We start from the raw sequence: 56476 nt of genomic DNA, 5'->3' as shown, positions 1-56476 counted from the left end.
AGGAAAATGACCAAATATCAGAGAATGACACGGAATAGCCCTGTGGGGTTGGAAGTTTGCCTCAGACCACATGAAGTACAGCTGTGGTTCATGCCCCTGAAGGCCAGATTCCAAGGTGGGAGTGTGTTATAGTAGAACAAATGTGGTCCTTAGCTGCACAAAGACACGGGTCCACAACCTACAAATCCTGGCTCTGCCTCTTAGTAGCAGTGTGGTTGCATTTATGTGTTAAATATGAGAATAACATCTAAAACCTCACAACAGCCCAACAAGATGAAAATACTTATTGCCATTTTACAGATGTGAAAACTGAGATTCAGAAGTTAAATAAATCATATAAGACCTCAGGACAACTCCAAGACTATTGCCCTTTCCATCATACCATATTGCGTACCCTCCCTGCTGCTCTAGTTTCATACAACCTCCCTGAGCTATCCCTCTATCTCCTTTACTTTGTTTGCCTAAACAAATTGAACAAGGAATTTTAAAAAATTTTTTAAATGTTTTATTTATTTCTGAGAGAGAGAGAGAGTGTAAGCAGGGGAGGGTCAGAGAGAGAGGGAGACACAGAATCTGAAACAGGCTCCAGGCTCCAAGCTGGAGAGCCCATCAGCACAGAGCCCGACGCGGGGCTCGAACCCACTAACCATGAGATCATGACCTGAGCCAAAGTTGGACACTCAACCAACTGAGCCACCCAGGCACCCCAAAGAAGGAATCTGAATTCCCTGAACATGACAGGGCAGAATTAAAAGTAAAGTCCAACAACACAAGTCAGACGCAAAAATTTGCTTTGCAGGGAAAAAAAAAAAAAAAAAAAACAAGAACCTAGAGCTCAAAAAAGCAGAAAAACAGCCAGAACAACCAAGGGCTGAATGTAAAACCTCTTGAGTTAGGGTAGCAATCACCCAACATCTCATTCTCAGGTCTTTTTCATTAACAACTGCTGACTTAATCATGATAATCCAGAGAAATATTCTCCACAAAAATATCATGAAAAAAAAATCATGGATATTTACTTGGTGCTCTGAGAATTTGTATTTCAACTGGTTAGCTGTGTAAACATGAGTGAGTTACTTGACCTTTCTGAGTCTCATTATCCTTACCTGTATAAAAGAATATTATCTAGCTCATAGAGTTGTTTTAAGAATGAAATGAGTATGTGGAAAGCACCTAGAAGTACATGGTATGTGCTATATCCATGTTTTGGTTTTATGTTCACTGGCATGGTCCACATTGTCTTCTGTGGAATTCTGACCGAAGTACCTCAGCCTCAGATGCCTAGTTAAAGTAGATGATGGGGTGCCTGGGTGGCTCAGTCAGTTAAGCGTCCGACATCTGCTCAAGTCATGATCTCACAGTTCATGAGTTTGAGCCCCGTATCTAGGCTGTCAGTGCAGAGCCTGCTTGGGATTTTCTCTCTCTCTCTTTCTCTCTCTCTAAATAAATAAACTTTAAATTAAATAAATAAAATAGATGATAGATGACCATTTCATTTTCTGTGTCCTGGTATTCATAAAATACAGGTGTATAGGACGCAGCTCCCTAGTGTCCTTAGAACCAGGGGTTCTGACCTTCGTTTGGCCTTGGCCTTTGGCTTTCCAGCCATTTCAATCAGCCATAGACACAAGTGTATTCAGAGAGAACACCCTGCTAGCAACACACAGTCTTATATGGGCCCTGGCTCACAGCCCAGAATGCTGCCTCAGTTCATGGTTGTCCTCATAGGGTATGGAACCACTCTGAACCTCATGGACCCCTCCAGATCTGCTCACCAAATCTTTCCTCACGTGCCATGTCCCTCTAGCTTGTGTTAAATTAAACAAGAAGCCCATTAAACTGAGGTGGTTCTAATGCCTTAGCAGCCCGTGTAAGCAAACCAAAACCTGAGCCTGTAAGCATCTCAAGATTAAGAAATCAAAATCTAAGGACAACCAATCAAACAGCCAATTAGGCATTCCCAAATACAGAAAGCACTTAAGCTATAGCCGGTCAAACAGTACCCTTTCTTTGCTCCTGTCTCTTTTCTATGAAAGTCGTTCCTTGAGATCCTGTCAGTGGTGTACTCCTAACCACTTCTGTTTTGTTGGTGCTGAATTAGAATCAGGTTCTGCTCCAACTGTTAAATTTTTTATTTTTTTTATTTATTTTTTAAAAAATTTTTTAATGTTTTATTTTTTTTTTAATGTTTTTTTTTATTTATTTCTAGGAGAGAGAGAGAGAGAGAGAGACAGCATGAGCAGGGGAGGGTCAGAGAGAGAGGGAGTCTCACAGACTGAAACAGGCTCCAGGCTCTGAGCTGGCAGTCAGCACAGAGCCCGACGCGGGGCTCGAACCCACGAACCGCGAGATCATGACCTAAGCGAAAGTCGGACGCTTAACCGACTAAGCCACCCAGGCGCCCCCCAACTGTTAAATTTTTTAATACTCTTCAGTTTATCTTTTAACACTTCTCAGCTTCTCATCACTGAAATTTTGCTTCAAGGAGGAGTACACCACTGCAAACCATTTAAGTTTCCCAAACTTAGCCACATGTCACTTGGTGAATTTCTTAAAGATATAGATTCCCCAGCCTGGTCCCAGACCTACTGAATTAGAATCTCCAGGGGTGATATCTGGGAATTTTTATTAAGCAATGAGTTTTCCCAATAATGTGGATGCACCTAGTCCAGCTCCTGTTTATATACCAGCGTTTAAGAACAAAAGTAAGGGGCTCCTTGGTGGCTCAGCTGGTGGGACATCTGACTCTTGATTTCGGCCCAAGCCATGGTCTCAAGGTTTGTGGGCTTGAGTACCACATCGAGCCCCACATTGGGCTCTGTTCTGACAGCGTGAAGCTTACTTGGGATTCTCTCTCTCTCTTTCTCTTTCTGTCCCTCTGCTGATCTCTCTCTCTCTCTCTCTCTCTCTCAAAAACAAACAAAAACTTTAAAAAAGAACAAAAGTGAATTATTATTTTTTAAGAACGAAAGTGAATTAGGGGTGCCTGGGAGCCCCGCATCAGGCTCTGTGCTGACAGCTCAGAGCCTGGAGCCTGCTTCAGATTCTGTGTCTCCCTCTCTCTCCTGCTCATGTTCTGTCTGTCTCTCTCTCAAGAATAAACATTAAAAATTTTTTTAGAAAAAGAACAAAAGTGAATTAAACCCTCCTCTCTGGTGCTCTTTGATGCAGCAAACTCCATTTTTTTAGATTTGTGTCTTGCCTCCTTTTCAAGAGCAGATGCTCTTATCAGTGTCACATTATGTATCTCCCCTCAGTCTTACACAGAAAGGGAAGGGAAGCATAGGAAAAAAAGTTCGCCCTCCCTCCCAGTTTACCTCAAGCCTTAACTGCATGCTCCACTTCCCTTTGGGCAGAGATTTACGGTTGTGCCTAACTACAGACATTCTTGGCTCCATGGCTCTGCTTTTTGGGGAGTAACAGTGTGGTTATGTGTGTTATGCATTTCCCGCTCACCCTATTTTTTAATAATGTTATCAACATTCAAAGGGCAAACATTTTTCTAGGTACAACAGATTTATATTTTATCTCCTAACACAGTGTGAGTGGGGGACACCACCAGCAAGATTGATGGTCCTCCCCGCAAAAGATGCATAGATGTCAGTCTGCCACAGTGGAAGGCTTTGCCTTGGCCAGTCCACCATCGAAGTCTTTGCTCACCCAAAACCACGACTGCAATCCTTCTAGCAACAGGCCGGCAGCTCGGCTTTCCCAGAAGCTTGCACAGAGGTAACGTCACACGACGCTTTCTCTTGGCAAACACTGCCAGCAACTTGGCTTCCTCCTAATTTGAGATGAGGGTGTTTGTTCCTACAGGCTGCCCTGCCGGCTGCTGCTCTCCAAACTATGCCAAGGTCCTGCTGGAGGTCTGTCTTGAGATGAACACTTGATTTCAAGCTCTCCAGGAAGTGAACATCTACAGCCTTTGAATCGGTGGGGGGGGGGGGGGGAAGGGGGAATGCATGGCAACGGTGTCCATGAAATACCTAAGAAATGGATGTGTTGAAGTCTGTGTGGTGTTTGGATATGAAATCTCAGAAGCGGTTTCTGTTAAGCAGACCTTTCACATTTCCAGAACTTTCCCAGTGTGCTAGCTCACTCTGGCAGTCTTCTGGAGGACTTTCTGGATTCATTTCTCATGAGTCCTCTCCGCAGCAGAGCTTGAACTCCAGCGCAGGTGAGGACACACCTGACCTTGCTTGCCTACAGGAAATGGAGTCTGAGTTGTCTTCTAAAGGCCAAAAGAGCTTATCCTACCCTAGAGGTACTTTTGTGTTCTAGTAGAGCTTTTCCACCTCTAATCACACCAACAACTGAGTCCACTCTGCAAAAGATATGGGAAGAATTTTTTAAAACAAAGCCAAAAGCATTTGCCTTTGAATCACACCATTTCAATTTAAGTTACTCACTAGGTCCAGCCTCTGCTTTTGTCTGTGGCTCAGTGTGTCATTCTGCATTTCTTTTCCCTCGGTAAATCACTGAAAGTTCAGGCACGGAAGGGAAGAAGGCACAAGGTACATTAAATACACAGGCATTTTCTTAAATTAAAAAGCCCTCAAGTGTCTCTGAAATTTAGCTTAGTAATTTGATTTGAAAGGCTGTCTTTTTTTTTTTAATATTTTTATTTATTTCTAGGAGAGAGAGAGAGAAACAGCGTGAGCAGGGGAGGGTCAGAGAGAGAGGGAGTCACAGACTGAAACAGGCTCCAGGCTCTGAGCTGGCAGTCAGCACAGAGCCCGACGCGGGGCTCGAACCCATGAACCGCGAGATCATGACTTAAGCGAAAGTCGGACGCTTAACCGACTAAGCCACCCAGGCGCCCCTTGAAAGGCTGTTTTTATAGCACTTCACAGCAAGTAAACCGAAAACTAAGACGATCTGAACCGTTCAGAGGGCAAGAAGAAACTGACCAGCAGGTGATAACTAACTAGGTTGCTTCGGGAAACGAACCTGCCCAGGGTCTCTTTTGAGTTCAGACAGCTGACTCAGGACAAAGAACTTTCCACCCTCCCCTCTACCCCAAGGCCAATTTGCTGTGTTCTCCAACGTTTCCCAAGTCTTAGTGATTCAGGGGTCTCTGTCGGGACAACATAATAAACCTTTTTAACTGCTGAGGGAGTTTCCGGGAGGAAAATTCCCCCCAAAGTGCAGGTGACAGGGAAGCGGGCTGGATGCTGAGGACAAACAATGCCTCCATGGAGGGATGTCAAGCTACTTCCTGTTAGAGCCCCCCTTGGCCCCAGGTAGTTTTCCCTTTCTCTTCCAACCGGCATCAAATTTCCAGCATCAAATTTCCAGCATCAAAGGTGCTGCTTCGAATTAGAGCTGTGGTTCTCAAACTTGAGTGTGCATTAGAATCACTCAGAGGTCTTGTTAAAACAAAGAGTGCTGGGCCCCAACCCTGGAATTTCTGACTCATCACTCATTAGGTCTATAGTGGAACCCCACAAACTGCATTTCTAAGAAGTCCCCAGATGTCCCCCTATTGACCCTGGGACCATACTTTGAGAACCAATAAATTAGGGTATTATGAGGATTGAGATTTAAGCACATTAAAATGTTAATAACTGGCATATAATATAATACGCATGACATGAGCTTAAACTGACCTTTAATTAGTAATAACTACCATTCAGGGATGCCTGAGTGGCTCAGTCATTTGAGTGTCTGACTCCTGATTTCTGCTTAGGTCACAATCTCACAGTTTGTGGGTTTGGAGCCCTATATTGGGCTCTGCACTGACAGTGCTGAGCCTGCTTGGGATTCTCTCTCTCTCTCTCTCTCTCTCTCTCTCTCTCTCTGCCCTCCCCCGCTGACATGCACACACTCTCTCTCTCAAAAATAAACTTTGAGGTGCCTGAGTGGCTCAGTCGGTTAAGGGTCCGACTTCGGCTTAGGTCATGATCTCACAGTCCACGGGTTTGAGCCTGGCGTTGGGCTCTGTGCTGACAGCTCAGAGCCTGGAGCCTGCTTCAGATTCTGTGTCTCCCTCACTCTCTGCTCCTCCCCGGCTTGCTCTCTTTCTCTGCCTCTCAAAATAAAATAAAGACATTAAAAATTTTTTTAAATAATAAACTTTTAAAAAGTTAAAAAAAAATAATAACTACCATTAAGTAAGTGCTTACGATGGGCCTGCCATTGTGTCCAACAGTTTATATCTTATTTAATCCTCATAACATCTGATGAATTAATTATTCCAATTTTCAGGAAACCTAGGCTGAGGGAGAGTTGAAGCAACTTGCTTAAGGGTAAGCGATAGTGGTGGGATTTGAACCCAGATCTGTCTCTTAAACGATCCACTCATGTTGTTGGAAAGCTTTAACATAATCCGAGAGCCAAGGAAGACCAAAAGTCTCAGACCACCAAGATTCCTAAGGCTTCCCTTGGTGTATCTGGGAGCCCCATGTCCCCTAGCAACCCAATTTGATTAGTCCAGTGTATAAGGAAGAGAAATGCCAAACCAGAAGACAACAGTGTACAATTCCTCCCTAAATAATGAATTCTGTATGATGTAGAGACTCTCAAGTGATCTGGCTTCCTCTTATTTTTGAGAGTGTTACAGGATCTACTTGAAGAGACTGTCAGATTTCAGGCTCAAGCCTGAACCTCGCTAAGGAAGGAGAAGTGATGGCCCGGGGCAGTCCAGAAGGACAGAGGAAGAGGAAACAGTAGTGACCAGAGCACCACTGCTCCAACTCCAGAGTATTAGAATCACCTGGGAACCTGATAGAACCACAGAGGCCCAGACCCTATCCTACCTCAACAGGCCTGGACATCTACATTTTTTTAAAGTAATCTCTACACCCAAGGTGGGGCTCAAACTCAAAACCCTGAGGTCAAGTCACATGCTCTACTGACTGAATCAGCCAGGCACCCCCAAGACTGTTCATTTTGAATGAGCTTTCTGGTAATGCTGATGAGTAGCAAAGTCTAAGAGTGATGGTTTTCAAACGTTCTTTTTTAGAGCCATTGCAACTTTTTCTTTAACAAAATGTTAGGAAAGGTCAGTATTATAACCTACCACTCCTCTCCTCCTAGAGGCCCCCAAGTCACTTCTACTACCCCTCTGGGGCTCAGGGAAACACTGGTTAAACACTCCCATAATACTGGATGTAGTTTCCAAAATTGCAGACCCAGGCCTGTGTAGTGTACATTTCACTGAAGACCAGGGCTCATGGTCATTAGTACTCAGCACAGAGGCTCAGTACAGAGTCTGACACGGGGCTCAGTCTCACAACGGTGAAATCATGACCTGAGCTGAAATCAAGAGTCGGACGCTTAACCAATTGAGCCATCCGGGGGCCCCCTCATGGTTTGTTTTTAATAAGCCAGGCAGGTTTCCCTCTCGTCGCTGGAGACAAAAAAAACTTTTAAAAATTAATAGCTTAAAAATTTTTTAAATTAATTTAAAAATTAATTGTGCTTATTTCAGATCTGCAGGTGGGACAAGAATTGGAAAGTATGTGTCCTGCTGTGGTCAGAGAAGCAATGGACCTGGAGAGAAAGCAGAACAGGAAGTGGAGAGAGACTCCAGACCCCATCCCCGTCAGCAGAAGGAAGTGTTGGATGGGGAGCTGTCCCGGTCTGGGAGGCTGTCCTGTGGTGTTTACTGATAGGAAAGTTTCATTTCCACTCATACCCTCTAAAGTCAGCCATGTGTGACTGGGCATGTGGCTGTGTGTGTGTGTGTGTGTGTGTGTGTGTGTGTGTGTCCTGTCTGTAGTTTGGGGTTGATAACATTCCCTGGGGGTTTTCCCAAAGCCCCAAACCAAGCAGGCCCCTAGAAGACGTGGCAAGGATTCCTTGTAAAGCAGCACATGCTCCTCACTGGGCCAGAGAACACAGCTCTGTGGTCATCCCTGCAGCCCTGCCCAAGAGCAGACCTAGAATAGCCCAGCGGAGATCAGTTCTGAGCGTAGCCAAGGAGGCAGTGAGAGTTACCCTTACTCCAGCTCCCCTTGCAGCACCCCCTTTTCCTCCGCAGGGCATAGTCACCCATGCAAATACAAAGCAGACATCCTTGCTCTTTACAGGCTGTTAACAGGTTCCCTCTAACACCTGGCTACTGGAAGTGTGGTCAGACCTGCAGCATCAATGTCACCGGCATCACCTGGACCTTGTTAGAAGTGCAAAGTCTCAGATCCTCCCACACCTACCAAATGAGAATCTGGTTTTAACAAGGCCCCGGGTGATTTGCATGCACAATAAAGTCGGAGCAGGCCTGCTCTGAAGCTGCAGTTCTCAGGCTTGGCTACGCTGTAGGGTCAACTAAGGAGCTTTGAAAAATCCTTATGCCCAGACTTACCCCAGACCAATTAAATCACACTTTCTGGGGATAAAGCCCAGGCATCAATTACTTTTAACCTCTTGAGGTGACTCAACGTACAGCAGGGCTGGGAACCAGTCTCTGAAATGAAGGAGGAAGCGGCAGCCTGTCTGAAACATATTTACATTTTCCTGTGGGATCCTGGGAGACTGAAAAGACTTCCAAATGCAAAGGAATTCATTTCAACCGGTAGAATCTGAGGGAAGACATTCTAATAGGGGGAAATGGTTATGGGAGGGGAGGGCAAGAACCACTCACATCACAGAAAGAGTCAGCTTCACTACGTCATCCTAAAGAGCAACAAGAAAAATTCTATTTCACCCATGAGAAAAAGGACTTACCCATTCCAAGTGTACTCCCAGAGCAGGTTACTGGAATGAATAACAACAAAAGCATTTATATATATTAACTGACATATTTAAGATGGTAAAGATATTTAAAAAAATAAAGATGCTGAAGGTATAGCTTTCAGAATAGTGGAAAAGTGAACCAAAGAATGAATAAGAACCAGCTTGCATGATAAGAGGAGACAGCTTCTAGCAGTATGAGCCTGGGCAAGTCACTTTCCTTTTCTGTGCTTTAGTTTATCTGTAAAGTGGTAAAGAATAAGAACACCTGCTTCATAAGGTTGTCATGGGAATCAATCGAGTTAATATATATAAAGCCCTTAGGACAGTGATACATTCAATAAATATTGGTCATTATTATAACTTATAATATCATCCTAATAATCAAAGGAAGGCATCGCTGATATTGGAAAAAAAAAAGAAACTCAAAAACAAAAAGAAAAAACTTCCTCCAGATGCCTGGTTTTTAGCAGAGAAATGGAGCAAATGCAGATTCCTTAACCTGAATCTAGACACCCATCTTTTCTTTTTTTTTTTAATGTTTTATTTATTTCTAGGGGGGAGAGAGAGAGACAGCGTGAGCAGGGGAGGGTCAGAGAGAGAGGGAGTCACAGACTGAAACAGGCTCCAGGCTCTGAGCTGGCAGCACAGAGCCCGACGCGGGGCTCGAACCCACGAACTGCGAGATCATGACCTAAGCGAAAGTCGGATGCTTAACCGACTAAGCCACCCAGGCACCCCTAGACGCCCATCTTTTCTAATGTGGAATGGTGCAGGCTTGAGATGACACCCCGACAGAGGGTATTAGAGTTCTTTTTTGTTTTTTTACATTTAGTTATGTATTTTGAGAGAGAGAGAAAGAGAGCACGAGCAGGAGAGGGACAGAGAGAAAGAATCCCAAGCAGGCTCCATGCTGTCAGCACAGAGCAAGACACAGGGTTTAGCCTCACGAGCTGTGAGATTATGACCTGAGCCAAAATCAAGAGTCAGATGCTCAACTGACTGAGCCACCCAGGTGCCCGGAGGGTATTCTAACTAACAAGGACTTCTGGTGGCTAACATACTGGCGGTGGGATCATAGGCAAATACATAAACTCATTTATTCATTTTTTTTAATTTAAAATATATTGGCGATAGTTATGTGCTACATGTTGCGAGTCCAGAGATTACCATTTATTATGGGAAATAACACATTCTCAACTCACAGTTGTGTGGTGTGGTAAAGATAAAGGAATATGGGGTCATAGAAGAGTAACTCAGCCTCTAAGAATTGGTGAAGACATGGGGTGCCTGGGTGGCTTAGTCAGTTAAGCATCTGACTTCGGCTCAGGTTATGATCTCATAGTTCATGAGTTCAAGCCCCAAGTCGGGCTGTCTTCTGTCAGCACAGAGCCTGCTTTGGATCCTTTGTCTCCCTCTCCCTGCCCCTCCTCCACCTCATGCTTGCTCTCTCTTCCTCAAAAATAAATAACCACTTAAAAAAATTGGAGAAGACTTAACAGAGGCGAGGAAATTCCCTTGGAGGAGGTGGGATTCCAAGCAAAGAGAAGAGTGCAGCGTCAGCTCAGAAGCATGATATATGTGTATGGTGAGGGCAGGTGTATTCGAATGATTCCATGTGGCACATTAGAGAGCAGAGTCTTCTCAGGACAGATAGTGTGGAATGAGCCTAGAATTGTATCATTCCACACAGCAGGCATCTGTCACATGTAGTTCCTGAGGACTTCAAATGTGGCTAGTCTGAACTGAGGTGTGCTGTATTACATGCACACCAGATTTTGAGGACTTAGTCTGGAAAAAATAATGTGAAATTTTTATATTGATTTCATGTTGAAATTATAATATTTTGGTTATGTTGGATTACTAAAATATATAATTAAATTAATTTTACCTGGGGAGTCTGGGTGACTCAGTTGGCTAAGCATCCAACTCCTGATTTCAGCTCAGGTCATGATCTCAGGGTTGTGGGATTGAGCCCCATGTTGGGCTCTATGCTGACAGCACAGAGCCTGCTTGGCATTCTTGCTCTCTCTCTCTCTCTCTCTGCCCCTCCTCACTCAAAATAAATTAATAAATGTAAAAAATTAATTTTACTCATTTCTTTTTAATTTTTAATGTGGCTACTAGAAAATTTAAATTTTTTCATACATGACTTGCATTAAATATCTATCGAAAAGTGCAAGTGTAGGAAGACTAACTATGGACAGACTGTGAGGAGCCTTGAATGCCATGCTCTAAGTACTGACTTTTATCCTATGGGGCAATGGAACACTTTTGAGGATTTTAAAGCATAAAAGGAAACATAATTGGATCAGTGTCTGGAAATGACAGCTCTGATAATAGCATGGAGGCTGGCGTGAGCTCAAGAAGAGAATACTGGTTCAGTAGTCCAGTTCAGTAGTGAGGGCCTATCATACAGCAGGGGGTGTAGGAGAGAAGTTAGATTTAAAAACCATTGTGGGAGTGCATGGCTGGCTCAGTCAGTAGAGCCGGTAATCTTTGATTTTGGGGTTGTGAGTTTAAGCTCCACGTTGGGTGTAGAGTTTACTTTTTTTCTTTTAACTTTAAAAAATTGTTTATTTATATATTTTGATAGAGTGGGGGAGGGGCAGAGAGAGGAGAGAATCCCAGGCAGGCTCTGCGCTGTAAGCACAGAAACCAAGGTGGGGCTCAAACTCACAACTGTGAGATCATGACCTGAGCCCAAATCAAGAGCCAGATGCTCAATGGATTGAGCCATCCAGGTACCCTGGGTGTAGAGATTACTTAAAATGTTTTTTTTTTTTAATTTTTTTAAATGTTTTATTTATTTCTGAGAGAGAGAGAGACACACACACAGCGCGAGCAGGGGAGGGTCAGAGAGAGAGGGAGACACAGAATCTGAAGCAGGCTTCAGGCTCTGAGTTAGCTGAGCTAGCTAACTGTGAGATCATGACCTGAGCCGAAGTCAGATGCCCAACTGACCGAACCACCCAGGCGCCCCCTTAAGAATATTTTTTAGGGGCACCTGAGTGGCTTAGTCGGTTGAGCGTCTGACTTTCGCTTAGGTCATGATCTCGCAGTTTGTGGGTTCGAGCCCCGCGTCAGGCTCTCTGCTGACTGCCAGCTCAGAGCCTGGAGCCTATTTCGGAGTCTATGTCTCCCTCTCTCTCTGACCCTCCCCTGCTCACGCTGTCTCTCTCTCTTCTAGAAATAAATAAAAATATTTAAAAAAAATTTTTTTCTAAATCACGAAGTAAATAAATGAGACAGGACTTGGAGATCCCTTAAATGTGGAGGGTAAGGGAGAAGCTGAAGCTGACTCCAGGGTTTTTAAAAAAAATTTTTTTAATGTTTTTATTTTATTTTTGAGACAGAAAGACAGAGCACAAGCAGGGGAGGGGCAGAGAGAGTGGGAGAGACAGATTCAAAGCAGGCTCCAGGCTCTGAGCTGTCAGCACAGAGCCCAATGCAGGGTTTCAACTCACAGACTGTGAGATAATGACCTGAGCAGTTGGAGGCCCAACCCAGGCATCCCTGACTGCAGGGTTTTTAGCTTGAGCACCTGAAATAAGGATGCCAGGAGGAAGATTAGAAACTGCAGATGATCAGGAGTTCCCTTTGGCCCTGAGGAGTTGAAATGCCTTGGGGCACCTCCAGGTAGAGGTATCAAGTCTGAATATGAATTTAGAGGTTCGAAGAAGAGGAGAGTTATAGATAGGGATTTGGGAGCCTGGAAGCCTCGATTTTCTCCTTTATACATTGGAGCTAATAAAATTGGTTGAATGTACCTTATAGAGTTATTTTGAGCATTTGACGAGGTGCCGAATGTGAAAACACTTGATAAATTATAAAACATAATACAAATATGATGAAGCACTGGTATTGAGTCTCTTTTTCCTAAGATCTGATCCCTCCCTCAAGAACCTATTCCTGTCCCTTCCCATAGGGCAGTACTCTGGGCCAGCTTGTTCTGTGGACATGATAATGAAAATGCGAGGAATCAGAGCATGACAGCCAAAGGCAGCAAGAACAGCAAGAAGAAGGCCTGGCCTGGTTCTGTCCAGGGGCCATTTGAGCCTTCTTGTTACCTATATATAATTAGAGATTTTAGATTCTGGTTACCAGTAAAAGTTTCTGAACCAATATTGATTCCTGTTCCTGTGATCACCTATAAAGTTCTAGGGCCTTATCTCTTCTCTTAAAATTTATTTTTTAGAAACATATGAAAAATATATGTCATTGCCCTGGGCAGGGTAGCAGAAGGTGCTGGAAGACAGAGCAGGGGATTTACTAAGGTTTTCCGCCAGCTCTGGTGAGACGGCAGTTGCTGACGGTCATGTTTTGCAATCACAGGCTGTCTGCCCATTCATATTTCCAAAGCTAGCTTCTGATTTATAAATTCATTTTTTTCCCCTGATTCTCCAACCTCTCAAACCTGTGCAGATAAAACTTCAAGTCTCTTAATTTCCAACATTTCGGGGGTTTTATCATTATCTCTGAGACTGTGTTAAAAATCTATTCCCGAATCTCAAGGCAGAAAAATCATTTTAAATCTGCTTTACTATTTCAACAGCAGGCATCTGGTCCTTTTTCTGAAAAAGAAAGGGACAGTGAAGCCAGGAGTGTCTCCAAATCACATAATAAGAAAGCATCACAATTCCAAAGAATTTTGAGCTCCCCATAGCCAGATTCTGCTTGCAGCATCTAGAAATTTCACAGCTCTTTGACCTTCCTAACATAGCAAATAAGTGTGATTGCTCTGAATCTGAACTGACGGATTGAGTTCAGGGTTAGTTTTAAATAAAGGGTTGTGACGTGCTCTACCTGAATATATTTTTTTTGGACAGAAAGTCAGCTTCAGTCCTGTCTCAGCAACTGGTGAGACCATCACAGTATACACATCTCCACAGGGTATCTCGGTGACATCACAAAAACTGAGGCCAGCGCTTGGGGCACATGTGAAAACGCCTTTAGAACCGTAGAGGTCGGTGCTGTAATTGGTAGAGCCCCTGGCAGCCTGCCAGTAGATTCGGATGCCGTTAGGGCCCAGCCTATATAATTTCACTCCCAAAGGGCAGCAGGCACCTGAGGATAGAAACAGACACAAATCACTTATTCCACCATCAGATAAACGTGGCCTTTATTACTGTGGAGAAACAAGTAACCTAAATAATATATGATTAGAGCATTACTGGAAGGGGTACTCAAGTTCTTTCTGTGATGGGCCACATGATTAGAAACCCATGTGTGATGCTGAGGTGAGCCAAGAATTTTTAATAGAGAACAATAGTGAGTCAAAAAGTCCCCACTTGGGACGCCTGGGTGGCTCAGTCGATTAAGCATCTGACTTTGGCTCAGGTCATGATCTCACCGTTCCTGGATTCAAGCCCTGCTCTGTCGTAGACAGCTCAGATCCTGCCTGGAGCCTGCTTTGGATTCTGTGTCTCCCGCTCTTTCTGCCCCACCCCCACTCTCACTCTGTCTTTGTCTCTCAAAAATAAATAAAATGTTAAAAAAAAAAAGTCCTCACTTGGTGGGGCGCCTGGGTGGCTCAGTTGGTTAAGCTTCTGACTTCAGCTTGGGTCATGATCTCACAGTTCCTGAGTTTGAGCCCCGCACTGAGCTGTCTGCTGTCAACACAAAGCCCATTTTGGATCCTTTGTCCCCCTCTCTCCTGCCCCTCCCCCTGCTTGCACTGTCTGTCTGTCTCTCTCTCTCAAAATTAAATAAATAAACATTTTTTAAAAATCTCCACGGGGCGCCTGGGTGGCTCAGTTGGTTAAGTGTCCGACTTCGGCTCAGGTCATGATCTCACGGTCTGTGGGTTTGAGCCCTGCATCAGGTTCTGTGCTGGCAGCTCAGAGCCTGGAGCCTGTTTCAGATTCTGTGTCTCCCTCTCTCTCTGCCCCTCCCTCGCTTGTGCTCTGTCTCCCTCTGTCTCAAAAATAAATAAACTATAAAAAAAATTTTTTTTAAATCTCCACTTGGCAGATACATATTTTATACAACTCAAGCTATGTGAGTCAAATGCATAGAATCCTTGTTAAGATCTTTCATAATGCCCTAGTTTCACAAGATTTTAGTGGGATTGAATTTATATTATCTGCATTCAGCTTTTTTTTTTAGGTGTATTTATTTATTTTGAGAGAGACAGAGACAGTGTAAGCAGGGGAGGGGCAGAGAAAAAGGGAGAGAGAGAATCCCAAGTGGGCTCTGTGCCACCAACTCAGACCCCAACACAGAGCTCGAACTCATGAAGCCATGAGATCATGACCTGAGTCAAAACCGAGAGTTGGATGCTTAACCGACTGAGCCACCCAGGCGCCCCATTAACTGCATTCAGCTTTAATTGAAAAGTCCTATTTGCTGAGCTGAGTAGCATGACACCTGGGAAGTAGTCACTTATACAACAGTCGAGTCACCAGGCTTTGCTCGTCCACACTTGGTCCATGCTGGCTCACTACGTCCTTCTGTTTTCTTGTCTAGATGCCTGGAGCAGACTACACACATTAGGTGTCAAGTAGGGCACCAAATGGTGGCTTACTCGGTAACAAAAATTAAAATGTTGTAGAATGATTAAAGCATTCAATTATAGGTAGGTTCATTTGATTTATCCTTTCTTTTAAAGAAAGGTTTTTTACATGTGAAGATAAGCAGTGGGCCATATTCCCAAAACTGGACCTCAGAGTAAGAACTTAGGCAGCAAATCTAAGATAATGGTCGCAAAGAAAGTACGAAACAGCTTACGTATGTGTAGCATGTTATAAATGCTTTCACGCTATAGTTACTACTATTTATCTTACCAACGAGGAAACATCAGGGAAGATAAGGCAACAAAGCTTATAAGAAACCATGTCTTTTTTTTTTTTTTTTAAGAGCGAGAGAGTGTATGTGAGTGAGGTTTGGGGGGTGGGGGTGGGGAGAGGCAGAGAGAGAGGGAGAGGGAGAGAGAGATTGTTAAGCAGGCTTTTGCGGAGCCCCATGAAAGGCTCCATCTCACAAGCCTGAGATCCTGACCTCAGCTGAAACCAAGAGTGGGACACTTAACTGACTGAGTCCCCCAGGTGTCCCAGAAGCCATATCTATAGACTCCTAGTTGCAGACTCTTTCTACTGCCCCTGGGGTGGCAAGACTATATTTTAGCTCTCCCATCCTGTGCCCTGGGGCAGACACCAATCACAAACTGGTGATTGTTCTCTTTCTCATTATGAAGGCATTTTCAGGAGTTTTCTTTTCTTTTCTTTTTTCAAAACGGTGCTCCAAACAGCTACTTCAGTGGACTAGATTCATACAAGAGAATCTTATTTGCTAACCCTGTACCACTACCCTCCACTGCTATTCCCTAATGATTTGGTCTCTGTGAAGAACAAGATACAATACTGTCAGTGTAGCCGGTGCTTTTTTAGCCTGTTGAAATAAGAAACCATTGAAGGAGATGGAGTGGTTTAGAAGAGAGAGGTAATAGCATAATAATGAGAAGAAAAGAACTCAAGCCAAATAGAATGTGTGACCTCAATGCTCTCTGGAAACTCGGCAGGACTGAGTTACTCTGTGCACCGGGTAGCTGCGCCATATAAAACCTGTCCTGCCTTCAGAAACAGTAAACCCGAACCATGTCACCAAAGAAATAATTCACCAACCGCCAACAGAAGCCGCTGACGCTTTGAGGTTCCAAGTCAAGAGGAAAATTGTAAACATTTTAGAAAGTAATCTGAATTTATAATGCTAGCAGGATGGAGATGCAGGCATCTTTTTAAATGAGAAGGAGGGGTTTATGTCTGGATTTATAATAGTCAAAGTCCTGGGGTGCCCAGGTGGCTCAGTCGGTTGGGCCCAGCCTATGACTCTTGATTTCAACTCAGGTCATGATCTCAGTTTTGTGAGTTCAAGTCCCATATTGGCTCTGTGCTGGCATCTTGGAGCCTGCTTGGGATTCTCCCTCTCTCTCTACCCCTCCCCTGCACGTGCTTGCTCTGTCTGTCTCAAAAAAATGAAAAAACACAGGGGCACCTGGGTGGCTCAGTTGGTTGAGCATCCAATTCTTGATTTCTGCTCAGGTCATGATCTCACGGTTCATGGATTTGAGCCTTGCATTAAGCTCCGTGCTGACAATGAGGAGCCTGCTTAGGAGTCTTCCTCTCCCCTTCTTCCCCTCCCCAGCTCAAGCTCATGCTCTCTCTCAAAATAAATAAATAAACTTAAAAAAAAATAGTGGAAGTCCTTGTTGATACTCTATAGCTGGAATTTAGAATTCACTTACTAGAGGAATAACTTTGGTAGGCGCAGTCTGCTGTCAACCCAGTGGCACTAATCGCTTTTAATGCCACTGTGTAATTGATGCCGCATGTGATACATCCCAGGAGACACTGGCTTTGGTGGGTGAGACACTTCGACTGTCCGCTGTGTGACTCCAGAACTGTCACATAGGTTTGGGCCCTGGTCCCAACAGTCCAGCTCACGTTGATTACTGATTGGGTGACCTGAGTTAGTGTCAGACCAGCAGGACAGCACGGCACTTGAATGGGGAAAAAGAGAAAGATAAGCGGGGGATTTATTTCCACTGCGGGTTATTTGTGGGGAAATGACCAAGAATGGTGTTTTGTCTGTATCTCATTCAACATCCTGTATTTCTCAAATCTTCAATTAGTAAGCCAAACCTCCTTTTGTTAAGCACAATCTCATTCCCTCTGATACATCATTTAACACCAACTGTATGTAGGGGTTGTTTTCCCCAAGAACGCAGAGCACTAAGTGGCTGTGGGTAATGTGAGTTTCCTCCCAATGTTTTCAGAATAAGAAGGAAATCCTTTGTTGTTTCCCAACTTGGACAATTCCAGTTGCAAATTTCAAAGCAATGGCTATACTCACGTCTTCTCGCAATATAACATTTCATAGCCTTTGCAATTAAATATATGTTGCCTTTTTCATGCATTTTCTAGTACTTAATTGATATAAAAGCTTGCAATATTTTTAGCCACCTAAGAATACCACAACCAATTCTCAAATTTTCAGGGACCCATTGAACAGGATATAGGATATGTAGAATCTTCCTGAGTATTGGGCATATTCATTTCAATTTTTTCAGTCCAACGTGCCATCCATTGTATATAAGAGAAAATAATATCCAAAGGCTTTAAGTAATTTGCTGAATTTCACTCACACACAGCACTTTGAAGCTGTAACAGCTTTCTTTCATCAAACCCCTACTGTGTATGCGTCAGGCACCATCCTAAGTGCTTGCAGCATTAACTAACTTAACATTCACAGCCGCCTGAGCAATCCATTCTCCCCCTCTTACCAGAAAACTGAAACTCAGAAAGCATTTTATACAGCAAGGTTTGAAAGGGCTGAGCCAAAGAAGTAAAACAGAAGCCAGCTCATTTGGTTACTTGTTCACTATTTCGGGAGATTATGTCACAGAGGAATGTGAATTCAAATCAATGTTTTGCAGCGTCCTCTGATGCCAGCCCAGGAATATATTAGAGCCTTTTGATGCGATTTTTACAGAACCTGTGTCCAAACATGGCAAGTTTTATTTTCTAAGACTGGGGCTGTGTGAAAGGCCAGTGAGTGTAATGTATTTCTATCACATTTAGGGTCTATCACATAAGAAAGTTCGTGTCTTGTGACGATTTCTAAGGACCACACTGAAGTCTGCGTTGAGGCTGGCGGCAGCCACCTACCTGTTTCCAGGGGCACGCTGAAGCTGGGCAGGCTCCTCCCTGCCTGTGTTTCAGCCACCGCGGTGACGGAGAACACGGACCCGCAGGGCAAGCCGCCCATGGCGCAGGACTCTCCGGTGCTGCTGCACCGATACAGCCCTTCCTCCCCCTGGGCGGTCACCGTGTAAGTGGCAGCGTCATTAGTGGATCGCCAGTGCACGTGAATCATGGAGGATGCATCCTTCGAAACGTTTTTTATTTCGGGACTGCAAGGAGCTAAGAGATTTTAGATTATTAATTGAAACAGCGTGAGTCACAGACATCAGGTGTGCCATCTGGTCTAAATGTGATTCCCCCCACCCCCACCCCCCATGAGATCATCCCTACTTTCAACCATCACGTGCATGTAGGCCAGATTCATAGCGCCTTTGTGTGGAAACATGGTATTAGGTTCCTTCAGCATCTCACTCTTCGGAAAATGTTAGGGGTATTTTTGAACTCCAAACGCAAAAGTAACTAAGACGAATGTTTGCAGCCTTAACCCTCATGCTGTGAATACAGACGCCCCCACCCCACCCCCCACCCCACGCCCGCAAAATCCGGAGCAACTGAATGGCTAAAGTAATTACCGGGGAAGCTTTCCACTCTCCCCATGACCTTCTTTTTTGTTTTCTCCCCCCCCCCCCACTCGCCTTGTTCTACCTACTCTTCTGCCCCTCTGTAGGAAGAGAGGGGCTCCGATGGTCCCCACAAAGAGTGGTTTTACGGTTCTTGCTGAATGCCCATCCTGAAGGGCATGCCGGTAGCTGGGGTGAATCGTTCAGACGGCAGTGAAGGAGATCACAGCTGTCTCGTACCTGTGGTTACAACTCGGGAAGTACACGACGTATTGCTGCCCCGGACTTCGCTGAAGGAATACACCGTGATGTTGTACTTGGTGTCACAGTCTAGAGCAGAGAGGGTGCAAGCAGGAGCGGTGTCGTTGCACTCGACCACGTGGAACCCATCGACAGCCTTGGTCTCATAAAGTTCGGCACCACGGACAGGAGACCAGACAATCTCTACTCTGTCACTGGACACTAACACAAGGTTAATGTCGCTAGGACAACAGGGGGCTGAAAGCAGGAGCAGAGAGAGAAAACGGAGGTCAGTAAAGGACGAGGTTGTCACAGGGGAGGCCATTGAGTCCTGATCTCCAAGGGCCGGAGCCTCTGCCACAGCCCTCCTAAGTTGCTCCAAGAATCTCCTCCAGGTCTTTCCACCTGTGATCTTGACCTAACACCCACTACCTAAAGGCTAAATCCTCTATGCATGATGTCCAAGGTCATTACAGCTACACCCACTCTACATGTTCAAGCTGTGCCTCCCCTCACCAATTCCCTCAATCCCCCACCCTACATGTGCTCTCATTTCTTTATGCCTTGAAGACGGCTAACCCTGTATTGGAATGCTGTTCCTCTTTTCTGCCTGATAAAAATCATACCTAATCTAACTTCCAGATCCTATCACTCTTTCCAGACCCTAACCAGATAAAAACGAGGGCTAGAGGTGGGCCAAGGATTATTGTATGAATACAACTTAGAACAGACCCTATGTTATGTCATGGACAAATTCTGACAAATATCCAGCGTGGCTTGGAGTTTCCTGGGATGCCCTTGCCCCACTTACATTCCATCCATCTTTAAATATGCAGTTCAAGGCCTTCTGGAAGACCCTCCTATGCTTTTAAGACTTGATTGATAGCCTCTTACTCCATTTTCCAAAGGCACCAATTATTTGATTCCTTCATCTTGGTAAAATTTATTATAATCTAGCTAGTTACACATAATGATATTATGTTTTTATTTGTAAATATGGTTCATTTATTTTAAATCACTCACTCCATTCTTTCTTCAAAAATCAAGCATTTCCGGGGCGCCTGAGTGGCTCAGTTGGTTAAGCATCCGACTTCAGCTCAGGTCATGATCTCGAGGTTTGTGAGTTCAAGCCCCGCATCAGGCTCTGTTGTGACAGCTCAGAGCCTGGAGCCTGCTTCAGATTCTGTGTCTCCCTCTCTCTCTGCCCCTCCCCCACTCTTACTCTGTCTCTCAAAAATGAATAAATGTTAAAAAAAATTTTTTTTAATCAAACATTTCCCATATGCCTCAAGGCTATAACGAGCCTTGAGGATGAAGAGGTAAATAAGGGCACCTGGGTGGCTCAGTTGGTTGAGCATCTGGCTTCAGCTCAGGTCATGATCTCACGGTTCATGGGTTCGAGCCCCGCATCAGGCTCTGTTGTGACAGCTCAGAGCCTGGAGCCTGTCTTCGGATTCTGTGTCTCCCTTTCTCTCGGACCCTCCTCTGCTCATGCTGTCTCTCTCTCTCAAAAATAAATAAAAATACATTAAAAAAAATTTTTAAAAAGAGGTAAATAAAACAGTCCCTGCTGTATAGAAGATCCAAGTCTACTGGAGCAGAATAATAATAATGATGATGCTAATAGAAATACTTTGCATTGTGCTTTATCACATGCAAAGACCTATTTCATTTTCATGCTCTCATTATTATGTGTCCCATTTTGCATACTAAGGATGCTAAGGAACTAGCAAGGTAATGTCTTTATCCCCATTTTTCAAATGAGTTAGTGGTCAAGTTAGGACAATTAGGACAAGTTAGGACAGGTGTCCTGCTGCACAACCTTCCACACCAGACAGCGCCTTGCCATTGCATCTCTGTTTTCGGGTCTTGGGGGAAGAGTGAATTCCGGATAGAGACAGGAGGTTTGAATCCCCTTCAGCACCTTGCACAGGATGCTGAACACTCGGATCTTGGAGGGTTTAATTTTTCAGAGCAGGTGTGAACGACTGTATTCTCTGCTCTCTTTTCACTCCTAAGCCTTGCATCCTTGTTAAGGTTGTGTCCATGAAGCCGACATTTCCTGCTCTGGAAAGAATGTGAGAGGAGAGATTCTCTTTCTGTTCTTGGCCCTGAATGACTCCCAGGTAGCTTATGTCAGTCAGTTAGTGCAACAGGTGATCTGTGCTGCTGCTGAGCTTAGGGAACTCAAAACTCCCTTTACAAGCATCAAGTTCAACTTACCTGTGGTATAATTGAACACATCGCCCAGAGGACTCTGCCCTGCCTTGTTATAGGCAAAAACACTAATAAAGTAAGTGAAGCCACATTCAGATAAGAAACTGCACTGGGTGAGGGATGTGTTGCAGTGGACTTCCAAGCCATCATCACTCTTCACAAAGGCCACATAGTAATCACCCAGATCTACATTGGACCAAGCCACAGACAGGTGGCCTGGAGGATCTTCTTGGATGGTCACTCTTTCAGGTGCACAAGCAACTAGGAAACAGTAAATAATGAACAGCTATAAGAGTCTTGCAAGAGATTTTCTTTATATCTTTACAATTGTCCGGGTATCACACGCCATGGACAAGGAATAAACAAATGGTACGTGCAAACCAACGAGACATTCTCACATGTTGTAAGACTTCTCTCACACAATACATGCTAGACAATGTCAGAAACGGGCATGGATGGGGCCCCCCGGGGGGCTCAGTGGGTTAAGCGTCCAACTTCAGCTCAGGTCATGATCTCACAGTTTGTGTTGACAGCTCATGGCCTGGAGCCTGCTTCGGATTCTGTGTCTCCCTCTCACTCTGCCCCTCCTCCGCTCACACTATGTCTCTCTTTCTCAAAAACAAACATTAACAAAAAAAATTTCTTAATCATAAAAAAAAAAAGAAATAGGTGTGGACCACCTTAGTTAACATTGCCTGTATTTCTTTTTTTTTTTTTAATTTTTTTAATGTTTTATTTATTTCTGAGAGAGAGAGAGACAGCCTGAGCGGGGGGGGGGGGGGGGGGGGGGGGGGGGGGGAGACACAGAATCTGAAGCAGGCTCCAGGCTCTGAGCTGTCTGCGCTGCACAGAACCCGATGCGGGGCTCGAACCCATGAACCGTGAGATCATGACCTGAGCCAAAGTCGGACGCTTAACCCACTGAGCCACCCAGGCACCTCACATTGCCTGTATTTCTGTGTTAAGGCAACGCCAGGATCAGCATAGAATGAAGGAATTTCAAATGAAGTTTATTCTTTCAAGCTCTAAGCTCTTAAAATTTTAGCCATCTCTAGTGGAAATCCTCCTAAAATATATTTCACACCTTCTAGGGCCCAGGAAACACATAGCGCTTTCTAAATATAGTTCCTTTATTGAGAAGTATGGGCCGTTCCCATGATCATGACTGATTGTTTGAAAAGATTTTTTAACATCTATTTATTTTTGAGAGACAGAGAGCAAGCAGGGAAGGGGCAGAGAGAGAGAGGAAGACACAGAATCTGAAGCTCTGAAGCAGGCTCCAGGCTCTGAGCTGTCAGCACTGAGCCCGATGTGGGGCTTGAACTCACCAACCATGAGATCATAACCTGAGCCAAAGTCAGATGCTTAACTGCTTAACCAATTGGGCCATCCAGGCCCCCCATGACTGATTGTTTTATATGCAAACTGATGCCGCCGGACTGTAAACGTGCAGGATTACTTCAGTGGCACTGTACCCTGGCTGCACATTAGAATTAACTGAGGAGCTTTTATAGACGAGTCATACCCAGACTCCACTCCTAGCAATTCTGATTTAATTGATCTTACGTGGATTTTTTAAAAACTCCTCAGATGCTCTTAATGTGCCTCTAAGATTGGGAAACACTGGAGGGTTCTCTCCTGCATTAAATGACTGTCTTGGATCTGCTTTGCTTTTAAAAGTATATTCTTACCTTTTCCTTCACTCTAGCATTCCAACCTCATAACCATTTCTAATAGGCCATCTGGAGTAGATTATAACTGTCAAAAGGGAAGCCAAATCACCAGGTTTGCTATCAGCGACCTTCATGTAACATAACTATAAGAAATTGTGCATCAGGGTGCCTGGGTGGCTGAGTCAATTAAGCATCCCATTCTCGATTTTCAGCTCAGGTCGTCATCTCACAGTTCATGAGATCCAGCCCCATGTTGAGCTCTGCACCGGCAGCATGGCGCCTGCTTGGGATTCTCTCTCTCTCTCAAAATAAACAAATAAACTTAAAGAAAGGAAGGAAGGAAGCAAGCAAGCAAGCAAGCAAGCATCTGAGGGCTTGGCTGTATTTGTTCCTTGTAAAATACACTGCATCAGCTTGGTGATGGCTCTTTTCCTTTCTGTTAAGAAGTCTTTTTTTAAAAAAATTTTTTAATGTTTATTAATTCTTGAGAGGGAGAGAGAGAATGAGCAGGGGAGGGGCAGAGAGAGAGAGGGAGACACAGAATGTGAAGCAGGCTCCAGGCTCTGAGCTGTCAGCACAGAGCCCGATGCAGGGCCCAAACCCACGAACTGTGAGGTCATGACCTGAGCTGAAGTCAGACGCTTAACCGACCGGGCCACCTAGGCGCCCCTCAGAAGCCTTTTAAACTCAGGATGACGAAGTTCTCTCTGTTGGGTAAAATGGATATTATTGTGATTATCTACATTTTCTTTGGCTTAGAGGATTAAAATCAGGCAAACCTGGGCTTGAATCCTAGCTCTAGCACTTATTATTGGTGTGCTTTTGGAAAAATCACTTCACTCTCAGATCTAAATGTTTTTATCTGAAAAAGGAAATAATACAGCCTACGTCACTGAGTTGTCATGAAAGTTAAATAAAATGATGTATTTATAGTGCCTGGTACATAGTAGCTCTTCACTAAACGTTAGTTCCCATCACTAAAACACACAGATGTTTCTAAAAAGAGGAGTAAATCTCCACCTATGGAAGCCTTCATTTCTCTGATAAGATGAAAGTGAGAAGACAGTTGAACACATACTCAGAATTAGAGACTGCCCACGTTTATCTTAAAAAATAGCTCCCACCCGGTGTAGGTCTGTGAAACACGATGTAAAAAAGAGGCCACTACTGTACTGCACAGTTAGAGTTGTGTATAACTCCAACTAGATCCTAGAACTTTTACAGTCTTACCAAGGATAAAGAAAAGCAATTAATGAGGGGCGCCAATGCACGATATCTGGTTTCACTATCATGTTATTAAAACTCCTTAGAATGTCCAATTCAAGGCTTTCACTTAGACCAGGCTTTCATTTTCATTGCTTCCAGAATGTTCTGTAACATTGTCAGGTGATTACGTTTCCCTTAGGACAGTCACACCGGCTTGTCCCTCTTGTTCACGTACCAGTTTTTAGGGCCTCCGGAGAGGTTGACTTGCTAGACCCCGCATCGTTACTTGCTAAAACTGAAATCAGGTACTCAGTCCCACACTGCAGGGAGGAGATGGTACACGCACTGCGAGTCGTGCTACAGCTCAGCTCCGAAGACTCACTTGAAGCCATCACAGTATAGTTGAAAACTCCTTCCGTGGGGACCCACGAAACAGAAGCCTTCAGAGCCCCACTGTCAAAAGAGACTTGAACGTTGGCTGGGGCACGAGGACCTAGATATTTGAGGAACAATTAAGATTTTGTAGTAGCCTCAAGGATCCAAGTAAGATTTGGCCTAACAGAGCTTGGAGGATGAGGTACCATTATAGTAGATAATTGCAAGTATTTAAAGCATAAAATTGGGACTTAGGGTAACACATCTGTCATTGACTATGCAAACTCATAACTAGCTATGTGACCTTGGCCATGTTATTTAATCTGTTATTTGCTTTTTTTAATTGTGCGTAAAATAGATCTAATAAGATCAGTCTCTAACACATATAGGTGCTAAATAAGCATATTTTGAATGAGTAAATCAGCGAATGTACAACTCAACAAGTAATTGAATAATTAAATGAAATTACAAATGTGAGGGGCTAAAAAGGCCATATGGGTATGCTATTACTAAGTGGTAAGTCAGATATTCTATTATTGAAAGATGAAGCCGAACAGAGTAGCTTCAACAATATCTCTTCTTTACTTTTTTTTTTAAAGTAGGCTCTATGCCCAGCATAGAGCCCAATATAGGGCTTAAACTCATGACCCAGAGATCGATCAAGACCTGAGCTGAGATCAAGAATTGGATGCTTAACCGACTGAGCCACCAGGTGCCCTTACTTTCTTTTTAAGATATTATTTTACTTGAAAAATTTTTTAATGTTTATTTTTGAGGGAGACAGAGCCCAAGCAGGGGAGAGGCAGAGAGAGAGAAAGAGGGAGACGCAAAATCTAAAGAAGGCTCCAGGCTCCAAGCCTGATGTAGGGCTTGAGCTCACGAACTAGGAGATCATGACCTGCGCTGAAATCGGACGCTTAACTGAATGAGCCATCCAGGAGCCCCTTTAAGATTTTATTTTTAAGTAATCTCTACACCCAACATGGGGCTTGAACTTACAGCTCCGAAATCAAGAGTCATGTGCTCTATAAATTGAGACAGCCAGGCACCCTTCCCTTCTTTATTTTTGACACCTAAGACTTTTTCTGTAAGAGCTTTTAGGTCATAACTGTTTCCAGAAGAGTGGAATTTCACTCCATTCTAAATCAAAGGGAACGAAGGAAAGTATCAAGTGTGATGGTCATACATTAGGGCAGTCATTGTAGTGTCTCCCAAAACTTCCCTCTACATTCTTAAAATATGCCTTCTTCGCAGGGTTGTCCTTTTGAAAAAACTTGAGGAGTGTCCTTTTGGGCAGGCGATCTGTGCTGTAATGAGGCCCACCTGGCAGGCATTAGAGACCTGCGTGCATAGCACTGAAGCAGAAACCAGCACCTTCTGGACACACGTGAGTTATACAGGCAAGGCCCTGTTTGAGGAAACAGGGACTCAGCTCATCCTCTGCAGGGCACGCACCTGCCACGTTTCTCCTACAGGCCTTCCAGGTCCTACAGGACCCCTTCCCTGCTTCATGGTTAGTGTACCTGCAGACGCAGATCTGCTCCAAGGTAATTCTGGGTTCAAGGCTAGTAAGGGGAGCCCGACCAAGCTGGTTGTCCTAGTGTTTTAGGACAACCAGCTCTTCCCACATGGGGCATGGGAGAACCAGGAAAAATGAGTAGAGTACTGGGGGTTGTTGGGGGCTGAATTGACTCCCCTCAAAATTCATAGTTTGAAGTCCTACCCTTACTACCTCAAAATGTCATCTTATTTGAAAATGATCATAGTAGATGTAATTAGTGAAGAGGAGATCATTAGGGTGGGACCTAATCCAATATGACTGGGTCCCTTATAAAGCCAGAAAATTCGGTGCTCGATTTGGCAACACATATACTAAAATTGGAAAATCAGGGTGCCTGGGTGGCTCAGTCGGTTAAGGAGCCTACTTCGGCTCAGATCATGATCTCACGGTTCGTGGGTTCAAGCCCTGCATCGGGCCCTGTGCTGACAGCTCAGAGCCTGGATCCAACCTGCTTCATATTCTATGTCTCGCTCTCTCTCTCTGCCCCTCCCCTGCTCATGTTCTCTCTCTCTCTGTCTCTCTCTGTCTCTCTCCTTCTCTCTCTCTCAAAAATGAATAAACATTAACAAAATTTTAAATAATAAAATTGGAATGATACGGATTAGCATGGCCCCTGCACAAGAAATGACATGCAAATTCATGAAGCATTAACTAATTAATTAATTAATTAAAAAATGAAAAGAGCAAATCTGGATACAGGCATACCCTTCCAGGTAGAACGCCCTGTGATTATGAAGGGCGCCATCTACAAGCCAAGGAGAGAGGCAGGGAACGGACCCTTCCCCCACCGTCCTGGGAAGGAACCAACTGTGCTGACACCCTGATTTCAGACCTCTGGCCTCCAAAACGGGGAGACAACAAATTTGTGTTCTTTACGTTGATTTGCGGCACATCCTGAAGACAGCCCTGGCAAACTGATAGAGAGGCTAAATCTATACCCTAAGAAAATTCTAAACATGGGAAACAAATGAAAAGGAAAACTTTAAGAAAATGGTGACCTGTAGAAGACAGCTGTCCCTGACCCCGGCCTGATGTAGAGGCTTCCTCCGGCACCGCCCTGTGCCTGTAGATCCTTCTCTCTGAGTGCTTGTTACACTGAACTGTAACCACTGATTCGTGCCTTGGTCTCTCCTAGGATACAGTCAGTTCTCCAAGTGTAGGGATCACGCATTGATTTTGTAGCCCCGTCACCTAAACCACGCCTAGCACATAGTGGGCCCTCAGGTAATGTTTGTGGAGAGAATGAATGAATGAATGCCCAAGAAAAGGCCCCGGGGAGACTGGTTTATCACAGACATCCTGACTCACCAGACCCGGCAAGAATCACCTCAAGGCCACCTTGCTATGATGTCACCCTGGAGAAAGTTTTACAAAAGGCAATCCCTTTTCTCCCTGCATTTCTGTCTTGACCCATAGACAATGGGGCTTCCACCCCATCCTCCAAACTTGGGGCGTGTTGGAGACAACACTTCTGGTTTCTTCCCTCCCTTTCTTTTGTCCTCTCCAATGGATGAAACAGCTCATCTGGTTGGTGAGAGTCTGGCATAAGGCCACATTGTCAGTGGGTGGCTTACTCAGCCTAAAAAAAAAATATCCCGGGGCACCTGGGTGGCTCAGTTGATTAAGCATCTGACTTCAGCTCAGGTCATGATCTCACAGTTCATGGGTTCGAGTACCGTGTTGGGTTCTGTGCTGACAGCCAGCTCAGAGCTTGGAGCCTGCTTCAGATTCTGTATCTCCCTCTCTCTCTGACCCTCCCCTGCTCACACTGTCTCTCTCTCTCTCAGAAATAAATAAAACATTAAACAAAATTTTTTTTAAGTCCCTCTCCTTCCCTCTCTCTACCTCTCATTCTTTTTGGCTTACTCCAGCAGATGGGTTTGGGTTTCCATGTATCATGCAGCAGGACCCCCTTCAGTGGGGATGTGAGAGAACAGACACCATGCTCCAGCTTCTCAGCCTGGGCCTGGAGGAGAGGTGATGGGGAGCCCCACGGTGACCTCAGGCCTCAGCTGAGGTTTGGGGCAATGTGGCTGAAATTCTGATTCCCGCCACAGCATGAAGTACCCTAACAATAGGAACTTTATTTTGTCTGCCCTGGGTGTCTAGAACAATGCCCGCTCAAAGTTGGCTCACGCTCACTAAATGTCTACTGAATGAAATGAGTTCCTGTTTGTCCCAGGTCTTTCTGTGTATGCCGTTGGTCTGAACCTAGGAGGGGTCGGGGAGACCGGTAAACCTAGCAAAAGTCGTCCCCTGCTGTGTGATACTGAACGTGTATGCTTGAAATAAGTTGGTTATCAGAGACGGAGAAGCCAAGCCCTGTGTATTCTGAGCAGCATTTCTTTACACAGGCAGTCAGCATTTAAACTACCGTACTATAAATAAACTCATAATAAATGTAAATATCTTCTGCCAGCTGCTCTGTACTTATCAGTTAACACCTCTCTGGATGGCTACAAAGCATAACGTCTCATTAATCAAAACAGAGATTGCTTGGGGCCGAGCTGGGACGTCCTTACTTGTTCTCTGATTACAGGTGGAGTCGTCCCCAGGGGTACCATTGGCGTTCCACGCATAGGCCTTTATGGTGTAGAGAGTCCCAGCATCCAACCTGGTGAACGTCAAGGAGGTGTTTGTGGTATTCTCTTTCCATACTCTACCCAAACCATTGACTCGCATAATGGACACAGAGAATCCAATTGCCATATATACAGCTTCCCACTGCACAAGAATAGAGTCTGGGCTTGGAGAGCTTACTTCTAGAATTGGTGCAGCCAACACTATAAAGACAAAAACACATGTGTTTGCACTAGGAAACTCCCACAGAGGATAATTCAGATTTAGAAATAAATTAATTTGAGGTTGATCATCCATATGACAAAATAATTATTTGCTTTGGAAAAGGATTTATGGTAGAGTTCCATTATATCTAGGGGCACCTGGGTGGCTCAGTCGGTTAAGCGTCCAACTCTTCATTTGGCTTGGGTCATGATCTTGAACTCTGTGAGTTTGAGACCCACATGGGTGCTGTCAGCACAGAGCCTCCTTGGGACTCTGTCTCCTCTCTCTCTGCTCCTCCCCCGCCCGCACTCTCTCTCTCAAAAATAAACAAATAAACACTAAAAAATAATGGCTATCTAAATGTGTATTAATCATAAATGACTCAGCAAAGGAATGGGGAACAGAAAAACTTTAATATTAGGCATTACTTTCAACTGGAGGTTTATAAGAAATTACATAAAATATCCCTGTAATTATGGGGAACTGATAGTTTATAATATTTTTTTAGAAAATTTTTATGTTTATTTACTTATTTTGAAAAGGGGCAGAGGGACAGAGAGAAAGGAATGAGAATCCCAAGCAGGCTCTGTGCTGCCAGCCAAGAGCCCAATGTGGGGCTCGAACTGACTGTGAGATCATGACATGAGCTGAAGTCCAATGCTTAACCAACTGAGTCACCCAGGTGCCCTTAAAAATGGGGATGTTCTTAAAGATGCCGAGAATGGGTTTTATTTTCCAAAGCATCTGGAATTTAAATACCACCGCCTCCACAGATATCTGAATTCTCTAAACACCATTTGGTGGCTTTCGACTCTGGGCCCTGAGTAGGCACTCAATGACACAAAATTATATCATGTACTTGCAGCCTCAGTATAATGGATCCAGGTCACAAACAATAGCCTGACAGAGGACGAGGGTCCAGCTACCTGTCTTTGCCTGCTTCGGAAGCGATGCTTGGCTTCTCCCAGTCGCACTGATGGATCTGATGGTGATTTGGTACAAGGTCGCAGCCTTCAGCCCTGTCACAGTGCCTGGGGAATTGGTCACCATGGTTTCAATGACAGTGTCTCCATCTTCAGCCGTGAGGAGATAACTGGTGGCCCCTGGCACTGTGGCCCATTCCACAGTGATGCTGTTGCTGATTTTTGAATATGCCTGATCTATAGTGGGTATTTCGGGAGCTGGAAGAGATTTTGAAGTTGTACGTTAGCTAGGAGATCTATGAAGCTTATTCTTTCATCATTTTACTTTTCTTTTTTTTTTAAGTTTATTTATTTATTTTGAGAGAGAGAGCACAAGCAGGGGAGGGGCAGAGAGAGAGAGAGGAAGAGAGAGAGAATCCCTACCAGGCTCCACACTGTCAGCACAGAGCCTGACATGGGGCTCAAACTCATGAACTGAGAGATCATGACCTGAGCCGAAACCAAGAGTCAGATGCTTAACTGACTGAGCCACCCAGGTGCTCCAACATCATTTTACTTTTCAAACTAAATCATTTTCATGTCATCCTTGAGACATAAATGTTGCCCTCATTTTCTTTTCTTTTCTTTTTTTTTTTTTAAGAGATTTTATTTTTAAGTAATCTCCACATCCAATGTGGGGATCAAACTTACAACCCCAAGATCAAGAGTCCCATATGCTTTACTGACTGAGCTAGCCAGGTGCCCTTGCCCTCATTTTCAAGATCAAGACAAAACAGAGAAAAAGAAAGGCAAAGCTACTCTCCAGAAGACAGCCAGAAAGCTCAAACCTCTCATTCAGGAATGGGATTTCAAAGAGATTTTTCCCAGTTGCCTCTGGGATAATTTGTACTTTTGTACTTTTCAAAGGGTTAAATCAGAGTGGAGAGTGGGCCCCTGCCTGGCTCAGTCTACAGAGCACGCAACCCTTGATCTCAGGGTTGTGAACTCAAGTCCCACGTTGGGCATTGAGCCTACTTAAAAAAAAAAAAAAGAAAAGAAAAGAAAAAGCAGGGAGTGATTGTGGGAAAGAACTCTGAGAGGAAGGAGAGAGTCGTTAAGGGGCTTCCTTCCAGGGGCTTCCACGCTGGTTTGGCACTCAGTGAACTTCCGGGCCTTCCCTGCTGCCACCAATCTCCCCTCCCCGCCTCTCACCTGTGCTCCACTGCCTCGGCCTGACGGCCAGGGTCTCACCTCTGCTGTGGCTGTGTCTCCATCTTGTGCACTTGCACACTTCCCACAAGGGATCTAATCTAATGGAGGAAGAGGGAGCATTGAGTTCTTTGTTTTACAATCGCTCTATCGCACTTTCTTTCATATTATCAGAGTGGAATCATTTTTAGTTTTTCTCCCACCCCCCATCAAAACACCTGGCCCAGCATAAGAAGTAGATGCAGCGGTCTTTCCTCACCTGGGCCACGGTTTGTCTGTGGGACATGAATGCTTATGTCATGAGTTTATATAAGGCATTCCTACACTTCGGGTGAGGGGTAGGAGACACAGCATAGTAACAAGATTTACAACATTGCAAAAATCCACAGGCACAAAAGTGCCCTGGGTGTAGGAGGTCCAAGTGGAAGAAAAGGTCAAACAGAGGAACCGGCACTTAGCCTTTTATGTCCAAAGTACTGCATTTGCCGGGTAAAATCACTATATGCCAAATTCAAACCTAGAGGGCAAAACGAAACTATAGGGCAAAGAGGACAAAGGGTAACTATAGGCCAAATGTGTAATTTACCAGGATCAACTCCCTCCCCCCAACACCCCCCAGACCCCTACCCGCCAAGTCCCTATGTGCACGACACAGACAACTTCTCTTCCTGCACCAACAGCCCAGAGGGGTGGCTTTGGCAGCAACTCAGCAAGAGCCAATCTGCAGGATTGAACAAAGTCTCCACTGTGCACTGGCCAGACATTCCTTGAACATCACCCAGGACTGTCTCTCTTGCCACCGAAAGGGGGGAAACTCTGAAAGTTACATACGCTGGGGAAAAGTCGCAGACCTGCTCATCTTAGCCATTGGCCAGCAGCAGGTGACTCTGCAGGAAGCACCCATGTCCCCTCTCCCCCCATCATGATAGAAAGCCCCAGAAAAGGCCCCACTTTCATCCCCCCCCCCCACCAACTTATCCCTTTTCTGCTCTCAGCTATTTGTCCTGTGTTATGTCTTCTTTCCTCCAACTAACTTGGTGGTGTCTCTCAACCCTTTTTTCCTTTGTCCCCATAATTCGTCTGATCTTTTGTGTCAGCCAGTCCTCCTCATTGCAACGGGCTAACTTCCTGGGAAAATGACAAACAAACTAGACATCAACATACAAGGCCTGACAGTGCATTCAGAAGTGGTTTGAGAGGCATCTGAAAAAGGGCCTGACAAAGGGCCTGAGGTCTCCACAGAATTCGCCCCATTGAACTGTGCAGGGAGAGGCACAATTGCTCAGAAGGAGTCACGCAGGAAGCCACTGTCAGCAGGATGAAACCCAGGAGAGCCTGGTGGAAAAAGCACAGGACTGGGATCCAGGAAGTCTGGGTTTGAGCCTGTCTCTGCCATTTATATTTGCATGTGAACACGTACAAGTCATTTAACCTCTTCTGGTCTCAGTTTTTCCCTTCGAGAATGCGGAATATTAATCATTTCTACATTTTAGGATTTACTTTGAAATGTAAAATATCTACATCTTAGGATTATTGTAAGGATTAAGTTAAATACTGTGTGGGAGGGCGCTCTGAAAGGTGAGAAGGGCTAGTGTGTGTGTGTGTGTGTGTGTGTGTGTGTGTGTGTGTGTGTGTACTAGGACGAGCAAGCTTTGGGTTTGGAAGAGCCGGACCACATGACTGCCATGGACAAGTCCTAGACGGTGAAACTCTGGGGAGTCTGGGGTAAGCGCAGGAGAGACAGGTTGCCTGTTTTACTGGGTGGCGTCTGACCAGCGGCAGCAGTGAAAGATCGACACCTCTATACTATGCTTCCCTTAAAGAAACGAGAAGCCTGAGTGGGCTGTGTAAGGCTCCGTAAACTAGCCGTTCTTCTCTCTTTCTTAGTTCTGTGTTTGGCCCACTTACCACTTTGATGAAAGAGAGAACTTTATTCTCTAGATTTGCAGTCAACCACCCTGATCAGTCCAAAGTGAAAGAAACCCTTTGCTTCTCCGTATCTGTGCATTCCATCGACTCTTAGAGATCTAAATTAGCTCATGCAGGGGTGCCTGCATGGCTCCGTCAGTTAAGTATCTGACTTCGGCTCAGATCATGATATTGTAGTTCGTGAGTTCCTGAGTTCGAGCCTTGCATCAGGCTCTGGTGCTGAAACCTTGGAACCTGCTTCAGAGTCTGTGTCTCCCTCTCTCTCTGCCCTTACCCTGCTCACACCATCACTCACTCTCTCTCTCTCTCTCAAAAATAAATAAACATAAAAAAAATTTTTTTTGAATAAAAAAAATAGATTAGCTCATGCAGCCCCAGTGGCCAGACACAGATAAAGAGCCTGTTCCAGAACCCAAAGATAATCAGAATACACACACCCAAAATGGACCCTCCTCTACAGGAGCAATAAAGCACATCCCATTTATTGAAAAACCAGGATGAATCAATTAATAGCATCATTGGTATCTCAGCCTGCCCCATTCTTTCTCTTAAATACTGTGGATAGCGTTGGACTAAAAAGGGCCACGTTCTGAGGGCTCAGCGTCTCCTTTGACCTTCTAAGACACAGAACTAGATTTTTGTGCTAGATCTTTGTTCACCGAAAGGCCACTTCTAAAAAAAAAAAAAAAAAAAAAAAAGTCACTTTGTATATGGCTGACCAGTCCTTTTCATTGCTTCCTGGTGAATCGTGAAGGTTTCTCAAGAATAATGTAAGCAATAGGGGCGCCTGGGTGGCTTAGTCGGTTAAGCGTCCGATTTTCGCTTAGGTCATGATCTCGCGGTTCATGGGTTCGAGGCCCGCGTCGGGCTCTGTGCTGACTGCCAGCTCAGAGCCTGGAGCCTGTTTCAGTCTGTGACTCCCTCTCTCTCTGACCCTCCCTTGCTCGCGCTGTCTCTCTCTCTCTCTCCTAGAAATAAATAAAAACATTAAAAAAATTAAAAAAAAAGAATAATGTAAGCGATAAAAATAAAACAGGAGATAATGTTTGAAAGCTTATTGCACATGCATGGATTTTCCAGGTCAGCTGTCTGTAACTATGTCAAATTTTTATTATTTTATTTTTTTTAAATTTATGTACTTATTTTGAGAGAGAGAGAGAGAGAGAGAGAGAGAGAGAGTGACAGTGCAGGAGGGGCAGAGAGAGAGGGACAATCCTAAGCAGGCTCTGCATTGTCAGCACAGAGCCGATGCAGGGCTTGAACTCATAAACTATAAGATCATGATCTGAGCAGAAACCAAGAGCTGGATGCTTAACTGACCGAGCCACCCAGGTGCCCCTATTTTATTTTATTTTAAAAATTGAGGCACCTGTCTGGCTCAATTGGTAGAGCATGTGACCCATGATCTCAGGGTTATGAGTTCAAGCCCTGTGTTGGGTGTGGAGATTACTTTAAAATAAAAAAAAAAAAATCCTTGGGGCACCTGGATGGCTCAGTCTTTTAAGCGCCCAACTCTTGATTTCTGCTCAGGTCATGATCTTAAGGTTCATGGGACTGAGCCCTGCGTGGGGCTCTACGTGAGTGTGGAGCCTGCTGGAGATTTCCGCCCCCACTCTCTCCCTCTGCCCCTCTCTCCTGCTCATGCTCTCTCTCTCTTTCTAAAAGAAAAATTTTTTTAATCTTTTTAAAAATCCGCCCAATTTTTAAATTGCCTTAATTGTACTTCCTTTTCTGTGGTAAACAAAATAATAAATAAAAATTGTTCTCATGTATGTTGAATTGCTACGAGACCTTACTGGTGATATAATCAGTATTACATGGGTCCTCTAGCTAACTGAAATCTCAATTGAACATAAATTTCCTCTAAAGAAATTATCCTTGGCTTCAATCACTTATTCAGGAAAAATGATGGTAAAATCTTTTTAAAAGAAAGACTTTTTCTAGTTCTAAGTTATCATTTCCTGTATTTTAAGGATGCACTATTACCAGTGTAAAATCTTTTCTTATAAAAGTAGAGAATCCTGAGCTTTTACTCAAAAACATGTCTAGTTTTCCTCTCTAGAGGAAATAAGAATTCAAATAAGAAAAATTATATAAATTGGACTTTTCACTATTGATGGCTAAAACTTTACTTCTTTGACTAGAATGATAATCATTATAATATTTTACTAATTTGAGAAAATCCATGGCTACATACATCTCCGTACTCAATAAGAAGATCTTATAAGGACTTGTAAGTTTGGCCCATGCATTTGTCTTACTAATTACATTCACAGTGGGAGCTCTCTGGAGATGTTGAATGTATTTCCAATATGGCTTTTCTATTTCAGGGTAACCCCAGAATTAACAGTGGAAATTAAAATCAAATATCGGGAGGGAAGACTTGCGTTTCAAAAAGTTTTACCTGTGTTTGCTGAAGCAACCTGAAAAGAAAGGGTACAGGAATTAGAACCGTAAAGAAAAATACCATTTGGGGAAATGTAAAACATAAATCAGAGCAGTAATAAATGTATCACAACAACATTTTAGTATGTAATGTGAGCAATATTTGAATCCATACAGAGCATTTTGCACAAATCATTTCCCAAACTCAAATCTGCCCCAGAGGAATCCTAAATAGAATTTAGAGGCTGGAAGCAGATCACATTACTATTTCATTTTTCTCCCTGAATCTGCCTATTGAACTAAGTCAGTAGCTGCTGACAGATTTTTCAGAAATCTTTGTTCTTAAGATATAACGATAATCTTGTTTTCTGTCTCTAGTAAATTGCATTAAATTTCAAATGTGCAAGCGTATACAATCTTGGTATGGTCCGAAACCATTTTGCTTTCTATCTCCCCACCCACTAATCTCTCAAAAGAGAGGAAAAAACCCTATTTTTTTCCTGAATAGTTGCAGGTAGGTTGGAATGGTGAACTCACCATTTTAAGACAGATAAAGCTGAATCCAATCAAAGGCAAACATTTCTTGGGTCCGCCAGCCATCCTGGTGGACATAGCATTCACATGGCACACAGCAGGGTGATCAGGGTCCTCTTTGATCCCCAGGAGGGCGGCACTGTTGGTGGCTGGGCTGTAGAACAGCAATGTTAGGAGCAGACTCTGAGAAACAGCTCCTCCCCTTTAGTGTGAGCCGATCTGTAACTGGGGGCACCTGGAGACTGGCAGGGACAGGTATTGCAGAGACTGAAAACAAAGAAGAGTTGAAGCAAACCACACCAAACGGGCCAAAAAGCTACCGTAATCTGGGTTTCAAGGTATATGTAGAATGCTCTCTTTTTCTTTAAAAGATTTTTTAAAAGATCTTTTTAAAGTAATTTCTACACCCAACGTGGGGCTCAAACTCACAACCCCACGATCAAGGGTTGCATGATCTTCCGACTGAGCCAGCCAGGCGTCCCTAAAAATTTTTTTCTAAATGAAATTTTACAAAGGTGTATAGAAAACTGTTATGTAATGGAATGGTCATCTTAAACTGAGGGATCCTGACCAGTTTTCTTTATTCTTTTTCACCTTTATTTGTTGTTCTTATTATGGTTACTGCAACGCAAAGTGACCAGTTCTGCTGTGGGGAGCAATCTGCAACAAAGCTTCAATATCCAAGGTGAAAGGTCAGGGGCCAGAGGAATTGGGGAGATTAAATGATACTTCTTTTGTACATTTCTTTGCAACCTCCTGTGAATTTATAATTACTTCAAAATGAAACGTTTAAAAAAGAAAAACAAAGGGCACCTGGGTGATTCAGTCTGTTAAGCATCCGGCTCTTGGTCTCCGGCTCAGGTCATGATCTAATGGTTTCATGAGTTTGAGCCCTTGCATTGGGCTCTGCGTTGACAGAGTGGAGCCTGCTTGGGGTTCTCTCTCTTTCTCCATCTCTCTGCCCCTCTCCTGCTCACGTGCTGTTTCCGTCTCTCTCAAAATAAATAAATAAACTTAAAAAAGAAAAACAAGCTTTTCCCAAGTGGATTAAGAAGGACTAAGATCAGAGGATACACAATGGAGGGAGGAGATTTCCTTTTCAGAAGGAAATTTACTTGACTGTACTCCTGATCTAAGAAGCAAGTTCAGAAAAAAGAAAAGAATAGTTACCGGGACCCTCTGAAAGAAAGGAACCATTAGAACTAGAAGCCAAGTGTTTCTCTAACTATGTGGCAATTCATATGTTTATAAAGCTACATTTTTATAAAGCTACAAAGTAGCTACAAAATGAGTTCTTGGTTATAATAGCTGACAGAGGTATTTAGCATATTTCTTTTTTTTTTATCAATAAGGTTATATCTCAATAAAGTTTTTTTTTTATTTTTTTATTTCTAGGAGAGAGAGAGAGAGACAGCATGAGCAGGGGAGGGTCAGAGAGAGAGGGAGATACAGACTCTGAAATAGGCTCCAGGCTCTGAGCTGGCAGTCAGCACAAAGCCCGGCACGGGTCTCGAACCCACGAACGGCGAGATCATGACCTAAGCGAAAGTCGGACGCTTAACCGACTGAGCCACCCAGGCGCCCCGCAATAAAGTTGTTTTTAATAAAATGGTCTAGGGGTGCCTGGGTGACTCTGTCGGTTAAGCGAGTGACTTCGGCTCAGGTCATGTTCTCACCACTCATGGGTTCTGAGTTCGAGCCCCACATTGGGCTTTGCACTAACAGTGGGGAGCCTGCTTCAAATTCTCTGTCTCCCCCTCTCTCTGCCCCTTCCCCGCATGCATTCTCTCTTTCCAAAATAAATACATTAAAAACAAACAAACAAACCGGGTGCCTGGCTGGCTCAGTCGGTTAGGCATCTGGCTTACGTCATGATCTAACGGTTCGTGGGTTCGAGCCTCGAGCCAGGCTCTGTGCTGACAGTTCAGAGCCTGGAGCCTGCTTCGGATTCTGTGTCTCCCTCTCTCTCTGTCCCTCTCCCACTCCTCCTCTGTCTCTCAAAAATAAATAAATGTTAAAACAAAATTTAAAAAAAAAGTCTAACTCTAAATCTCTGAGATCCTTCCCCTAAACCACTCTGCCTTCTACAGGCTGGCTACTTTGAATTCAAGGCATTTTTGTTTGTGCATTCAACAAGCATATATTGAGGACTTACTGTATACCAAAATCTATTCTGGACCCTGGGGATATAAACATAAACAAACCAAAGCCCTATACTCATGGAGCATATACTCTAGCAGGAAAAGGCCAAAATTAGCAGCTAAAGTAATAAATGTCTAGTATTTCAGGTGTTGCTATATGTTAGGAAGAAAATAAAGCAGAGCCATAAGAAAGAACATTGAGGGATAGAGTTTACTCACTGTGGACAGGGAAGACTTCTCTGGCAATGAGGAGCTTGAGCCGAGGCCTCAGGGAAGTGAGGATGAGGCCTTTGGAAACCTAGGAGAAGAGTAACCCAGGCAGAGGGCAAAGAAGGGCGACGGCCCTGAGGAGCAGGGGGCTGGGCACTCATCCCTCTGGCTGCAGGGAGTGTGGGTGATCACAGCTCGGGCTCAGTCTCTCAGAACTGCCCTTGGCTAAGGGCTGCCTTGCTCAAAGTCACATCATCTTCTGGAACAGCCACATCCAGTGAACTGGGAGATGAGGGCAGAGAAGTGCCCCTGGCCTGAATTCAGGGCAGGTCCGGAGGGGAGATGGGAATGGCGCATTCCCGCATCCGCCAGGGCTGGGTGAGGGTGAGGTTAGGAAGGCACTCACTACTCACTCTCAGCTTTGCTTGAGCCCAGGGTTCTGGAGGTTTATGGTCAGCATGAGTTTAAGAGCCGCCAGTCAGCATGCTTGTGAATTTTCTCCAGTCGTGTCCAGCCACTTGTGCTCAGTGACAGAGTAACTGAGCTGAAGGTTGTAATCAACTAGGACTGGGAAACACCCGGACAAGTGTGCTGGAGACAGACTGTAGCAAGGGAAAGCAGGGCGTTTGTGCGGAAGTGATGCATGCTATCAGACGGTGGTGGCTGAGGAAGTGAGGCTGAAGGGGCTGCGGAGGAGAGTGAAGAGCTGGCAGGGACGACGACGGTTAGGAGGACCCCGCGGAGTTGCAGATTTGTTGGCAAGGTCATTAGAGGAAAGCAAGCAGGAAATGGGGGCGTTGGTAATTGGGCTGTTTGAAAATGGAGGCTGTGGAGAAGTTCCAGTTACTGACAACGGCCGGTTCTTGGATGTAAACATCGGAATTGGCAGCTGAGGTCAGGTGGAGGGAAAAACCACTGGCAGTCAGGAGGTCAAGAAATGGAGAGTCCTGAATGTCAGGAAGATTGTTCAGTGGATACTGGAATCACTAAGAATCACGGCAGGAATAGTGAGGAAAGAGGTACTGATACACACGTTAGACCCTAAGAGTCAAAATTCTAGGGGAGTATCTCTCAAGGTGTGTGGATGACATGAGTGAGGGACAGTGGATGGTATAATCTGATGACATGAACCTTAGAGAATCTAGGAGGTTCCAAGAGGGAGAAACAGTGTCTGGAGGTACAATGGTTTTATGTTCCCAGCTGGGTTCTGGCTAATGTCAACTTCCTGGCTGTTGTCAAAATGGGTTATGAGCGTTACTGCTGGACAGCACTGGTAAACAATGCCAATAAAGCCATTGTTTTGTAACATAAATGTACTTTTTTTTAATGTGTTTTTATTTATTTCTGAGAGAGAGAGACAGCGTGAGCAGGGGAGGGTCAGAGAGAGAGGAAGACCACAGAATTGGAAACAGGCTCCAGGCTCTGAGCTAGCTGTTAGCACAGAGCCCGACGCGGGGTTTGAACCCACGAACCATGAGATCATGACCTGAGCCAAAGTCGGACGCTTAACCGACTGAGCCACCCAGGCGTCCCCATAAATGTACTTTAAAAAACTTCACATTTCTAAGTTTGCCAGCTGTGTCTGTAATTCTCCTTTCAGGGCCAGAATTCTGCAAAGCAGTAAATGCTGGAGCTTCGGTCCTGAGGAGTATGGAGCTGAGACATCTAGAGGGGAAGTGGCTACAAGAGAGAGTCTATCTAAACACTCTTAGTGTACTGACTGGGTAATGCTAGGAAAATTGAATTAACCAATGATCCAAAGACTTGGAGAGGAGCTGAAAATAAGAGATAAAGACCAATGTCTGGAGTGAAAGAGAAAATGTTAGCATGCTGCATATCAAAAGACATCAGCTTTCTAGCTCCCAAAACCTGTGTCCATGCCTCCGGACATCCAACCTCCTTCGTGAAGCTAATGTTACATATTTTAGGGTTTGTTACTTGGTATATAATTCCAGATATCAAAACTGTAATGTCAGGATCATGCTTTTCTGAGAGTGACAAAAAACATATAAAGAAAGTGGCTTAAACAGAAGTTTCATTAAAAAGATTTTTTTTTAATTTTAGAGAGAGCATGAGTGGGGCAGGGGTAGAGGGAGAAAAAAATCTTTTTTCCCCCTTTTTTTTTAGAGAGAGAGGGAAAGTGTGTAATGTGGGGCTCTTAGGATTTTAAGATCATGACGTGAGTGGAAACCAAGAGCCAGATGTTTAAAGTTTTTATTTACTTATTTATTATTTTTATTTAATGTTTATTTATTTATTTTGAGAGAGAGAGAGAGAGAGAATGCTCACAAGCAGGAGAGGAGCAGAGAGAGAGAGAGACTCCCAAGCGAGTCCCAGGCTGCTTGTGCAGGGCCCAATGTGGGGCTTGAACCCATGAACCTAGAGATGACTCGAGCCAAAATCAGAAGGATGCTTAACCAACTGAGCCACAAGGTGCCCTGACAGAGGTTTCTTTCTGATACAAAATAGTGGAGGCAGAGTGTCAAAAGGCTGGTGTGGCAATTCTATTTCATGGGAGTCTACAAAGGCCCAGGATCCTTTAGTCTGCCATTCTGAGAATGGAGCTCTCTTTTTCTTGGTCCAAAATAAAGTTCCAGTTATCATATCAAAATTCTAAGCAGCAGAATTCACTAAAGCGGGGTGGGGGAGGAATTCACTAAAGGGAACTTTATGCCAACAAGCTCTTCAGGAAGGTTCCTGCTGCCATTTACGTCCCATTGGGCAGAAGTTGGTTTTATGGCTATATTAAACTGAAAGGAAAAAAACTATACACAGTCAAAAACTTCCATCGCTATGGAAGAAAGGAAGAATGGATATGAGGCAGTTGGCAGTCTGTCCCACATGAATGTAGACATATAAGTCTAGGGCAGAATTTACAACATTTAACCATAGGATAAAAAGTGAGAGAGGTAAGGAGGAAAACAGGACAGGTGTGACTGCAGCTAATGTTGTCGTTCGGGGCAGAGAGGACAGCAAATTGAGGGAATTTTTTTTTTTTTTTTTTTTTACCTGATCTGTAGATGAAGAGGGGATGAGTATGGAGGTGGAGAAAGAGACATAAGAAACTAGTGAGGATCTGAAATAGCCATCATAGGGGAAATTAAAAACTTGTCTCATGATATAGAAGGAACATGGAGTAGGATTAATTGTCCGGGAAAACATTGGACACTGCAAAATTTATAGTGGCCCTAATTCTTACTTCATTTTCCATCGTGCCTACATATCTGCCTTCTGCCCTCGAGCAGACAATTTCTACCCGGGAAAGGCAATTGCACTTAGAGCTTCCTTGTTGACTTCTTTGCCAAGTCCAATCAAGAAGATGATATTTTCTTACTGGTGCCGAGCACAGATAAGAATTAAATGTCAAGGAAATGTCAGCCAGACATTCACTGATCAGGGATCTCTGATGATTATAATGAAAGAAACCAGAGCTAAGCTTGTAGGTTCCAAGGCAGAGAAACTCCGGCCATCTTAAGGAAAACAGAAATTGCAAGAATATCCAAAAAAACAAAAGCAAAAACAAAATCGAACTGGAGTCCACAGGAAGCAAGGCAGCTTTAGGGTATTTATTGTGCCGTCTCTTTCGTGTGTGCGTCTTCATATGACAAGTACACAGGTCTTATCCATTCTTCTAAGGACTGGACAATTCTTAGTTCTCGGTCAAAATTCTGTAAGGAGTCAGTCTGATTCACTTAGAAACTTCCCAGCAAACTTAATAGGCTGAGCCCCTTCTGCTAGACGACATGAGGGGTTATCAGCCAACCTAACGAATGAAGTGGGCACCCTTATGACTGGTATCTTATTCCATTGTATCAGTCAGGGTCCAGTCCAAAAAAGAGACACAGGAATTTGAACTGGGAAAGTGTGATATAGAGAACTAGTACCTAGTAACAGGGGATTAATTACTAAGGGTAAAGAGAACGTATGAATACAGCACTAGTAGGTATAGAAGCAGCCGATATGTCTGGGGCTGAGGCAAGTGACCCAAGTAAGGAACAAATTTGGAACAGTTTCCCTTGCAAGACTGAGAGTCTGACTTTGTTGGAGAGGGTGCGGCTGTGACCCACTGTTCGATGCTGAAGCCCAGGGCTGCAGAGGAGAGGGTGGCAACATAACCAGTTCAGAAGCCACCCACTGGGCTGCCACTGTTGCCTGCGTAAGACTTGCTGGGAAGCTGGTGGGGGGACCAGTGCACTCGCTGGGAAACGCCCTCCTGCGAGGCGCTGCTGGCCCCCACCCGCTGCAGAAGCGAGAGAAAACACACCACAACCACACCACAATGAGAAGCTTTCCTTCTTCAGCATCCTTCTGGTATCCTCTACTGACAAGTTTAATACTCTGCTAGCGGGCAAAAAGAAATGTCCGGAGCACTCAGCCCCAGTGTCACCAAGCAAGGAGGGATTCAGGAACCGAGAAGAAATAAACTGGTAAGTGGCACAACCGCAAATCCATGCAGTTCCTGCACAAGGCTCAGCATAACTCAACTTCCCAAAACGGAGGTCAGACATCAGAGCATTTCATTCAGGAAGGAATGTTCCCTGAACCTGTATCTGGACTGGCTGATTGAATCCAGCATTTAAGAAATTTTATCTAGGGGACGCCTGTGTGGCTCAGTCTGTTAAGTGTCTGACTTCAGCTCAGGTCATGATCTCTCGGCCTGTGGGTTTGAGAGTCGGGCTCTGTGCTGACAGCTCCGAGCCTGCAGCCTGCTTCAGATTCTGTCTCTCTTTCTCTCTGCCCCTCCCCCGCTCACCCTCTGTCTCTCAAAATAAAGACATATTTAAGAAATTTGATTTACTAAGGACACTAGTGACTTCAGAATTTTTTAAAAAATATAATTTATTGTCAAGTTGGCTAACATACAGCATACACAGTGTGCTCTTGGTTTCAGGGGTAGTTTCCCGTGATTCTTCGCTTACACACATCACCCAGTGCTCATCCCAAGTGCCCTCCTCAATGCCCTTCTCGCATTTTCCCCTCCCCTCGCTTCAACCCTGTTTATTCTCTGTATTTAAGAGTTTCTTAGTTTGTTGCCTCCCTTTCTGAAACTATTTTTCCCCTTCCTGTTAAGTTTCTCAAGTTCCACATTTATAGGTGAAACCATTTACCTGTGACTTCAGAATTTCTAAATAGAAGTAAAGTGGGCAAGAGGACTTCTCTTGCATTTGCTCAGCAAGCACGTTTTCTCAGATTGTATATTTGCTGGGGATGTTAGGAGGCCAGAGCTGGTGGAATTTGTGGGGGAGCCACTAAATCCAGGGTCCCAAAAGAAATAATTCAGCTTCAGAATGGCTAGAACAAGTACTGACCAAAGAAAGCTAGCTTTAGACTAATGGGAGTTTTGGTATTTGCACATCAGGGAAGCTTAAGTGAAGATTTCCCCATGAGGGCTTTTCTTTTCCTGGTGCTTGTGATAAAAGAACCTCATGGCTTGTGTATTTTGTGAAATGCTTTAAGGTCAACTGTTCAATCTGAACAAATATAACTCATTTTTGCAACAGGTTGAAAAAACAACTTCCCCTAACCCGAATACATTCTCCCTGTGCAACAGAAATTTGACTATTAATGCTGGCTCGGAGAGTAACATTTTGTTTTTTTATGCATGTTGTCAGCTTCCAACAGTAACAAATGCCAGTGATCCTAAAATGAAAAATGCCACTTCAATAGTATTCACAAAGTGCTGTTAAGATCTCACAGGATGCAGTGAAGGAATTTCATAGACTGAGACTATCAGGAAAAGTGTTTCCTTCTCTATAAAAATATGCTCTCCCTATAACTGGATTAGTTACTCAAGGCTGACTTCATCATTTCCATGATGGAATCAGATTGGGACCAGAACCAATTTAAAGTCCATCAACTGGCCAACAGAATCAGTGAGTCCTGGCCAACGAGTCAGTTGTGTAATCAAGGCTGCACATTGGAATCAGTTGAAAAATTATAAACTGCTGTCTGGGCTCATCCCTGCCCAAATCAAAAACTACTTATTAATTAATTATATGTCCTTATTATAGGACAACTCTTTGGGGAAGTACCATTAGCATTTTTTCCCATTTTACCTTTTAATAAAACCACCCCCAAAGCTATTGCCTTTGGTAAGACTCTCAGGAATTTAAACTTGCTATTCCTTCCCAACTACTGTTCACCTAACCGGTGTTTTTAAAAAGTAAGTAAACAGCAGAAAAGCCCTACGGCAATTTAGTTCTTGTGAAATTACAAGCAAGTTTTAAGAGTACTTTTATTTTTGTAGACATGATTTGTAGCTTTCATTATATGCCTGAAAAGGAGCCCTTAACTTAAAGGTTAAGAACCACTGCCTTAGAGGGCGCAGAACCTAGGTGGCTCAGTTGGTTAAGTGTCTAACTCTTGGTTTTGTTTTGTGATGTGGGTGCAGAATCTGCTTGGGATTCTCTCTGCCCCACCCCAACGCATGCGACTTCTGTCTCCCAATAAACCAAAAAATCAAAAACCCACAGTGCCTCAGAGGAGCTAAGGCACTAACCCCACCAAACATAAATTGGTCATCAAAAAGAAACTTTTATATTAAAATCTCAAGATTGATAATACACCAGCCCATGTATTTAATTGCAAATGGAACATTAGAAAACAGGTGAAAGATATTAATACACGAAAAGGTAAAATCATTTCAGTAAGCGGAGAACACTGGATGGAGGCTATTTATAATTCCATCAAAAACTTTGCAAGTTTGCTCATGTTGCCAAAAAGAATTCTGAAGGGCACCTGGGTGGTTCAGTCCGTTAAGCATCCAACTTTGGCTCAGGTCATGATCTCACAACTTGTGGGTTCAAGCCCCACATCCGGCTCTGTGCTGACAACTCAGAGCCTGGAGCCTGCTTTGGATTCTGTGACTCCCTCTCTCTGCCCCTCCCCTGCTCACACGTGCTCTCTAAAATATAAACAAATATTAAAAAAATAAATATTGAGAGGTCTTTTTCACAGCCACTTGTTTTCCCAGTGTTTCAGGAAGCCACTCTCCAAATCAAATCATTGTATTTGACAAGTTAGTATTAACACGTTCTACTACTTATCAAAGTGTTCAAGAGCAAACCTAACATTAAAAATCATATGAAATAAAATACAGCTTGATAGTACTTTCATCGCTATCTGAAATAAATCCTTTCCACATTTTACCTAAAATACAAGGTTAAACTAATATTTTAGGTGGAACTATATTCAGGAATAGCACCATAACTTAGGTATGCTAAAAATACTCTCAATGTAAATCTCCTTTCATTACATGGAAATACTTTTCTAATTTCTACAGGTCACGTCAATTTACTTGAAGCTCAATTTAAAAGGCATGACTGAATCTTCTCTTATTTAAAAAAAAAAAACATAGCATTTTTCAGAAAGGAATTCCTTCATTTAATGAGATTTTTCTGGAGTTAGGTAGGTACAGAAAATGTACTTGTTTGCCCCATTAACACTTTTGCAAGGTGGCTTCTGAGAGCCCATCAAGCTGGCCAATATAAACAGTGGGATAAAACATGTTAATACAGTACACACTCACTTTTAGTCTTGGCACTGACTGAACAAATCACCTTGCACCTCAATTTCTTGTTCTAAGAAAAACTGGAGAGTTAATCTTATAAAAATTAGTTGAGTCCAAGTTTTAAAGGATTCTAATAAGTGATCCAAGTGCAAAGTATCTCGATAAGCACCTCTGATGTGAAAACTAGGTAATCCTCCTATCCAAAGAACCTAGCGACACAGAGAACATCCAGTGACAAAGGGAACCGCTGTTATTTAGAACCTAGTAAGGGTTACTGACGATCACTTATGTCCAGTTCTAGTCTACACGTTTAAAATTCACTGGTCATTTGGGGCACTGAGATATCCAGCTCTCTACAGAGTGGGACTCTAACACTGTTATCAATTTCCGCAACAAAAATACGTTAAAAAATGTTGACAAGTGGGGGAAAGCCAACACCCAGAATAAAGGATTTAATCCAGTATTTATTCCACTCATGATCGTTCTCTGTAATCAGAATACAAGTCATAAGAACAATCTATCAAATAATCTGCTGATAATCTTAAATAATGCAGCACGGCATTACTTTTAATACCTCTCTGTTCTAGACTAAGTTTAAAAACTCAAACAGCAATCTTCATTATCGATAAAAAAAGTTTTGAATTTTAAAAAAAGGACACTATATCAAGCGATTTCATAATTTAAGTATTTCCCATTTATAAAAATGCTTTGGAAGCTTCGGCTTGAATCTAGTTCTCTACTCATCTGCCCCACCCTCTCCCAATTTCACGTTAGTACAGGGTTGCTGCAAGAATGCTAGGCTTTAGACATTTTTTCCTTTAATATAGTACTTTAAAATCTGATAAATTCAAGAAAAAAAGATTACATGTCATGTATTTTTTCAAATAAAAAAGGAAAGCTAAGTGAATAAACTTTAGGCATACTAACAGTGTCCCTTTGAGGTAGAATGCTAAAAGGACTTTTGATCAAATCACAGCCTAATTGAAACCTCTGCATCAGAAACGAACTTGTCATGAATCTCGCTAAAGTTAACTGTGGAGAATATCAAGTGTAACATATTAACAAGAGCCTTCCAAGATAATATACAGTGGACAAGAATGTTAATCCTACAACTGCTGCCTTCATGTACACTGAAAGCACAAAATTCTCCTATAATAGACATCCAAGATCCATTCTCAAAGTCTTTAGCATTCTATTATGAAAAGCACAGCCATGCTAACTTCAGTACACAAACCATAATCCCACACCTACAAAACAAAAATAGAATTAGTGGCAGTTTATTGCCTTATACAAATTTAACCAACATGGCAACCATGCCAAAGGAATTAAAACATTTTCAGGACATATGTACAGACTGTACATCTCAAAAACAATTAAACAATAAAAATGCAAGAACAATCTGTGCATCATGTATCAAACTCAACAACTGGGTGAAAACATCAATGCAATAAATGGGATTACAAAGGCACTTCCCTACACAAAAGAGGAAATGAAAATGCAGCCTACAGGGAGCTTGAAGAGTGCGTAACTACTGCACAATCTCAACTTGGGAGGAAGAAAAAGAAAGCAGGTTTAATCAAACATTTATAGGATTCAATGTGATCCACTTTTACAAAAAAAAAAATTTCACACAGTCTCGTCTTTGTTTTTATGTTGTTTTTCTTGGCTCTCCGGTTCTATACTTTGGCTCCTTCGACGATCGTATTTGTCAGACTGGTCCTTACTATCACTGTGATCTCGTCTGTGGGAACGTTCTTTGCTTCTGCTACGCTTTCTAGATTTCTCTTTGCTGGGGCTATGTTCCCGTTTTCTTGACTTTTCAACACTGTCAGTTCTTCCTTGACTGCCACTTCTACTTCGTTTATTTGATTTTTCTTTACTTTCATTTTTATGTTTACTGGATTTCTCTTTGCTCCTGCTTCTGCTTCGTTTCCCTGCATTTCTACTTCTACTCCTACTTCGGTGCTTCCTTTCTCTGCTTCTACTCCTACTGTGTTTTTTCTCCTTTTTGGAATCCTTTTTGTCATCTCTATGCCGCCTATCATCTTTATCTTCTTTGTGTTTCTTCTCTTCTAGCTCACCTCTACTTCTCCTTTCCTTGGACCGTTCTCTTGATCGCTCTCTCTCCTTTTCTCGGTCATTGCCTCTTTCCTTATCATAGTCACGATCTCGTCTTCTCCCTCTCTCATTTTCTTTCTCTCTTTCCCGATCCCTGTCCCTTCGGTCCCCTTTCCTATCCCGACTTCGACTACGACTTCTATGCCTTTCCCTACTCCTGCTACTCCGCCTGCGTTCTAACCCCCGATCGATACTTCGGGATCTTCGCCTTTCTTTCTCCCTTTCTTTGGCTTCACGCTCTAGCCGCTGGCGTTCTTTCTCTCTTTCTAATTCTCGGTCAAAACTAGAAGACCCATGGCCCTCTCGATGATGGCTTCTACTTCTTGATCTTCTTGGGGACCTCCGTGGACTCAGTGATCTCCTTGGAGACCTAATATTTAAGAAAGGAAGGAAAAAAAGTTTTCAATGAATAAAGCATATCCTAAAAATTTACCTTTCACCAGTGTTTATCTATTTAGATCCCCAGACTTATATAAACATGATAGGAACAATTAAAGGCCTTGAAAGGCAGAAAACAACCTTTTGGGGTTAAAAGTGACGAACCTATAAAAAAGAACAGCATAAAAGGAATTTCCTATGAATTTGCCACTGATTTCCAAAGATCTTTGTATAAAGCCTATTTTTAAAGTAATTCTAAGAGTTACATTACCTCGAACGCCTGCGTTCAACATGTCTATCTATTTCCTCAGCACCTTCCTTTCCATCTTTTTTGATTTTTCTAGGCCGAGTTTTAATCTGTTGATCAATATTCTTCTGCACTGGAACCGGAATTCTTGGAAACAGGGTAGAAAACCACTCCAGCTTTGTGAGAAAAGAGCGCAGCATTTCTCCAATGGTCATTACACAGCCTCCACCAGCCTTCACATCTAGGTCCTACAAAAACACAAAGGATACCCTAGCCGTCAAAAAAAAATAATTTCACTATGTATGTGAACACTATAAAAATATTACCATCTTTGGAATCTCAAATACAAAAAAATTCTAACAGAAAAAATTTTAAGTTGTGTACCCTACTAATCTGACAATGACTGATACAGAGAAATATTTGGGCTTAGTGTGTGCATGCAGGTGAGAACAAATCCTGCAGCCTCGTGGGCATAAAGAGCACTGAGCTCACTCGGTTAAAAGGAATATTAAACAGCCCCTTAGATTACTCAACTCTGTGGAACAATAAACTTAAAATTAATATTCCACATACCTACTAAGTACGTATTTCTTTCTGTGGACATGTCTGCACACATCATTCCTAGCACTGTAGCCTAACTATGTATGAACTACTTTAGACAATCATGTCTAAAGATTATCTTTTAACAGCTGTAATATAAAATGAAGCCCTAATAAAACTGGAAGCAATAGCAAACCAACTGCCATGAAGCAGTGAGGTTTCTAATTTAAAGTTATGTAGAAAATAAATAAATGAACAAATAATTGGAAACGCATAATCCATGATGACCATTGTCTCTGAAAAGGGTCATTACCGCATGAAGGCCTTCTTGCTATGCCCTCTCACAGCTCAGGACATGTTAGTCAGCTATTGTCAGTCCCAAACCTATAGTGCAAGCACACAAGGAAAGTGAGATTTGTTATCTAAACAGGAAAACAAGAGCTAAAGGTAAAACTGCTTGCACTCACACACATTTAAGTGTTCAGATATACAGTATTTCCAAATATAATCGCTGCAGATATCTAAGGAAGAAAACAATAAGTTAGCTTAAATAGAGATCCTGAAGTTTGTAAATACAATAAAAAACAGATTAAATAGAAGCATTCAGAAATAAACCTGATACAATACCAATCACAAAGAGGGACACACTTTTTAAATATAAAAGGGAGAAGTGCTTTGGCCTGAAAAATTTTATCTAAAAAGAAAAACAATTTTATTTAAAGACTGTGATTTTGTCACCTAATACATTTTTTGCTTCTTCAAAAATAGTAACAATTCAGTAAACAGCCTCTGCCAAAAAATGCAGAGAAAAATTCTCCACATCTACACAGACAAAAAAAATCTCAAAAGTGAGATTTTTTTTTAGGTGTGCACAAAATAATAAAAACATACTAGAAAGATCTCTATTTGAATGACCCTTTAATTCAATAAATTCTTTGAATAAATGTTTTAAATGGGACTACTGAAGCTTAGCACTCAAAGTTTACTTTATGGACCTTAAAATACAAAGTGGTGGGAGCTTATGTATGGACAATACAGGTATGTATTAAGTACCTTATGAGACCTTGGACTTCGCAATGTAAGCGTATTAATATATATACATGATTTAAATCCGACATAATTATGGTTCCCACATAACTTTTACTTTCTGAATATATGTAACAAGTTTAACTTTGTTAAGCTTGAATGGCAAACTAGATTTATAATTAAAAACCAAAAAGGGGTGCCTGGGTGGCTCAGTCAGAAGAGCATGTGATTCTTGATCTCAGGCTCATGAGCTGAAGCCCCACGCTGGGTGTAGAGCTTACTTTAAAAAATTTTTTTAAATTATAAAAACCTAAAGTACACATTTTAAGGAAGGGTTTCTTCCAGCTTTATAAATATGTATAGTATATTAGGAGTCAGAAAGCTGTAATTTAAATATTTTGATCATCTTGAATAAATCATCTAAATTCTCATCCTATTTAAATCCCACTCAGCTCTTCAACTCTGCACCTCTATTCAAGTGGGAGTATTAATATGTGCAAGAAGTTAGAGCACAAAGAAGTGAAAAGTTCCAGAATACAGTGCTATAATTAGTATTGTATTCACATGTCTTAACACCTCAATCTTGAGCATGGCCCACTTAAAGAGTTACTACCAACTGCACAAGTCAAATCAATGCAATATACAAAACGTAATTACAAAGAAAAAATTTTCAATTGTTACCAAAACACATTTAAACAGTTAAGAAATAAGAAAATAAATTTAAGAAACTTAACCTAAGATATAGAAAGTCCACTAAGTCTTAGTAAAAGGACATCAGTTCCAAAAGCATGAGTGAAATGAATTTAACTACAAAAAATTCTGACATTAAGCCTCCAACAAATAAAAGATATTAAAAACATGAGAATAATCAGAAAAAAACTAATTATTACCCTTGCTGACATACCTCTTCATCATCAAGGAAGGATTCAAACCAGTCCCACAGATCTGTAGGGGGCTGTGTGTACCTAGAATTACAAAAGATTGATTAGGCTTACGTGAATTAAAATGACAATATTTAATGGAAATGTAGATAAATGCATGCTCACCTTATATACATAAATCCAAGAGCTCTAATATATGGAGAGTCTGTGTGTGTTATGAGACCCATCACTTGCTTGCGAGTTAACTTCAGGGTAAATAATTTGTATAACAGACAGAAAGCCGTAGAAACTATTCCTCCTGTTCCAACACCTCGAACCTTTAGGAGAAACAGTTAAGATAAAGTAGTACATTAACAGAGATATTTGACACCAATTGATTAATCCCATTAGGTATCAATAACAAGATATTATCCAGAACTGAGAATGGAGCATTAATGAATAGCCACTTTTCTAACCCCATTCACCAGACAGTTGAATTCAGATCAAAACAAAAAACCACAACTTCTAATCTTTGCCAACTGCCACTTGGGTATAAACTTAGTTATCAGACACAGAAAAACTGAAAAATGCACGTACTTCTACTTACCCCTCCGCACATCCCCGTTTGGCCCGCTGTTTTCCTGCTTCCTTTCTCCCACGGCTCAACATGCGTGACCTGAAATAGAAAAGAGGAACACAACAAACATTCATACTTCGAATTTTTTTTAAACCATGATTAAAGTAAACCCAAGTCCATAATAGAGCAGCTTCTTCCAAAAGTTTGGAAGTAGGGTATTTTGACATGATGCATGTATTCTGCTTACATACATTATGTAAACCATCTCTGAAAAACTGCTTAGTTTTTTAAAGAGCACCAACAAAACTGCCAGGGTTTAACAAAACCTCAACAGTTTTATGAGCCGAGATTCCATTAAAATAGCTTTGTAGAGAGCTGATACGCATGGAGCCAAGAGACTTCTAGTAGTCTCACATACTTGTAAAAACTATTTGATAATGGATCAACTTTATATCTTACTATGTTGCCTAAAAAAATAAAAACTCTCCTTTTAAACTGGATTTAAGGCTCCAACTTAAATAAAAAGGTTCTAAATAAATAAATGAACAGGATCAATGAAGTTTCAGAACTCATTTCAGAAAAAATTCAACACCCTTAATTTTACGGTGGTTTAAAATTCTACATTATAAAACAAATCACTTGGAAGTGCATATGTTAACACAGTAACAAGTTACTTCTAATGCAAAATTATGGAACTTTATTTGTACACTTTTTTTTTAAACCATGACAGGCATGTTCATTCCTAATTAGAGATGAAATTACAAGGGCCACACCTACACAGATCATTCTTGTTAGCATTTCCAGAAATGAACCAATTCAATTCTCCCAATTACATAAACTGCCAAAAAAAAACTGAGTGACTAGTCATTCCTTATATTAAGTGTAATCGATACAGTATCATCTTTGTTGAGGTGACTACCCTATAAAAACCACATACTTTACCTAAGAGTAGCAAAGAACAAATATTAACTCAATAACATATGACTCAAGGTCTTTCAGAAAGAGAAGATCCATATTTAACTTAAAATAAAAACAAAATTAAACCCTGTTCTTTCACTATGCAATTCCAGAACTGTATTTTTACCCATCCATGATTACATTTTATAATCTTTTCAGTGGCTTCAGACAGAAAAGCATGCATTTAGAGCACTATTTTGCTCAGCACTGCTTTACTGCTTCATTTCCTTCCTGCAGTTTGCTGTGTGAAAGATGTTTCGATTCCTTAAAGGCTAGCCAAAGGGGTGGATGCAACACAAAATCCGACTTAAAACTAGAAGCACACATATTTCAATAATTATTTGATCTGGGCATCTTAATAACAAAACCTGGGTCTTTAGTTTTATAACTAAATTTAACTGATTTCTAGTACAATCTTAAGTTTTCAAAACACAGTATTTGAAATTTGAAAACAAGCTTTTTCTCTATCACATTAACACTGGCCTGTATTATGAAACAGAACCTGCCACAAAAAGAGCAGGAACCCAGTTTTCAATTGTTTGAAGTTTACTACACAAAACTAAGAAACAGTCGCCATACTGTATTCATGCTGAAAAAGGCCTTACCTTTTTAAAAGCTAAAAAAAAAAAACCCAAACCCTAGTTTATAGAACTACAATTACTTACAATACTCTTGTAAAAGGATAGCAAAATTTCAGTGTACTTTACATACCCAAAGTTGAACTGTATTCTCAAAATGCGATTTTCTATAAAAAAACAACTATTTCAACATCGTTCAATAACCTGATCACTTAAGGGGGAGGGGGGAGATTGTGGATAAAATATAACCTAAAAGCAAATAAAGAGAATTTCCTTTTCCTAACACCTCTACAGATATGTTCAGATCACAAAAAAATACTTTATGTGGTCTGTCAAGTATTTTAAGAGTCAAATAGACAAAATAGATGGTATTTTATTAGATGCTCTAGCTAAAATATTTAAAGATCATTAATTCTATTAATATTCCTTAAAATATTAACTAACCTTAAGAGGCCTGGAAGATACTTTTAAACTATATAATTTGCAGGGAAGCGGTGGAAACCTATCTAGTTGGTGAAGAGAAGCCCAAAACCAGTGGCCAAAAAAAATACCTAAATAGCCGTTCATTTAACCAGGGAAATGCATTTATGGCGATTGAGCATGATTAATAGTGCATACCTCTACCTGCGACCCTGGGCTGCTCCGAGCCTCGCTGCAAGACTGAGTCAATCCTGCTAACGAAACAAGAACTGAGACAAGAGTGCAGTGAGGAGGCGCCAGGTGAGCTCCCCAGCACAGCCAAGCCAGCACCGACCCTGCCGCAGAAGCCCAGGGCCCAGATAATTCTAAATAAGCCCAATGCACAAGTTACTGAGACCACTTACTCCTGACTTCCTGCTGGGAAAATTTCCAGGCCTTCTTCTGTACAGCTCTTGCACTGGCTCCTCTCCACCCTCAACCCTCCCACCCCCAACCCGCAACACGCACTGACCATTTCCCTGTCTGGATCGGATAGAGAATACCAACAACACGAGGCCAACGCTGTAGTCAATACACACGCCCAGGCCCAGGGTGAGCGGGAGAAGCACCAACAAGTTGGCGCTGAGTAGATCCACGTCAAAAGGAATAAATTTAAAGCTGTAAACTGGAGAGGATTGTTGCTGTTTCCTACCCTTCCCCACCCCTCCCACCCAACTCCCCCCAGGGGTGGGCAGGAGGTTGGGGGAGGAGAGTTCAAGAGTGGCGGGCTCTCCCAGCCCTAAAAGTCTGAAAAGGAAACGAGGGCGGCCCCCATTCGACCCCTCCCAGGCAGACTACTGGCCACCGCTCCCCCTCCCCAACCTTCCCGCACCTACAAAAGCTCAGACCTCAAGGGCTGCCTCCGCCCGTTTCCATACCCTCCTCTGAGCTTAACCCGCCCGCCCCCTGGCCCCCCAGGCCTAGACTCTTCATACCTTAAAGTAGATCTCGTCCACCACCTCGTGGTAGGTCTTGAGCTCGTAGAGCTGCACTTTGAAATAAGGCGACGACAGGATATTGGTCAAGATCATGGGGTTGAGGTTCATAGTCTTCTCGTTGCCCCACAGCGGCAGCACATTCCCCTGCTTGCCCGAGACCGCCGGCTTGGTGGCGCCGCCGCCGCCGCCGCCGCACTGCTGCTGCTGCTGGGCCGCGGCCGCGGCCGCCTGGTGCTGCGGCTGAGAGTTGCCTGTCAGCGCGGGGCTGTTGTTAGCCATGTTGCGGCGGAAGGAAGGAGGGAGGGAGAAGGGAGGGGGAGGGGGCCAAGCTCGATCTCGCTCTTCGGGACAACGGTCCGGGACCCTACTCCATGGAACGCCGTCGGGAGAGGGGACCGCCTCGCTGTCCCCCGGCTGGGTGAGGGAGGGCAACGAGGATGCCGACAAACGGACGCTGGATCGAGAGCGAACGCCGAAACGCGGGCTGCGAGAACTCCCGGGCAGAAGGCGAGCCGGCGGCCACGGAGCGCGATCTCTTCCGCCAACTGCCCCTGGGAACAAGATGGCGGGCCCGGCGGATGTGACGCCTCACGCCCCAGAGTTCCAAGATGAGCCGGGAGCCAATCAGAGACGCCCAGCCGGGCTGGAAATTCCTCTTCCTAGTTCCGCACGTTCTGTGCACGCTGAGGTCCCCGCGGTCGTCTCCGGTCCCCGACTCGGGAGATGTCCCCTGGGACTCTAGGGGCCAAGGGAAGAGGTTGTAGGCCCAATTCCTATCCTTTAGGATCTGGACTGGGAGCCCAGTTTCTCCTCTTGAAAGCCGGGCAGGAAAGGGCTCGCATGGATATATGCTTGTGAATTCGTGACTCCTGACTTCTGCCGAGTACCTTAGTCTCTTGAGTTCAGTTTTAAGATTCTCTGTAAGGGAGGATGATCAGGACTGTATTTCTCCGTGTGATTCTGATGCAATTGTTACATCTCTCTATCTGCTGGCTGTAGGGTACGGCTAGAGGTTTTATTGTTTGAGCCTAAACTTATTCAGATGTAAGACTGAAAAACGTGCTGGGCTGTTACAACATCTGAGCGTTAAAAGAACGAGTATACCTTTAGCGGCTAGTAGAGTTCTCCAAGTACTTGTTAGGTGCCTTACCCGAGTTCGTCCATTATGCGGATGCATTCTGAGTGGTAAACATTGGGCGAGGCACTGAACGGGGGTTGAGGCGGAAGGAGGTGTAAAAATGAGTCAGAAATCGGTCTTGACTCTTAAAAGCTATTGTTAACCTAGACAGATTCATGGTATTTGGAGTTAAGAGAAAGCTGCGAAAAGCACTTAAGTTTCTACAGATGCAGTCAGGCTGCGCAGCTTTTTCAGCAGAGATCAGCCTGATAGAAGCAGGGAAGATCAGGCTTGTTAGAGCGAAAATAGTCCAGTTAACAAGAGCCGGGAACTACGTTTATGGGGGAGTAATGAACCGGTTGGAATTGGGCCACTGTTTAGTGCCAGGAATGCCAAGTTGAAACATTAGGAATTTAATGACGTTTAAATCCAAGGGTTTCATAATTAAACCTATTACCCCCAAATCTACTTTTGGATGCTAATATTCCTATATTCTCTGGCTCCAATCCATTCTTCAGAGTAGTGCCAGATTCTTTGTGCCAAAAGTGCAAAACCCCTCCTCAAAACCTTGGATGGCTCAGTGACATCCCAATTGGCCAATTGCCAAAATTCAGTGACCTTTTCATTCTTCATCCTATATGATTCCTGTGGCACTTTTTCTTTTTTAAGTTTTGTTTAATCTCTATACCCAATGTGGGGCTTGAACTCAGGGCCCAAGAATGAGTCTCATCCTCTTTGGACTAAGCCAGCCAGGTGCCCCTGTAGCACTTTTTATCATTTACTCTTTCCTAGAAACTGTTGGGGTTGGAAGTTTGAAAGTGGAGATATTAACTTTCAGTGGCCTAGACACTGAGGAGGGGAAAAGGGTAAC

At 43.2% G+C, this 56476-nt stretch overlaps 2 protein-coding genes and 1 pseudogene across 2 annotated transcripts; 1 reads left to right on the top strand and 2 right to left on the bottom strand.

Annotated features, from left to right (window-relative positions):
* Positions 1-4279: 4279 nt before the first annotated feature.
* Positions 4280-36015, bottom strand: FNDC7 (fibronectin type III domain containing 7). The gene is made up of 13 exons (XM_039254973.1): positions 35953-36015; positions 35435-35453; positions 29917-30171; positions 28729-28989; positions 24506-24763; positions 21398-21652; positions 19175-19432; positions 18339-18593; positions 16916-17170; positions 13480-13740; positions 8668-8697; positions 4410-4478; positions 4280-4324 (listed from the first exon to the last, which is right to left on the bottom strand). Exons 1-12 carry the CDS (start codon positions 36013-36015, stop codon positions 4447-4449), a joined length of 2202 nt encoding a protein of 733 aa, XP_039110904.1. The 3' UTR covers positions 4280-4324; positions 4410-4446.
* Positions 26765-26865, top strand: LOC120247177 (annotated as a pseudogene).
* A 10241-nt stretch (positions 36016-46256) lies between the features above and the next one.
* Positions 46257-55031, bottom strand: PRPF38B (pre-mRNA processing factor 38B). Its single transcript, XM_039254968.1, has 6 exons — positions 54486-55031; positions 51587-51655; positions 51166-51317; positions 51024-51084; positions 48578-48801; positions 46257-48298 (listed from the first exon to the last, which is right to left on the bottom strand). Exons 1-6 carry the CDS (start codon positions 54765-54767, stop codon positions 47437-47439), a joined length of 1650 nt encoding a protein of 549 aa, XP_039110899.1. The 5' UTR covers positions 54768-55031; the 3' UTR covers positions 46257-47436.
* Between the last annotated feature and the right edge of the window lie 1445 nt (positions 55032-56476).

Source organism: Hyaena hyaena, unplaced genomic scaffold (assembly GCF_003009895.1).
Source record: "Hyaena hyaena isolate Hyena2069 unplaced genomic scaffold, ASM300989v1 scaffold_504, whole genome shotgun sequence".
Lineage (NCBI taxonomy): Eukaryota > Metazoa > Chordata > Mammalia > Carnivora > Hyaenidae > Hyaena > Hyaena hyaena.
Note: the sequence above shows the minus strand (reverse complement) of the source record. Positions and strands in the feature narration are given on the sequence as shown.

Coding starts and splice junctions, on each gene's coding strand:
- PRPF38B (XM_039254968.1), bottom strand. CDS start 54,767: ATGGCTAACAACAGCCCCGCGCTGACAGGCAACTCTCAGCCGCAGCAC. Junction 51,656..54,485: donor TGGACGAGATCTACTTTAAG/GTATGAAGAGTC, acceptor TTTCTATTTCAG/GTCACGCATGTTGAGCCGTG. Junction 51,085..51,165: donor CTTGGATTTATGTATATAAG/GTGAGCATGCAT, acceptor TTGTAATTCTAG/GTACACACAGCCCCCTACAG.
- FNDC7 (XM_039254973.1), bottom strand. CDS start 36,015: ATGGCTGGCGGACCCAAGAAATGTTTGCCTTTGATTGGATTCAGCTTT. Junction 28,990..29,916: donor TCCGAAGCAGGCAAAGACAG/GTAGCTGGACCC, acceptor TTGTCTTTATAG/TGTTGGCTGCACCAATTCTA. Junction 18,594..19,174: donor TTCCCGAGTTGTAACCACAG/GTACGAGACAGC, acceptor AAAATCTCTTAG/CTCCTTGCAGTCCCGAAATA.